Source organism: Lepus europaeus, chromosome 13 (assembly GCF_033115175.1).
Source record: "Lepus europaeus isolate LE1 chromosome 13, mLepTim1.pri, whole genome shotgun sequence".
NCBI classification, from domain to species: domain Eukaryota; kingdom Metazoa; phylum Chordata; class Mammalia; order Lagomorpha; family Leporidae; genus Lepus; species Lepus europaeus.
In genome coordinates, this window is record NC_084839.1 from 25,550,162 (window position 1) to 25,622,250 (window position 72,089).

The window sequence follows — 72,089 nt, forward strand, 5'->3', positions numbered from 1 at the left end:
TTATTTGAAAGAGTTAGAGAGAGGTCTTCCATCCACTGGTTCACTCCCCAAATGGACACAATGGCCAAAACTTGGCCAGGCCAAAGCTAGGAGCCAGGAACTTCTTCAAGGTCTCTCGTGGGTGGCGGGGGCCCAGGGGTCTGGGCCATCTAATGCTGCTTTTCCAGGCACATAAGCAGAGAGCTGGATCAGAAGTGGAGCAGCCGGGACTTGAACTGGCACCCATGTGGGATGCTTAACGCATTAAGCCACAACACTGGCCCTCCCTGCTTCCCATTGTGTAACAACTGTTCGTATAGTATACATTCATTGTTTGGTAAGTATCTCATAGTCAAGGCTAGAAATCAGTGATCACAGGAGTCCCTGATGCTTTGCAAGAGACAGACAGGCAAAGCAGGGAAGAATCCTCAGGAAAACACGGGGTTGAAGCTTGGCTTGGGCGGCACTTGGGGACCGGACCAGATGTCGGTTTCTCCCTCTACCTTTCAAATTACAAACACTAGCAATATATTGGCAGCAACAAAGTTACACATCAGGTAGAAGGAATGTGAAGAGGAAGGGATATCAAGACAAGAATTTAAAACCTGTAGAGAACCCTTTTTATTCACTGAGGAAGCACCTACTACATCCCAGGCTCCTGGCGAGCGCTCGGATGAAACCACAAAGATGCCGGCTCAGAGTAACCGTTACAACGGATCCCCTCACAAAAGCCACGGCCTTCACGCCTTTAGTTTAGTACGGAGAGTCCTGCCTCTTTGCGACTTCACGGACAGGACAACCACTGCGGCAAAGGCCGGTTCCCCGCCTCGGTCACTGCGCCTGTCCGCGTGCGCGTGCGGGGCGCCGGCCGCTACTGTGGGATCAGGCTGAGGATAGGCCTGCGGCCTCATTAGAGGAAAAACCAAAGGCTCCACGCAGGACTGGCGGTGTGAAGCGTCCAAGGGGAAGAGGTCAACTGAGGCAGCTCGTGTGGGCTTTGCAGCGAGAAATCTCGGCGGGTAACCGTAGGAGGCCTCTTGCCAACCGCGGCCGCGTGCGGGTGCGCGCGGCCCGGAAGTCCCGCCCCCAGAGGCCGGCTCTGCGCGTTGATTGGTCTCGCGGCCGGGCGCGAGGATTCGAATAGGAGGTGTTGTGGGCGCGGCCCCAGAGAGCAACCGTCTGAGGCCCGGAGCGCTGTGGTAGAGGCTGACGGCCGCGGGGCTTTTCACGCAGTCCCGGGTGCTTGGAGGTACCTTCACCCGCAGCCGGGGTCGGGCCTCGCGTGCCAATCTCCGGTTGCACCTGGCCCCTCCGGCTGCCACCCCCGCGGCCCATTCGTGTGAGCGGGTGGCGGCGTCCCTGCCCCTTGCCGACGCCACAGCCCCGCCCCGCCCGCTTCCCCTCGCGAATCCCCTCAGGCGCCTTCGCGGTAACGAGCGCGCACACTCGGGCGCCCGGGGGCGAAGGCGCGGGCTGTGGGGCGACGCCGAAGGGGTCGGGGACCGGGCCGTGAGCGCCCCGGGGGCCCTGACTGCCGGGGAGGGGCGGTGGTCCGGGGGCGTCCGCGCCGGCGTCTCGGGGCCGGGCCCTGGGCCTGCTTCTCACAGCGCGAGTCCCCTCTTTTTGGAAAAGATCTTTAAAACTTAAAAATTATGGGGATTCGATAATAGCCCAAGCAAAGCTTCTAGCAGTTTTGCCAGAATACTTTGCTGTGTTGTTTTTCAGGAGTTAGTTTATCAAACATATTTACATTACAAATGATAGAATTAAATTTATATAAAGAGATTTATAGCTGGGTTTCTTTTCCTGACAAGGTTACAATAAGTAATATTGAAATATTTATTATGTGTCAAGTATTTTACACATAATTTCATTTAATATTTAAAACAATTCTTTAGTGGTTAAAGATTATGGAACTTTGTTATGAAACAGTCCTGGAATTCAAATCTTAGCTTTATCATTTACTAATTATGTGGCTATAAGCAAATTTCTTCTCTAAGCCTCAATTTGTTATCTATAAAGTAAGAATAAAATAACTCATTCATCTTGAAGTAAATGAGATAATGCATGTAAAATGTGGCACATAGTGTTATTACATTGGCTCATAGTAAGTGTTCAGTATGTGATGGCAATTTTAAAGAAGGCTGAGTTGCCAGTGAATATTGCTGTTAGGATTTTATATTATTATTATTATTATTATTATTATTTAAGGATTTATATATTTTGAAAGAGAGGAGAGCACAAGAGAGAGAGAGAGAGCACTTCCATTTGGTGGTTCATTTCCTAGATGGCCACAACAGCCAGAGCTGGGGGATGCCAAAGCCTGGAGGTTCATCCAGGTCGCTAACATGGGTGGCAGGGACCCAAACATGGTGGGCCATTTTCTACTGCCTTTCCTAGGCCATTAGCAGAGAGCTGGAACAGAATTGGAGCGGCTAGAACACACACTAGTGCCCATGTAGGATGCTTTACCTTTTACTCCACAATGCTGGCTTTGCTGTTAGGTTTTTAGTATAGGCAAATGAATCTCCAGATTACTTTTGCTTCAGTTTTGTGATTCTGTGAAGCATTATTGTTTACTTTACCTTAGAGAGAAATTATTTCAAATGTGCAGAGAATTAATATGGTGTAATTACTAAAAATAAATAAATAAACTACTCCTAGGTATCCTGTTCAAGTGTGAGTTTTGGCTTGATTGAAAAAAAAAATACTTTTTTTTGAAAGGCAGAGATACAGAAAGAGAGGGAGAAACAAAGAGATTTTCCATTTACTGGTTCAATCCCCAAATGGCCACAAAAGCTGGCTGGGGCTGGGCTAGGCTGAAGCCAGGAGCCTGGAATTCTGGGTTTCTCACATGGGTGGCAGGGGCCCAAGTACTTGGGCCATCTTCCGGTGCTTTCCCAGGCGCATTAGCAGTGATCAGAAGTGGAGCAGCAGGGACTCAACAGTCACTCTTATGGGATGCTGGCACCACAGGTGGTGTCTTAACCCATTGCACCATGACAACCCGAGCTTGGTTGTTTTGAATGTTGATGATTCCAAGTAAAAATCCAGTAAAGGATTTTACCATTATCAGTTCAGTTTCTCCTACTTCCCTTCCTTTCCCTGTCTCTTACCCTGTCTGAAATGACCCATATTTTAATTTTTCTTTCATTCCTTTCCTTCTGCCTGCCATCAGAACTTTTGTTCAGTTAGTTTAAACAAAGAACAAAATTAAAAGCTACTTCAAGGTGGAATTTGACCAAAACTGTAGCATTGATCACTTCTCTCCTTGAGCTTATTCTCTACAGCCTTCCTGCCAATGTTTGCTGATTAACTTAAGTGAATCTCTGGAGATTTTCAGACATTTTACATTCTTTTAATTTGTTTCAAATCTCTTATGATATACCCTAAAATGAACATTAGGGTTTAGTGGAATAAGGAAACCTACTGTGAGCATAATATATTGTCCATTTGGTAGGAAAATTTCATTTCATCTCATGACATACCCATTTTTTAAAATATTAAAACACTAATTAAAGTTGCTTACCATTCAGTAAAATTTAGTCCTACAAGATGTGCCACAGTTGTTCTGTGTTCTGGTACATTGCACCCTTGGGCCTAGCCCAACGACCCAATTTGAGAAGCCTAATTTTTTCCATCTAGATATAAGTCTGTTCTTATTTGGAAAAAAAGATGTAGATTAAGCCTCCAGCTGTTCCCCAGGTAGGATGGGTAGGAAAGAGCAGAAAGTTCTCACACAAACTGAAGGCTCAACTGATCACTTACTTATCTATCCATAGGGTTTATAGCACCCCTGCTCCAACTCCATAATTTCCTTCTCTTTGGACCTTAGGATCCAGAAAGAAAGATGGGAGGAGAAGTATTTGTAGAATTGATAAAGTATCATTTCTTCTTCCTAATCTAGTCCTGCACTGTATAATACAGTAGCTACTAGCCACATGTGGCTATTAAATACTTGAAATGTGAGTAATGCAACTGAAGATTTAATTTTTATTTAGTTTAAGAACTGGTGCAGTATAAACAATTTCCCCCTTTACACAACTTCATTTTCTTGATAGGACTACATTTCACTTTGTTGAAAAATTAGCCACAGAGGGGCCGGCACTATGGGTAGTGGGTAAAGCCACCACCTGCAGCACCTGCATCCCTAACAGGATGAGTACCAACTGCTCCACATCTTTATTGATTGATTGATTTGAAAGAGTTACAGAGAGAGAGAGAGAGAGAGAGAGAGAGAGAGGGAAAGAGAGGTCTTCCATTCGCTGGTGCATTCCCCAGTTGGCAGCAACGACCAGAGTTGCGCCAATCTGAAGCCAGCAGCTAGGAGCTTCTGGGTCTCCCAACAGGTGCAGGGTCCCAAGGACTTGGGCCATCTTGTACTGCTTTCCCAGGCCATAGCAGAGAGCTGGATTGGAAGTGGAGCAGCCAGGACTTGAACCTGCGCCCATATGGGATGCCAGCACTGTAGGTGGCAGCTTTATCCATTATTGCCACAGCACCAGCCCATGTTCCACTTCTGATCCAGCTCCCGATTAGTGCCCCTGGGGAAGCAGTGGAATATGGCTCAAATCCCTGGGCCCCTGCCACCCACATGGGAAACCTGAAAGAAGCTCTTGGCTCCAGCTCCTGGCTTCAGACTAGCCCAGCTCCAGCTGTTGCAGCCATTTTGGGAGTGAACCAGTGGATGGAAGATTTTTCTGTCTCTCCCTCTCCTCTCTCTCTAATTTTCAATAAATAAATCTTTTTTTAAAAAACTAGCTTTGGAATTGAAATATGCTATAAATATAAAATACCCACCAGGTTTCAAAGACTTAGGTTATAAAATACCTCACTAATTTCTGTGTTGATTGTATTATTAAATTATATTTTGAGTATGTTTTGCATAATTATATTAAAGCTTCCCTTTTTAAAAAAATGTTGCTTTTAAAAAATATACAGCTATTGGGGCCGGCACTGTGGAGTAGTGGGTTAAGCTACTGCCTTGCAGTGCTGGCATCCCATATGGGCACCAGTTCGAAACTCAGCCACTCCACTTCTGATCCAGCCCTCTGCTATGGCCTGAGAAAGCAGTGGAAGGTGGCCCAAGTTCTTGGGTCCCTGCACCCATGTGGGATACCCAGAGAAAGCTCCAGGCTCCTGCTTTGGATTGGCGCAGCTACGGCCATTGTGGCCATTTGGGGAGTAAGCCAGTGGATGGAAGGTCTCTCTCCCCCTCCCCCCCCTTCCCTCTCAGTGTAACTCTGCCTTTCAAATAAATAAATCTTTAAAAATATATATACAGCTATAAGTGTGGCTCACATTATACTGAATAGTGATACTCCAGTCTCACTACACCCAATTTTATTTTACAGTCCTTCCTTCAATGGGGAAGGGTCTGAGGGTCAGGAAGAAGAATGTGTACCTACCTCCCTGAATACGAGGGGAGGCATGGCTGCTTGGGCCACTGAGTTATGGATGCATAGGTTTTCATTAGGTTCTTAGAGCAGTTTCCTGCTTTGCCTATTTGTGTCTCTCATTTCCCTAGAAGTACTTTGACCATATAAATGGTATTAGCTGTACTAATCATGCTTATGAATTAGTACCAACAAGGTAATTATTATGTATATTGTTAAGTATTGATGGTTTAACTTCGATTCAGATTTTTATCAGACTATAACACTGTATATTCACATACATTTATAAAGAGCCACTCAAATAGCATGGCCATATACTCATTCACAACTTTAAAAAGTAGGGATACCAACTTAAGAAAATCCTTCCTGTACCATACACTTCTTTGTTTTCAACTTTTTAATGAACACCAAAATATGCTTGTTAAATAAATTTTGTAATATGTCAAAGAATTTACTAATATGAAGATTTGTGGAATTTTTTGGGGGGAAGAGGTTGCTTTTTAATATAGCACTTGACGTTGATAATAATTTAGTTCTGGAAATAGTTTTCCTTGTTTTATAAAAATTGGAAGTGGCATATAACAACTATGTTATATGCCATGTGATATAAATTATCAGGAAGAAAGAATACCACAAATACATGATAAACACAATATAATTTCTAAAATTAACTTTCACATTTGTTTGGGGTTCCATAATAGCCAAGGCAAAATAATATATACTATCTTATTTGAGAAGAGGAAATATAAAGGAAGTATAGCTAGTAATGAATTAAAAAAGCAATTTCTAACACTGTCACAAATAACATTTTTTTTTTTATTTATTTGACAGAGTTAGACAGTGAGGGAGAGAAACACAGAAAGGTCTTCCTTCCGTTGGTTCACCCCACAAATGGCTGCTAAGGCCGGAGCTACGCTGATCCGAAGCCAGGAGCCAGGTACTTCTTCCTGGTCTTCCACGCGGGTGCAGGCGCCCAAGCACTTGGGCCATCCTCCACTGCCTTCCTGGGCCACAGCAGAGAGCTGGACCGGAAGAGGAGCAACCAGGACTAGAACTGGTGCCCATATGGGATGCCGGCGCCGCAGGTGGAGGATTAACCAAGTGAGCCACGGCGCCGGCCCACAAATAACATTTTAATAGCAAGTTTAGTTACGTTTTATATGACTACCTCTGGTAGTATCATCCATTTAGTTGTTTTTATATAGAAATGAATGCGATAACTAATTGTATGTTTTGTTTTTACAGATTCTTGGGAAACCAATATGAGGCACAATCAGATGTGTTGTGAGACCCCACCTACTGTCACTATTCATGTAAAAGCAGGGCCAAGTAGATCACATCAACCCAAAAAACCCATTAATCTGAAGCGTCGTATTTTTAAAGATAGTTGGCAAGCATCTGAAAAAAATGCACATAATAACAACAAATCTAAACGCCCCAAAGGTCCTTGCCTAGTTATACGGCGTCAGGAAATGACTGCTTTCTTTAAATTATTTGGTAGGTTTATAGTGCAATTATATTTGAAGTTAGAATGCAAACATTATTTTATCATTTCCCAAATGATCAGAGAGATTGTTGTTTTCTGGGTCAAATTTCCTATCTACAACCAAATTTTTGTTTTACCTAAGTTTTTTAATGTTGGTGTTTTTGGTTTTTGCTTGCTTGCTTATGAATTAAAAATTCAGACTCATCTAGCTTTTAGATGAATTAAATACAAGTGTCAAATGTAAATCTAGGCAATTCAGGTTCATAGCCTGAGTTTCATTTGCCCTAAAGACAAGACTTAGGTGAGCTACTAACCCAGTTTAACTGGCCTTGAGGGGTATCCCAGGGCTTTGACTGCTAAAACCAAGCATACTGGGAAAGTTGCTCACTAGAGAAATTTTAGAGTCACATTTTGGGAATGTTAAAAATTTAACTGTGCCTTATCAGCATGTTCATATAATGAAATTGAGCTTGTTCAGATCATGAGGCAACAGTACTTTGCTGACAACGTTTCAAAACAATTAGACAAAAAGGAACTTCTGCATGGCACTTCTACTAGCCAAGAAAGAGAAGGTATCTACTGGGTGCAAGGGCAGAAAAGAAGGTAGTTAGATAAGTATCTGTGGGAATTAATCAAGTCAAGTAGATTACAGGGTCTAGTAGATCCAGGGAACAGACTTCCTTGTTTACAGGAAGGCCGGGTACATTAAAGCTGATTAATATGTAAGGAAAAATAAAATGAAAAGATGAGGTTTTTTTTTTTAAGATTTATTTATTTGAAAGATAAATTTGCAGATAGAAGGAGAAACAGAAAGAGATCTTCATCCACTGGTTCACTCCCCAAATGGCTACAACAGCCAGAGCTTGGGCAGGCAGGAGCCAGGAGCTTCTTCTGAGTCTCCCATGTGGATAGCAGGGGCCCAGGGACTTGGGCCATTTACTGTTGCTTTCCCATGCACATTAGCAGGAAACTGGATTGGAAGTAGAGCAACTGGAGCTTGAACCAGCACCCATATGGGATGCCAGCATTGAAGTGACAGCTTAATCCAGTATGCCACAGTACCAGCCCCTCTATAGTGTTTTTGTTTATTTGTATTTTTTCTAATACTCAGCTTTTTTCTAAAATTAAATGTTAATTCTAAATGAGTTTTTATGTAGATATTTTCATATATATTTGAATAATTTAGGTAAATAAGACAAAAAAGAAGAATTCAAAGCTAAAAAAATACCTTAAAATCTAAGGAGAAAGTAATAGAAAAACATATTTAGAATACATTTTAAAACATATTTAGGAATCAGAATATTAAGTCATTGTTTCTTAAAAACTGATTATTATCAGATTTCATTTCCCCCTGTTAAGATTGATTTTGGAAAGGAAAGAAGAGGCAGAGTTACCCAAGACTTATTTCACAAGTGCTATTAGATATTCAGTAACCCAGACACTGCCACCATTCCATTTCCTTCCTGAGCTGTATTTCAGTCAAATCAGATGGGAAGCTGAACAATTAGGCAGTAGGTTTTGTACAGTCTTTGCAGTGGTAAATATATCAAAGGACTGAAAACTACACCTTAAACAATGCTAAAATGGTCCAACCATTTTTGTTTGCTTTCTAAGCCTCATTTATAATCTTATGTAGCAGTTCTTCAAGAGGAAATGTTCTATTTTTAAAAGGCAAGTCATAGCTATCTTTTGTTGTAGATGACGATTTAATTCAAGATTTCTTGTGGATGGACTGCTGCTGTAAAATTGCAGACAAGGTAAATTTGATAATGATATAAATGTTAGCCAGCATTTTTATGTTATATGATCATTAGAGAATTTTGTAAGAATTTTCTGCTTTATTAAGGTTTGGAAAGGGGCTAGCCTATATTGTACTTTGAAGGCAGAATCCTTACATATTCAACTTTGGAATTAGCATACAGCATAGATTCATTGAATATTGCTGATTAGATTTAAATGACTCTAAGTCCATCTGAAAATAAGAATATGGACTTAATCCAATTTTTAATGGCTTTTTTAAAATGATTTATTTTATTTATTTGAAAGATATTCTATCCATTGGTTTACTCCCCAAATGGCAGCAGCAGTCAGGGCTAGGGTAGGCTGAAACTAGAAGCCAAGAACTTCTATCTGGTTCTCCCATATGCGTGGCAAGGCCATCTTCCACTGACTTCTCAGGCACATTATTAGCAGTGAGCTGGATCAGAAGCAGAGCAGCCAGGAAAAGAATCAGCACTCTGATGTGGAATGGCAGCTTAACCAGCTGCATCAAATCTCCAGCCTCAACTTACTCCTTTGATCAGAATCACTACCTTTTATCAGGCTGTGTAGAAAAAATATTCCGAGATTCACTGTACTTGGAAAATCTTATTTTGTAGTAATTCAGATAAATCCAAATAATCTTGTAGGATAAAATTAGTTTAATATTTATTTTGGAACTAATGTTTCAGGAAAGAATATCTAACTTACATACTAGGAACAGTGTTGTTTCTATGCTTTTTATGAATAGTAATGATTTCTGCTTTGGCAATGCCGTTTAGACCTAGCAATCCTATAGAAAATTCAGCATAGGGCCGGCGCCGTGGCTCAACAGGCTAATCCTCCGCCTTGCGGCGCCGGCACACCGGGTTCTAGTCCCGGTCGGGGCACCGATCCTGTCCCGGTTGCCCCTCTTCCAGGCCAGCTCTCTGCTGTGGCCAGGGAGTGCAGTGGAGGATAGCCCAAGTGTTTGGGCTCTGCACCCCATGGGAGACCAGGATAAGCACCTGGCTCCTGCCATCGGAACAGCGCGGTGCGCCGGCCGCAGCGCGCTACCGCGTCGGCCATTGGAGGGTGATCCAACGGCAAACAGGAAGACCTTTCTCTCTGTCTCTCTCTCTCACTGTCCACTCTGCCTGTCAAAAAAAAAAAAAAAAAAAAAGAAAAAAGAAAATTCAGCATAGGTTCACATCACACTTAAAATAACATGTGAGCCAACAAAAAAGATGAATTGGTTAATTTCAAGATTAGATACCCGGGCCAGTGCTGTGACATAGTGGGTAAAGCCACCACCTGCAGTGCCAGCATCCCATATAGGTGCCAGTTCGAGTCCCAGCTGCTCCACTTCCTATCCAGCTCTTTGCTATGGCCTGGGAAAGCAGTACAAGGTGGCCCAAGTCCTTGGACCCCTGCACCTGTTGGGAGACCTGGAAGAAGCTCTTGGCTCCTGGCTTAGCATTGGCGCAGCTCTGGCTGTTGCGGCCAATTGGGGAGTGAACCAGCAGATGGAAGACCTCTCTCTCTGCCTCTCCTTCTCTCTGTGTGTAACTCTGATTTTCAAATAAATAAATTTTAAAAATGCTGATAGGAAAATAAATAAAATCACCAAATATTTTTAAAAAACATTAAATACCCACTAAGTTAATATTGATAAGGACATTTTTTGTACTTTTTTTTTTTTGGACAGGCAGAGTTAGAGAGAGAGAGAAAGGTCTTCCTTTTTCTGCTGGTTCACCCCCCAAATGGCTGCTACAGCCGGTGATACAGCGATCCGAAGCCAGGAGCCAGGTGCTTCCTCCTGGTTTCCCATGCTGGTGCAGGGCCCAAGCATTGGGCCATCCTCCACTGCCCTCCTGGGCCACAGCAGAGAGCTGGACTGGAAGAGGAGAAACTGGGACAGAATCCGGCACCCCAACCAGGACTAGAACCTGGGGTGCCAGCGCCGCAGGTGGAAGATTAGCCTAGTGAGCCATGGTGCCAGCCGATGAGGACATTTTTAAAAAGATTTATTTATTTGAAAGGCAGAGTGATGAAAGAGAAAAAAAATCCTATGGCTGGTTTACTCCTCAAATGCTGGCAACAGCCAGGGCTGGGTCAGGCCAAAACCAGGATCCAGGAACTCTACCTGGCTCTCTCACATGGGTGGCATGAACCCAAGTACTTGGATCATCATCTGCTGCATTCCAGGTGCAACAGTAGGAAACTGGATTGGAAGTAGAGGTGGGACTTAATTCCAGCACTCCAGTATGGGATGTGGGCATCCCAGGCATCAACTTAACCCACTTTACCACAACTCCTACCCCTGATGTGAACATTTTTTTTAAAAAAAGATTTGTCTATTTATTTGAAAGGCAGAGTTACAAAGAGGTCATCCATCTGTTAATTCACTCACCTAATGGCCAGGACTGAGCCAGACCAAAGCCAAGAACCTGGAACTCCATTCAGATTTCCCATGTGGGTGGCAGGGGCCCAAGCATTTTTACCATCATCTGCCTTCCCAGGCACATTAGCAGGGATCTGAATCCAAAGTGGAACAGCCAGGAGTCCAACCAGCACCCGTATGGGATTGCTTTTGTTGAAAGCAATGACTTAACCTGCACCATGCCACAACAGCAGCCCCTCTGTTAAAATTCTTTCTTGGGCCAGTGCTGCGGCTCACTAGGCTAATCCTCCGCCTGTGGTGCTGGCACCCTGGGTTCTAGTCCCAGTCGGGGTGCCGGATTCTGTCCTGGTTGCTCCTCTTCCAGTCCAACTCTCTGCTGTGGCCCAGGAGTGCATGTGGAGGATGACCCAAGTGCTTGGGCCCTGCACCCACATGGGAGACCAGGAGGAAGCATCTGGCTCCTGCCTTCGGATCGGCGCAGCGTGCCGGCTGCAACGCACCAGCTGTAGCGGCCACTTGGGGGATGAACTAAAAGAAAAAGGAAGACCTTTCTCTCTGTCTCTCTCTCTCTCACTAACTCTGCCTGTCAAAAAAAAAAAAAAAAAAATTCTTCCTTGAAGTTTAAGATGACAAAGAATGTTAAATTTCAAACATGTACAACATAGAATAGAACAAAGGCCCACTTTTCCAGTCTCAAATGCCTACAATAAACTCATGACTATTCTTATTTCTTTAACCCTCTTCCCCATCAAAGACTGGTTTATTTTGAAGCAAATCTCAGTCATCCTAACATTTTATCAATAACTATTTAATGATGTATCTGTAAAATACAAGAGCTGTTTATTTTTTTAAGGTTGAGTTTTTTTGTTTTGTTTTGTTTTTTGTTTTTGTTTTTTTTTAAAGGCAGAGTTACAGAGAGGCAGAGAGTGAATGAGAGGTCTTCCATCTGTTGATTCACTCCCCAAATGGCCATAACAGCCAGAGCTGAGCCAATCAGGAGCCAGGAGCTTCTGGGTCTCCCACGCGGGTGCACAGGCCCAAGGACTTGGGCCATCTTCCACTGCTTTCCCAGGCCACAGCAGAGTGCTAGATCAGAAGTGGAGCAGCCAGGACTTGAACCAGCACCTATATGGGATGCCAGAACTGCAGGCAATGGCTTTACCAGTTATGCCACAGTGCTGACCCCAAGGGCTATTTTTGACATAATCACAATTTTACTAACACTTTTAACAATTAACAAAATATTTGTGTAAAATATCCAGTTTCTGTGGAGTTGTGAAGTTTTTAAGATTTCCAGTTTTAAGTGGATTAAAATTATTGTACAGCAGGGGGCAGTGTTAGAAAAGAAACTAACCAGAAGTTTGTTAGCATTTCAACAGTTCTTTATACTGGATGTTACCCTGGAAACTTGGGATCACTTGTGATTCCAAGTTTGTGATCAATCCTTTGATAATAGGATAAATGTGTTAAAATACTATGCTTATTTACTAGAACCTGTTATATGCTCTAATTTTATCTAGGCATGTATCTATCTTTTTTTCTTTAGGATTTATTTTATTTGGCCGGCGCCGTGGCTCACTTGGCTAATCCTCCGCCTCTGGCGCTGGCACCCCGGGTTCTAGTGCCAATTGGGGTGCCAGATTCTGTCCCAGTTTCTCCTCTTCCAGTCCAGCTCTCTGCTGTGGCCCAGGAGGGCAGTGGAGGATGGCCCAAGTGCTTGGGCCTTGCACCCACATGGGAGACCAGGAGGAAGCACCTGGCTCTAGGCTTCAGATGGGCGCAGCATGCCGGCCATAGCGGCCATTTTGGGGGGTGAACCAACGGAAGAAAGACCTTTCTCTTTCTCTCTCTCTGTCTCTGTCTCTCTCTCTCTCTCTAACTCTGCCTGTCAAAAAAAAATTTTTTTTATTTTATTTGAAAGGCAGAGTTACAAAGAGATTGTCCATCTACTAGTTCACTCCCTAAGTGGACACAACAGCCAAGACTTAGCCAGGCCAATGCCAGGAGTCTGGAACTCCACCCAGAAATAGAACCATGTTATTTTTGTATCTAAAGATAGTTTATTTAGAAGTCATTTAATTGCATTTAGTTTGAGGCTAGGAGCCCAGAACTCCCTCTGTGTTGCCCACATTGGTGTCAGGGGCCCAAACACATGGGCCATCTGCTGCTTTCCCACATGCATTAGCAGGGAGCTGGATCAGAAGTAGAGCAGCCAGGACTCAAACTGGTGTGGGATACCGGCGTTGGAAGCAGCAGTTTAACCTGCTGCACTACAACATGGGTCCCTAAAAATCATTCATAAAGGTTGTTTTAAAAAGTAGAGTATGGTTTCTATAAGAAACTCACAGGGTTCAGAAACAAATTAGATTTACATTCATACAAATAGAAATGTCAAGCAAGTATGGCAAAATATTAACTGGTGAACCTCAGTGAAGGATGTATGCTTTTTCAATGTCTATAGGTTTGAAATTTAAGTTTAAAAAACTGGTATTTTAAAATATTAGCTACAATAATAATTTCTGAAATTAATCATAAATGGTCAAGAACTATTTCTCAGTGCTCAAATGTATTGGTTAGAGAAAGCAAAAAAATATTAAAATAGGTAATTCTTAGTAAGGATACATATTGTTATAGCTTATTCATGAGAAATTTTGAAAGCTATTTTAAAGCAGTTTATGAAAGCAAAGTGTTAATTTTTAACTTTTTTCTTTATAGTATCTTTTGGCTATGACCTTTGTTTATTTCAAGAGGGCTAAATTTGCTATAAATGAACATACCAGGATAAATTTCTTTATTGCTTTGTAAGTATCTAATCACCAAGTGATTTTTGTATTAGTTATTTATAATACATATGCTGTATCACTAAAACATAGGCTGTTTAAAACTTTATGTATATTTTTGAATAGGTCTTCCTGTATAAAAGCTATTCATTTCTTACCTTAATAGGATATTTTTATTTTCTTTTCACTGAACTTATTGCACTACCTACCTAATATTTATTGTTCCTTTTACATTTTTCAGAGTGCTTCCATATAAATTATCTCAAATTCTCTCCTTTTTGACTTAGATATTTTTAATGCTAAAATATTCTCTGAAATTTCCAGTTGGTAAAGGAAATATATTGTCATTATTGCCCTTTTACATCGACTAGCTTGTGGAAAATATTCTACGTATACTGTTTGTGGAACTATGTCTATAACTTAGGAGTTATTTATATTTGATACCTTTAGCATCCATTGACTGTTTTACTGACCACTTGGAATGCCTGTATACATGACAAAGGAAATTGTTTTCTAGTTTTTTCATAGACCTCAGATAGTTCAGATGAGCTTTGTAATCTGTTAAATGGTTTCAATGACATGATTTTCCATTATATAGCTCAGTTCAGCTGGAATCAATGTAATTAAATGCATTTCCTTTTCCACCCTATACCTGGATATAATGCTATAGGTGGCAGTATATGAATCTGATTTAATTCATTATTTTAAAGGTTTATTTATTTACTTGAAAGAGTTACAGAGAGGCAGAAGCAGAGAAAGAGAGAGAGAAGTCTTCAATCCACTGGTTCACTCCCCAAATGGCCACAACAGCTGGAACTGGGCTGATCTGAAGCCAGGAGCCTGGAACTTCTTCCAGGTCTCCCATGTGAGTGCAGGGGCCCAAGGACTTGAGTCCTCATCTACTGCTTTCCCAGCCATAGTAGAGAGCTGGATTGGAAGTGGAGCGGCCAGCACTCAAACCAGTACCCATGGGGATGCTGGCACTGCAAGCGGCGGCTTTACCCGCTACCCCACAGCTTTGGATCCTGAATTTAACTTGGAACTACCTATACAAATATTTAAAAATTGAATACCATAATAGATGTTAGCCCTTAAGAATAAACATTTATTCATTTTTCTATTTAATTCAGACTCAAAAAGTTATTAAAGAAATAGGAGTAGAAGTAACTGATCTTCACATGTATTAAAGAGATACATTTTCCAATACATAGGGAAAATGAAAATTTAAAATTTGGTGATAATTACTAATTGGAAGAATATAATAGTATTAACTAATACTATTATTAGCTAATATTATGTGGAAGACACCACAATTTTTTTATGTGTTAACTTGTTTAATTTTCCCTATGAAATACATTTTTTTATTATCTCCACTTTATAAATAAGGAAACTGAAACTTAGGATGATTAAGTGCTTTCCATGATTACAAAAGCTAGTAAGCAGTGGAGCTGGGGTGGAAATTCAGATGCTCTTTACCAATGCAAAATTCAGCCATTGATCCATAAATTAAATTAAGCTATTATTCACTTCATTGTAGTTTGTTGACTTTCAAATAGGTTTTAAATTTAAATAAATAAAAAAATTTAAATAGAGAACAACTTCCATGTATATGATAAATATATTTTGTCTAATTGAGCTGAGCCTGAAAAATAGACTCATGGTGTAGCTCCGGTACAGCATTTTAGTCTATTGTAGTGCATTGTAGATTTCTCTCTCTCTCTCTTTTTTTTTTTTTTTTTTTTGAGAGAACTAGCTAGCTAGCTCACTCCCTTATGCTCATATGCTGGTTCACTCCTCAAATGCCTAACCAAGGCTGGGCCAGGCCAAAGCCAGGAACTCAATCTAGGTCTCCAGTGTGGATGTCAGGAACCCAGTTACCTGACTCATCTCCACTGCCTTTCAGAGTCTGTTTTAGCAAGCAGAAAGGTGGAATCAGGAGCCAGAGGTGAGTGTCTAGTATTGGATATGTGCCTCATAACAGCAGTCTTTCCAACCAGGCTAAACATCCACCCAAACTGAGTCATTTTAACTCTAATCCCCTGCTACCTAATAGTCTCTTGTTTTGTAGTTCTATAGTTCTGCCTGTCACTCTCCTACAAATTAGACATTTTTTATACATTTCAAAATTTGCTTACATTTGCCCACATATTTATATCTTTGCTTACTATTTCTTCTTGCACTTCAAGAATCCACTTGGGATTATTTACTTTCATTTCTGACTGTTTTTAAAACTTACTGGGACCACTTGGAATGCCTGTATCCCCTATCACAATGCCTGGGTTCAACTCCCACCTCCATACCCAATTCTAGCTTCCTCCTAATGTAGACTCTGGGAGGCAGTAGGCGATGGCTCATGTAGTCAGGTTTCTGCCTCCCATGGAAGAGACTTAGATTGTATTCCCAGCTCCTGGCTTCAGTGTGGTGTGCATGCTCTCCCTCTCCACTCCCATTTCCTCTCCAATAAATAAAAATATTTTAAAAATTTTAAACATAATAAACCTCTTTCTTTGGTATTTGGCACTGGTTTCCTTTATATAACCTGCTTGGGATTTGATGAGCTTCCTGAATGTGAAGATTGATGAGTTGTTCAAAAGCTGAAGCAACTCTTAGAAAATTCTGATCACTGTATCTTCAAATATTCCTCTTCCCCATCTCCTCCTTTTGAAACCAGTTAAACATGTTATAACTCAATCATTGTTCTGTTTTACTTTAACATTTCCTACCTTTGTTTCTCTGGGCTATATTTTTAATAGATTGAGTTTAATGTAGTTATGTATGTATGTATGTATTTGAAAGGCAGAGACAGATCTTCCATTAGCTGGTTTACTGGCCAAATGCCTGCAAAAGCTGGAGCTGGGCTAGACAAAAGTGAGCAACCAGGAACTCCATTTGTCTCCTACACGAATGGCAGGAACCCAAGTACTTGGGCCATCATCTGCTGCTTCCTCGACACATTAGCAGGATGAAAAGTGCCGAGTAGTCAGGACTCAAACAAGTCTCTTAAGATTTATCTTGGCCAGCGCCGTGGCTTAACAGGCTAATCCTCCACCTTGCGGCGCCGGCACACCGGGTTCTAGTCCCGGTTGGGGCGCCAGATTCTATCCCGGTTGCCTCTCTTCCAGGCCAGCTCTCTGCTATGGCCCGGGAAGGCAGTCAAAAAAAAAAAAAAAAAAAGATTTATCTTTTGGTTCACTAATCTTCAGCTATGTCTAGTATGCTAATTAATTTAATTATATATTCATTTATAGGTGTTCTATTTTCTTATTTTTCAATTGTACTTATGCCTATATGTTATCAAGGTACTTTTAAGTGTTTTTTTTTTTACCATATTAAACATTCTGATATATTAATTGCAATATCTTAAGACTTTAGGATCTGTTTCTGTTCATAGTGCTTTGTTCCTTTATGTGTTTTGTAATGTTTTTATTGTAAATTTTCCATTTTTCCTGGAAAGGCATCTATGGGGCTTAAATTCTCTCTCTCCTCCTCTCTCTCTTGCTCTCCCCTCTCTTTCTTTTTATTTATTTGAAAGTCAAGGTTAGAGAGAGAGAGAGAGAGAGAGAGAGAGAGAGAGATGGAAAGAGAGAGATCTTCCATCCACTGATTCATTCCCGAGATGGCCACAGTAGGCAGGGCTGGGCCAGGCTGAAGCCAGGAGCTTCATCTGGGTCTCCCACATGGGTGGCAGGGATCCAAATACTTGGGCCCTCTTCCTCTGCTTTTCCCAGACCATTAGCAGGGAGCTGAATCAGAAGTGGAGTGGCCAGGACTCGGACTGGCGCCCATATGGGATGCTGGCATCCAAACAGCAGCATTACAGCTATGCCACAGTACCAGCCCTGGCTTGCATTATTTCTCATGGGAAATCTGCTCCATCATTATCTTTGTTCCTGTGTTACCTTTTTTTTCCCTGAGTACTTTTAAGATTTTTCTCTTTATTATTAGTTTTGAGCAATTTGACTGTGATGTATCTTGGTGTAATTTTCCTCATCTTTGTTGTACTTTGGATTTCATTGAGCTTTTTGTGGGTGTATAATTTTCATCAAGTTTTGAAAAATTTTCAACCATTGTTTCTTCAAATATTTTTCTATCTGCCTGCTGCCTTTTAGAGACTCCAGTTTTGTCCTTACTGGGTTTTTTGAAGTTATTCCATAGCTAAATGATGCTGTTTGTGATTTTTGTGTCTTTTTTTCCTCTGTATGTTTTCATTTTGGATAGTTTTTATTGCTGTCTATAATTTACAATATACACTATTCAATCTATCATTAATTCTAGTCTGTATTTTTCATTGTACATTGTGTTTGTCTCTACAGGTGTATCGTCAATGTGTGTACTTTTTTTTTTTTTTAAAGATTTATTTATTTTTTACAGGCAGAGTGGATAGTGAGAGAGAGAGACAGAGAGGAAGGTCTTCCTTTTGCTGTTGGTTCACCCTCCAATGGCCGCTGCGGCCGGCGCATCTCGCTGATCCGAAGCCAGGGGCCAGGTGCTTCTCCTGGTCTCCCTTGTGGGTGCAGGGCCCAAGCACTTGGGCCATCCTCCACTGCCTTCCCGGGCCATAGCAGAGAGCTGGCCTGGAAGAGGGGCAACCGGGCTAGAATCCGGCGCCCCAACCGGGACTAGAACCCGGTGTGCCGGCGCCGCAAGGCGGAGGATTAGCCTGTTAAGCCACGGCGCCGGCCCAATGTGTGTACTTTTTGAGCTTATGGGATAGTTATAACTTTTTTAAAAAAAAAAAGATTTTATTTATTTATTTGACAGGTAGAGTTACAGACAGTGAGAGAGAGAGAGACAGAGAGGAAGGACTTCCTTCTGTTGGTTCACTCCCCAAATGGCTGCAATGGCCATAAGCTCATGCGGGTGCAAGGGCCCAAGCACTTGGACCATCCTCCCCTGCCTTCCCAGGCCACAGCAGAGAGCTGGACTGGAAGAGGAGCAACCGGGACTAGAATCGGCACCCATATGGGATGCCGGCCCCGCAGGCAGAGGATTAACCTAGTGCGCCATGGCGCCGGTCCAGTTATAACTGTTTTGATGTCTTTGCTATGTCTACCATGTATGTCACTTTTGAATTGGTTTAGCTTGAGTGATTATACTTATTATTATCAGTTGTATCTTCTTGCTTCCTTGCATGCCTAGTTCTCCTCAAATATTCAACAGAATTCCATTTTCCAGAAGTGTAGAAGGAAACTACTCAAGTGTGTGGGAAGATGATAAGAAAAGACTAGGAAGAACAGGGCCTACATTCATAAAGGACTAGAAGTAAGCCTCTTCCCACCAGCCAGACTGTGAAAACTTGTAATTCATGGGGTATTAAGAAGAGTACTCAGAAAGGTCTTGCCTTAGTAGTGAGGAATAATTAGTTCCAGACTGAATGTTGCTCCAGATCACCTAACAAATCGTGAAAGTGATACCTGAAAGATCAGACTGTTTCCAGGTAACTTCGTTCTAGAACAAAATTCAGTATTTGTAAAATTTATATATTTTTAATATGCATTCCTTTAATTATGAGTATGGTTGAACATCTTTAATGTGTTCTTTTTTTGGTTACCTACTTTTGCCTGTCCTTTACCCATTTCTTTTTTGAGTTGTTGGTCTTCTTTATTAGGTACCTGGCTAACACAGTTGAAGAAGATGAAGAGGAGTCCAAGTATGAAATTTTTCCCTGGGCTTTAGGGAAAAACTGGAGAAAATTGTTCCCTAATTTCTTAAAGTTAAGGGACCAGCTCTGGGATAGAATTGACTATAGGGCTATTGTAAGCAGGCGATGCTGTGAGGAGGTAAGGATTCTTAAGTACTTATATATATGTAATCTTTGCATTCTGTTTATCTAACTTTTCTTTTTAACATGTGTAAGTTTTGGATCTTGGTTTTTGTTTTGTTTTGTTTTGTTTTTTGGTATACGTAAGGGTAGACCATTAACCTGATCATTACTGTGAATACAGTGTGTACATTACCATGTTGCTGTTTGAATTCTGTAATACAATAATTAAAAATTATCATTGGTGCTTTTCACAGCAGCCTACTTCTATAGCAAGTATTTTGATTTTAATGTGTTTCTCCTATCTGAACAATTACTAATATATTGGAACAGGTCGTATGATTATGCAAAATATCTTATTAAAGGATGGCAATAATATTGGAGTTCAATAATAATTTTCACTGAAGTATGTGAAATTTCAAGTTCCCAAGATTAAAGTATCAGCAGCATGGAATGTAATTTAAATGTTTAAAAACCATACCTCTTTTCACATGAAATACATTAAGTAAATGTACTTAATTCCAAATTTTATCAAGAAAAAAACAGCAGAACATTAACAACTTTGATATGTTATTTTATCAAGTGTTCTGGTTTTATATAAAGAAAGCTAATGTTTCAGATTAAAGAAAAATTCTAGATTGAAAAATTAAATGGAAAGCATTAATCACTGTAAGCCCTAGTACTAATTCAGAAATGTTGGTAATTGTGAGTTAAATAATGCTCTAATTAAATGAAATCCTATCTAGTTAAGTAACTATGGTTCAGAAGAACCAGTGAATGGATTACTGTCAAACCTGAGGGAAGACTTCAGTGGTATGTTACAGAATGCTGCCCATAACTAACCTTATTTATTGTGTTTACTAACAACATGAAGAGAGCAAATATGCATATTTGTTAATTAGAAGGATTATTGTTGAGGACAATACAAGAATTAAGCAATAACTTTCTGACTATGCAATGGGCCAGTGTTGTGATGTAGCAGCTCAAGCCATGCCTGTGACACCATATCCCTTACTGGAGTTCAGGTTTGAGTCCTTACTGCTCCACTTCCTATCCAACTTGCTGTTAACACACCTAGGAAAACAGCAGAAGGTGACCCTAGTACTTGGGCCCCTGCCACCCATGTGGGAGATCTGGAAGAAGTTCCAGGCTCAGGCGTGGCCCAGCCCCACCAGTTGTAGCCATTTGGGGAGTGAACCAGCAGATGGAAGATCTCAATCTCTCTCTCTCTCTCTCTCTCTCTCTCTCTCTGTCACTCTGCCTTTCAAATAAATAAAATAAATCTTAAACAAAATTCAAAACACCATAAAAAAAAAAGACAGCGACTACAATTGACTGTTTACAAGATTAAATTCAACAGAAAAAGATGAAAAGTTGGTTGTATAAGCCCCACCCAAATTAATGGGCTCTCACTGAAATAATTAAACGGGATTCATTACAATTACAGGGCATTGAAAGAGTCCTGTAATGTATATATTTTTGGTCACCATTTCCTCAGGAAAGGAGTGAATAATTTGTATCCCTGCTATTGTCCTTGAATATGATGGTGAGCCATATTCGAACACTCTAATCTTTTTTAAAACAACTGTTTCAAGGGGCAGGTGCTGTGGTATAGTAGGTTAAGCATCAGCCTGCTGCACTGGCATCCCATATGGGAACCAGTTTCCAGTCCCAGCTGCTGCTCTTCCAATCTGGCTCCCTACTGTTGGCCTGGGAAAGAACTAGAAGATGGCCCAAGTGCTTGAGCCCCTGCACCTGTGTGGGAGACCCAGCAGAAACTCCTGTTTTCAGATCAGCCAGCTGTTGTGGCCATTTGGGGGGTGAACCAGTGGATGGAATACCTCTCTCTCTGTCTCTCCCTCTTTATATAACTCTGCTCCTCGAGTAAATAAATAAATCTTATAGATAAATAAATGTTTCAAGCATCGTGGGACAGTCAGCTAAGATATGGATTGTATACCAAAAGCAAGAGAGCAGAGGAATGGCAATGACTTATCTAATGGCAGACAGCCTATCCACTCTCAAGATACTATGACTAACATTTTAATACAACAATATTAATGTATGCTATTGGACCTGGAATTACCTCGGCTGCTGGCTAGATTATGAAAGAGCCAGAGAGAATGATGTAGTTTAATAGCATATGTGCAAAAGACTGAAAAGTTTAGAAGCTGTAAATTCAGTTGTATGATGGGACTTACACAAAAGTTTAGACTGAAGAAAAGAGGAGGTGATAATCACATTACACCTAAAGCATGGCATTGACTTTGGAATGTCACACTTGAAGAACACAAGCAAACAACTGAATATCCAGAGGCCAGCAACACGAATAGAGGAAGGTTGCAAAAGAAAAATGTCATCTGGAATAATGCAAAGGATTAGGGTACAATGAAAAGTTTCAGGAAGCTTGCTAGATGTTTTCAAAGATTTCTAAAATCACAGAATATTTCATTTATCTTTTATGACTATAAAGCAGAGAACTAAGATCTGTGAATAGAAAAACAAAAAGGTGGCCGGCGCCGTGGCTCAACAGGCTAATCCTCCGCCTTGCGGTGCCGGCACACCAGGTTCTAGTCCCTGTCAGGGCGCTGGATTCTATCCCAGTTGCCTCTCTTCCAGGCCAGCTCTCTGCTATGGCCTGGGAGGGTAGTGGAGGATGGCCCAAGTCCTTGGGCACTGCACCCACATGGGAGACCAGGAGAAGCACCTGGCTCCTGCCTTCGGATCAGCGAGATGCGCCGGCTGCAGCGGCCATTGGTGGGTGAACCAACGGCAAAAAGGAAGACCTTTCTCTCTGTCTCTCTCTCTCACTATCCACTCTGCCTGTCCAAAAAAAAAAAAAAAAAAAGGCGAACCAAAGTATCTCAACATGAAGAATATTACTCTAACAACTATCCGAAATAGATAGACTCTTCTAGAGGCAGTGATTCCTGTCAGTAGTGAATTTTAAAAAACAGCTATGGGGCTGGCATTGTGGCGCAGAGGGTTAAAGCTGCCAGCTGCAACAATTGTATCCCATATCAGAACACTAGTTTGAGTTGTGGCTACTCCACTTCTGATCTGCTATTGTGCCTGGGATGTCTCAGAAGATGCCCCAAATATTTGGGCCCCTGCCATCCATATGGAAGATCAGGATGGAGTTTCTGACTTCTGGTTTCAGCCTACTAGCTGTTGTGGCCCTAGCCCTAGCTGTTGTAGCCATTTGGGGAATGAACCAGCAGATGGAAAAATCTCTCTGCCTCCCTTTCTTTTCAAATAAGTAAATAAATCTTTAAAAAAAATAGCTGTTTATGCCATATAGGAGATTTTGGTAAACAAATTAGACTGCCACTAAAATTTATTCCAAGTCTAAATTTTGAGTTCAAAGTTATATAAGTTTTTACTGCCTCTTGCAGGATAACCTAGGCATTCCTTAACATTTATAGAATGTAATCATTCATTAAATACATATTAATTAATGAGTACTTAATATCTACCAAACTGTTATTTCTCTTAACTTAAAAAAAGCTTGAAGCAAATGCAGCATTATTAACATCTTTTAATTCCAGTTGTTAGGGACACATATGTTTGTTATATTCCTTTTTTTATATAACTTTTAAGCTTTTCAATACTCCTTAAAAGATAATGGAACTTTTATCTCATGATTTAAGTGAATTTAATCCTTTTATTCTCTATCACTATACCTTTTTTTGTTTCCTTGTACAAAACTGAAATTTATTTATTTGCCTCCTATTTACAGTTTATAAGCTAAATTTAATGAAGTCAAACATCTAGTGTCCTTGCAATATCTCCCATCTCTGTCCTAACTCTCTGGATAACAATAATGCATTCTGTCACTGAGAAAACAGGAGCAATCAGAAAAGAATGTTAACATGCTCCCATCACATCTACCATCCTAGCTGCACATGGACCTATATATTCTGCTGTCACTTGGTTACTGTGAAAGAGCTACCTTTGCTCCTATCCTAGTTCATTTTCTCTGCTTGTGCACTAAATCTCATCTTTTCTTGCCCTCAAGGATATCACTCCAGTAATTGTCCCCATTTATAGCATTTCATGTCTTCTACTTTATGGGATCATGCCATCAGAATACAAAATTGATCTAAGATCTCCATCATTTAAAAAAATTCATCTCCCAGCTACCACTACATTTCCCTGTCCTTTCTTATAACTAAACCCCTTAAAGAGTTGTCTATACTATTTCCACTTCCTTTTTCCCCAGTTGTCCTTGTACCAATTATGTATATATTTTCTCTTATCTCCTAGAAACTTGTCACATCTCTATGTCATCCAAAGATTAGTCCTTAGTCCCCACTTTACACAAATAGCTGCAGCAGTTGACACAATCCTCATTTTTTCCTTAAACACTCTTCACTCAGTTTCAAGGACACCATGTTTTTTTGTTTGCTGCTCATTTCTACCTCACCATCCTCATTAAGAGTGCCCCAGGGCTTCGTCTTAGATCTTCTTCTCTCCTTACTATATGTTCTTGTTCACTCAAGGCTTTAATATAGCTAACAGATATCTACCAATTCTAGATCTGCATATCAAATTGTTCATATTTCACTGTCTAGTTGCTACCTCAGACTTAACATGCCTAAATTGAATTCCTAATTCTCCCAAACTCCAAAACTGCTCCTTCTGTAATCTCCTACCTGTTAATAAAAAGCAACTCTATTTTTTTTAGTTACTCAAGCAAAAAAAAAAAAAAAAAAAAAAAAAGAAAGAAAAACCTGTTAACCTTTGACTTTTTTTATACACCTGTACCTTGAAAAATAGTCAGAATCCTACCATTTCTCATCACCTCAATCACTAACACCTGAATTTGCCAACTGTTATCACAGTTGTAGTTGTCACCATAACCTTCCAAATAATCTATTTTATAATCTTCCTCCCCCTCTATTCTTTTTTAACTCCCCTCTATTCTTTATACAACAACTGAGTAAATCTTTTTTTAAATAAGTCAAACATGAGTCCTCTATTCAAAAGATCACCTGACGTAGAATAAGGCAAAGTCTTTATCATAGTTCTACATGGTTCACCAACTTTCCTCCCTTATGGCTTTGACCTCATCTCCCATCATTGCTCAGTCCATTCCAGCTACACTGTTCCACCAAGCACATTCCTACCTTGGTCTTTTCACTTGGCATTCCCAAAACCTGAAACAGTCTTCCCCCAGGTGTTAGTATTCTTTACTCTTCACTACATTCAGGATTTTGTTTAAATATTGCCTCAAAGACCTTTCCTTACCATCATATGTAAAATATCAACCTCAGTGGAATAGAAGTGTTCAGAAGTAAATTCTCAAAATTATGATTAATACAATTTTGATAAGTGTGCCAAGAAAATTGAGTAAGGGATAGCCTTTTCAACAAACAATACTGAGACAACTTGATATCTAAATGCAAAGAATAAAGCTAGATTCCTAGTACATTGTATGTACAAATTAAAATGGATAAAAGATCTAAATAGAAGACTTAAAACTAAAATTCTTAGAAGAAAACATAGGAGTAAATGTTTATAATACTGAATGATTTTTTTAAGTAGGATAACAAAAAATGCAACAAAAGAAAATATAAAGTGAACATCACAAAATTGAAAACTTGTCCTTCATGGATACCAAGTGAAGAGAAAACCCACAAACTAGGAGAAAATTCTTTGCAAAATGAACTAGAGAATGGACTTGTATCTAGAACACAAAGCTCTTACAAATCAAAAATTTTAATGGGCAGAAGACTCTTTCCCTCTCTCTGTAAATATGCCTTTCAAATTAATTTTTAAAGGGCCAGTGTTGTGACATAGAGGGTAAAAGCACCACGTATGATGCCAGCATCCCATATGGGTGCCAGTTTGAGACCTGGCTGCTTGCTTCTGGTCTAGCTCCTTGCTAATGTACCTGGGAAGGCAGAAGATGGCCCAAGTCCTTGGGCCCCTACACTCATATAGGAGACCTGGAAGAAGCTACAGACTCCTGGCTTTGGCCTGGCATAGCCCCAGCTGTTCCAGCCATCTGGGGAGTGAACCAATGGATGGACAATCAATCTCTCACTCTGTCTCTCTAACTCTGCCTTTTGAATTAAAAAAAAAAGTGAGCAGAGGATCTGAATAGATATTTCTTCAAAGAAGTTATGCAAATGGCTACAAAGCTCATAAAAAGATCTTCAGTACCATCCATCAGGAAAATTCAAATCAAAACCATAATGAGAAATTATTTCACACTTACTGTGATGACTAGGACTAAAAAAAATATTTGTAAGGATGTGGAGATACTAGAACCCGCATATACTTCTGGCAGAAGTATGAAATGCTGTAGTTGCTTTGGATAATAGTTTGACAGTTCCTTAAAAGACTTAAAAATAGAATTACCATATGACCCAGCAATTCCATTATACCAAAAATAAATGAAAATTATGTCCACATAAAACACAGATGTTCATAATAGTATTACTCATAATAACCAAGAGTGTAAGCAGCCCAAATGTCTGTCAACCAATGAATGGCTAAACAAAATATACTATATTCATACAATGGAATATTACTTTGCAATTAAAAGGAATGAAATAGTGATAAAAGCTACCATGTTGGGGCTGGTTTGGTATAAGTTGCCACCTGCCAGCATTCCATGTGGGAACTGGTTAGAGTCCCAGCTGCTCCACTTCCTATCCAGCTCCCCGCTAATGGCCTGGGAAAAGCGGCAGAAGACGACCCAGATACCTGGACCCCTGTACCCACATGGGAGAGCCTGAAAATGAAGGTTTCAGCCTGGCCCAGCTCCAGCTGTTGCAGCCATCTGGGGGACTGAACTAGCAGATAGAGGATCTCTGTCTCCCTCTCTAATTCTGACTTTAATAATAATAAAAAAGCTGCCATGTGGACAAACCTTGAAAACATTAAGTGAAGTCAGTTACAAAGGATCACATGTTGTATGATTTCTATTCATATGGAATGTCCAGAATTGGTAAATCCAAAGAGACAAAAAGCAAATTAGTGGTTGTCGGGGCCAGCGCTATGGTGCTATGGTGGGTTAAAGCTGCAGCCTGCAGTGCTAGCATCCCATATGGGTGCCAGTTTGTGTCCCGGCTGCTCCACTTCTGATCCAGCTCTCTGCTATGGCCTGGGGAAAGCAGTAGAAGATGACCCAAGTCCTTGGGCCCCTGTACCTGCATGGGAGACCCTAAAGAAGCTCCTGGCTCCTGGCTTCAGATCAGCTCAGCTCTGGCTGTTGTGGTTATTTGGGGAGTGAACCAGCAGATGGAAGACCTCTCTCTCTGGCTCTATATCTCTCTGTAACTCTTTCAAATAAATAAAATAAATCTTAAAAAAATTAGTGGTTGGGCCAGCGCTGTGGCTCAATAGGCTAATCCTCCACCTAGTGGTGCCGGCACACCGGGTTCTAGTCCCGGTTGGGGCACCGGATTCTGTCCTGGTTGCTCCTCTTCCAGGCCAGCTCTCTGCTGTGGCCCGGGAGTGCAGTGGAGAATGGCCCAAGTCCTTGGGCCCTGCACCCCATGGGAGACCAGGAGAAGCACCTGGCTCCTGGCTTCAGATCAGCGCGGTGTGCCAGCCACAGTGGCCATTGGTGGGTGAACCAACGGCAAAGGAAGACCTTTCTCTCTGTCTCTCTCATTGTCCACTCTGCCTATCCAAAAAAAAAAAATTAGTGGTTTGTCAGATGCTGAGTGGGGCAGGAGGAGAAATGAGGAATGACTGCTTTCTTTATGGGATAATGAAATTGTGATAACGATTATATAATTCAGTATGCTGAAAGTCTTGGAAGTGTACATTTTATATGGGTGAATTGTATGGTTTTGAATTCTATCTCAATAAAGCTGTTAAAAGTAGTATATCTTGCTATTACTCTTAATTTCTCAGTTCTAATTTTCATCATAGCACTCAACCACCATATAATATACTTTTATTTATTTGTGTTGCAAATGTCTCTTTCTCCCATTAAAATATAAATTCCAAGAGGGCAAGGTCATTGTTCTTATTGCATCTCAAGTACATAGAACAGTGCCTGACACGTAGTAGGCACTCAATAAATATTTGAAACTTAAGCCTTTCCACCACTTTTTGTACCTACTTATCCATGAAGTAGAACAACTGTAATTCTTCATTGCACTCACTTTGCACTGCCCGTTTCCCCAGTGGCATATAGATGAGATGTCTTTCGCTGTTCCAACTAGGTATGCTTGAATCATATTGATGCATAGAAAAGACAGCCGCCTAGACTTTGTCCTGTTCAATTAAGTGTTCATTCATCAGTTAGTTTTTGAGTAACACATCAAATTCAGTGCTATGGGGGTTATTTATTAAGAATTATATCATCCCTGCCCTAACATTTGCTGAAGTACCAAGGCATGTGTTAGAAATTTAGTTAAGCATTCCATGCACTTACTCTTGAAAACTTGGTACTGACATATTGCCAAACAAAACATATCTTTAGTCCTATTGTCTAAAACTCAGGATAGTAGCTACAAACTAGCTTGTAGTAACACTTGACAATTGCATAGTGCTTTATAAATTATAAAATTATAAATGTTCATATAAATTATTAGTCTCACAAAAATACCTGTAGGAGTGTTGTAATTATCATTTTGCAGTTGACAAAATTGCAGGAGCAAGGAGGTTTCGACTTACTCAAGGTCATGCAAATAAGTGGCAGGCCAGAATTTGACTTCACATCTAATGACTTCCCAGGGTTCTGTTTTCTCTTTGACATCTAGCCTCCAATAACTACTCATATTTGGGTAGTTTATAAAATGTATCTATCTTATTTTAGGAATTAAATAGCATACATATTCTTTCCATTTCACAAATGAAAAACTGTGTCCTAGACTGTGACTTGTCTACCAGCATAAAGTTTCTAAGTGACAGAGCTAGTTACACTTAAACTCTTTTCATTATCTACCACTGTCCAAAAAACAGAGGCTTCTCTTTCAGATAATGAGCTGTATAATTTGTTTCTCTCCTTTGTTCAATGTTGATTATAAAGAAGTTAAGAGCCAGGTAATTATCCTGAGCCACATTAACTTTAGTACAATTTTATTACCAGTGTGCTTACACCCTTAATCCCAGTTTTCCCTTTGGGTCTCAGTTTAATGGATTTTTCTCCTTTATCTCAGCTACCTTGAATCTGTTTTTTGAAAAGAAATAGTTTATGGTTAACTTGAAAACTATGTATTAAAAGAAGTAAAGGCTATTTTACTACTTACCTTGATCTTAACTTTCTTCTTATGATAAGGTTACCTTTTGGAATTCAGCTTCTTTGAGTTGAAATTTATTTTTGTTGGTCATGACTTAATTTCTAGTCAGATTCACAGGATACAGAGTGTGACTATTCAGTGAGAGTATTGGATTCCAACTCCAACCCCTTTATGTATCGGAGGAGAAAAAATTGAGAAAGCTTTTCTCTATCCAGGTTTTGTGCTCTTAGATGCTACGTTACCTTTTTTTTTTTTTTTTTTTTTTGACAGAGTGGACAGTGAGAGAGAGAGAGACAGAGAGAAAGGTCTTCCTTTGCCTTTGGTTCACCCTCCAATGGCCACCGTGGCTGGCGCACTGCGCTGTTCCGATGGCAGGAGCCAGGTGCTTCTCCTGGTCTCACATGAGGTGCAGGGCCCAGGCACTTGGGCCATCCTCCACTGCACTCCCGGGCCACAGCAGAGAGCTGGCCTGGAAGAGGGGCAACCGGGACAGACTCCAGCGCCCTGACCGGGACTAGAACCCGGTGTGCCGGCGCCACAAGGCGGAGGATTAGCCTGTTGAGCCACAGCGCCGGCTGCATTATCTTCATAGCTGAGTTTTGTGTTAGCTATTACTTGATTCCAGATTAGAATTTCAAAAGCAGTGATGCAAAATAATCAGTGTTTTTGGACAGAATAATCAAATAACCATATGCAGAAGAAAGCCATTAGCAGAAACATCCTGGAAACTGCTCAGGAGTTTCTGTAGCTGAAGAGACAAGCATGAGATTCAGACTGATAGCAGTGCTAATGAGAGTGAAATAGAAGTATTAAAAAGTTACCATTACTGGCCGGCGCCGCAGCTCACTAGGCTAATCCTCCGCCTTGCGGCGCCGGCACACCGGGTTCTAGTCCCGGTCGGGGCACCGATCCTGTCCCGGTTGCCCCTCTTCCAGGCCAGCTCTCTGCTGTGGCCAGGGAGTGCAGTGGAGGATGGCCCAAGTCCTTGGGCCCTGCACCCCATGGGAGACCAGGATAAGCACCTGGCTCCTGCCATCGGAACAGCACAGTGCGCCGGCCGCAGCGCGCTACCGCGGCGGCCATTGGAGGGTGAACCAACGGCAAAAGGAAGACCTTTCTCTCTCTCTCTCTCTCTCACTGTCCACTCTGCCTGTCAAAAATTTAAAAAAAAAAAGTTACCATTACTTAGTGACCAGTTAGATTTAGGACCTACTGGAGAGGGAGCTATCTAATAGGTAGACGGGCACTATATAATGATTAAGGGATCAATTCAACAGGAAGATATAACTATTATAAATGTATATGCGCCCAATTACAGGGCACCGGGTTATTTAAAAGATATGTTAAGGAACTTAAAGGGAGACTTAGACTCCAATACAATAGTATTGGGGGACTTCAGTACTCCACTTTCAGCAATAGACAGATTGGCACATGCTCAATTGACTTACCCCTAATGGTAGAGTTAGAAATGTGCCAGGGGATTCCAATTCAATCCCATCAAGGTGGCATGTACCAATGCCATCTCACTAGTCAAAGTGATCAGTTTCAGTTCATAATTGATCATAATGATAGGATTAAGTGTCATAGGGATCACATAACAAGACTAGTGTCTGCTAATACTAACTGATAGAATTAAAAAGGAGAGAATGATCCAACATGGGAAGTGGTTTACACAACAGACTCAGAATGGCAGATGTCCTAAACAGCACTCTGGCCTCAGAGTCAGCCCTTAAGGCATTCAGATCTGGCTAAAAAGCCCATGATAGTATTTTAGGCATGGAAAGCCAAGTCACTGTGGCAAAAAAAAAAAAAAAAAAATGACCCAAATGAAAGATCTCCGTGAGTGAGATCCCAACGGAAAGTACGGGCCATCAAAGAAGGAGGTACCTTTTTCTGAAGGGAGGAGAGAACTTCCTTGACTATGGCCTTGTCTAAATAAGATCAGAGTTGGCGAACTCAAGAGGCTTCCATAGCCTTGGCAGCTCATGACAAGAGCCTTGGGTGATTACTGACGTCATAATTAGAGTGTCAATTGTTAAATCAACAGCGGGAGTCATTGTGCACTTATTCCCCATGTAGGATCTCTGTCCTTAATGTGTTGTACTATGTGAATTGACTGTGAAACTAGTACTCATACAGTACTTTATACTTTGTGTTTCTGTGTGGGTGCAAACTGTTGAAATCTTTACTTAGTAAGTACTAAGTAGATCTTCTGTATATAAAGATAATTGAAAATGAATCTTGATGAAGAATGGGATGGGAGGGAGTGGGAGGGAGGTTGGGGGGGGGTGTCGCTATAATCCAAAAGTTGTACTTTGAAAATTTATTAAATAAAAGTTAAAAAGTAAAAAAAAAAGTATAAACAATAAGACAAGAAAATCTTTAAGCTGGAATTTTTAGAAATATAGGGCTTGAGCTGGAGCTCTAGGGAAAAGCAATACTAAGACACATGGAGAAGACATCACAGACATGAGAAACAGATAAAAGTACAGAAGTATTGAAGAAAAATACAAGGAATAAATTCTAATATTCTACTCCTTCACCTTAGGAAGACTTTAATCAGTTTAACTTGTTAAGGAAATGTTTATAGTTAGAGTAAACATCTTTATTTGGTTCTACTCTTTATATATGTAAGTTTATTATGTGTCGTTGGTTGGGAACTTCTGAAGGATTTAAGAAGTAGATTATAAAACAAATTCAATCTTAAAATATACTTTAAAAATAATATTCTTTGTGCTGTTATGTTGGAAGAGGCCACAGTAATCCTATAATCTGAGGGAACTAGTCCAAATCTGTTTTTTTTTTTTAATTTTTATGTCTTCCAGTAAAAATCCTTCTTTCCCTCCAAATAATACTTGATACAGTTCCCAAAACTGAGCTCTATCTACTATGTTTTCCCTTTGCCCTTCCTGGAGCTGCTAATACACCTGTCCAAAACCTCAAGGCTTTCAGAGCAGTTTGAAATTTGTCAGTCTAGAAAATTAATAAGGTTTATGTTTAGATCTCAAATGCTACAGTTCTCATTTACTTTGGGTAGTTTATACTGCAACTAGAGATTTTTGCTTAAAAGTTTTAGATTTCGTGAAGTCAACACAAAGTATACTTCTCCTAGTTTGACTTCTTAAGTTGCCAGATGCTTACTGTGTGATAAGGATTTTACACAGGGGTATCTCATGTAATTTTCAGAACAATCCTGTGAGGTAGATAGTATCCCCATGTTAGAGATGAAGAAATTGAGCTTCAGAAAGGTTACTTGCCTTGACGGGCATTTGGCGTGACAATTGACACTTACCTGCTAGCTGTATAAGACTGGAAAGATTACTTTATCTGTGCTGCTTGAGATGCCCATGTCACACACCAGAGTGCCTGGGTTCAGGTCCCAGTTACATTTCTGATTCCAGCTTTCTGCTTATGTGCACCCTGGGAGGCGGCAGGACATGGTTCAAGTACTTGGGTTCCTACCTATGTGGGAGATGTAGATTGTGTTCCTGGCTCTTGGCTTCAGTCTGACCTATCACTGGCTGTTGTGGGACTTTGGAAATTGAATCAGTGGATGGAAGATCTCTGACTGACTCTCTGACTTTCAGATAAAACAAAAATAAATAAAGACAGGTAACCTTCCCAGTATCACAGAGCTAGTCAGTGGCAGAGCCAGGATAAGAAACTAAGTGTATCAACTCTAAAGCTCAAGTCTTAGTAAACCTTACAGAACAATGCCTGACAGGTGGTGAAGACTTCAGTTCTTCATAAACAGTACCTCATCTAGTCCTTACAGTTCTGTAAATTACACTCCTATTATCCCAATATTACAGATGAGAAACCGAGGAACACAGGTTAAGAACTTACCTGTGTTCTTATTCACCATACACTTTGCCACAACTGCAAACATTTTAAGATTAATAGTCAAGAACAACAGTTTTTAAACATATTCCAAAGTTAAGAATTGTGTCTTGTTTTTGGCTAATTGTACTATCTCTAACAAATTTAGAATATTCAGAATTAATAAGTAATCTGACAACCTGGAAGGTTGCTTCAATCCTCTTTTACTGTTTGAAATAATTACTTTGCCAGTTATTACCTTAATGATACAAGCAATCAATCACTTTATACTAAGATTGCCTTATCGAGGGGTGATTTGTTGTTGTCTTAAATTGGTTAATTTGGGGATGGACATTTGACCTAGAGATTAAGACACTGGTTAGGATGCTGAAGTCCCATATTGAAGTGCCTGGTTTGGATTCCAGGCTCTGGCTCTTGACCACAGTTTCCTACAAATGCAGGCCCAAGGAGGCAGCAATGATGGCTCACATGGGAGAGCTGGATGTGTTCTTGGCTCCCAGCTTTATCCACATCCAGTCTTGGCCATTATAGGCATTTGAGGAGTGAAGCAGCAGATGGGAGCTCACTCTGTCTCTCTGATTAATAAATAAATAAATTAGAATTTTATCTCACTTTTAGGGACAGCTTTTCTTGAGTTATAATTTTATACTTTGCTAAGTTTTAAAATATAAAATTCTAAAAATAAGATTTCCACTGTAGGTTATGGCCATTGCACCAACCCATTATATCTGGCAACGAGAACGTTCTGTGCATCACAGTGGAGCTGTCAGAAACTACAACAGAGATGAAGTTCAACTGCCCCGGGGACCTAGTGCCACGCCAGTAGATTGTTCACTGTGTGGTAAAAAAGGAAGATACGTTAGACTAGGATTGTCTTCAACATCATCTTCATCCAGTGATACAGTCGAGATGGAGAAACATTCTCAGGAATCACGTAACTCATTATCAATGAATATAACAGCTGATCCTTCTCAAGCATATAACTATTCTCAAGGTATGATTTAGTTACATGCCAGAATTAGATCTATACATGTTATTTATTGAGCTCTAGTCAGTTCTCACAGAGAGCATATTTACATACTACAACAGTAAGTTACATTAGTATTGAATGTTTTCCCCCTTTCGGTGACCACATTTTGTCTTGTGTCCCTATCTTTATTAGCCTAACTAAAGGATTTTTTTTAATGCAAAAGTGAAACCTAATGCACCATGAGATTCAAGTTTTAGAGCCTAAACCATTTTTTGGACTGTTTATTTTATTCAAAAAGGATTTCAAGACAAAAATAAATTTACTTGTAATCTCATCATCCAATTATATGTTTCGTTCTATGTATTTTTCTAACAAAATTGGAACCATACTAATCTAGGCCTGCTTTTTTCGTTTATCATAAAACTCTTTCCCATTTTTCGTTATTGAGACTTTGAAACCTGATTTTTAATCTTGACATGGTGAAAGTATCAGTTTATTTACATATTTCATTTTCATTGGGATTTAAGTGACTCAACAATGGTATCTTTTATTAGTTAGAAAATAATCATTAGCCGGCGCCGCGGCTCAATAGGCTAATCCTCCGCCTTGTGGCACCGGCACACCGGGTTCTAGTCCCGGTCGGGGCACCGATCCTGTCCCGGTTGCCCCTCTTCCAGGCCAGCTCTCTGCTGTGGCCAGGGAGTGCAGTGGAGGATGGCTCAAGTGCTTGGGCCCTGCACCCCATGGGAGACCAGGAGAAGCACCTGGCTCCTGCTATCGGATCGGCGCGGTGCGCCGGCCGCAGCGCGCCAGCCGCGGCGGCCATTGGAGGGTGAACCAACGGCAAAAGGAAGACCTTTCTCTCTCTCTCTCTCTCTCTCTCTCTCTCTCTCACTGTCCACTCTGCCTGTCAAAAATAAAAAAAGAAAATAATCATATGGGGGAGCTGGTGCTGTGGTTTAGTAGGTTAAGCTACCTGTAGCGCCAGCATCCCATTTGAGCACTGATTCATGTCCCAGCTGCTCCTCTTCCAATCCAGCTCTTTGCTGTGGTCTTGGAAAGCAGTGAAAGATTGCCTGAGTGCTTGAGCTCCTTCTCCCATGTGGGAGACCCAGAAGAGGCTCCTGGCTCCTGGCTACAGCTCTGGCCATTGTGGCCATTTGGGGAGTGAACCAGCACATGGAAGGCCTCTTCCTCTGTCTCTCCCTTTCTCTCTCTGACTGCCTCTCAAATAAAAAGTAAATCATACTTACTGGAAATATAACCATAACATCATTCTCATTCAAGTAATTTTTAAAAAAATATTAATGACAATTGTACATATTTATGGGCTACAATGTAATATTTCAATACATGTATACAATGTGTACTTAGGATAATAAACATTTCGTCTTTGACTTTATGATTGGAGGCTTGGAGCTGCTGCTTCTATTTGTTCATATAACATATACTGGGTTATTGTGAACTGTATTCTCCCCACTATACTGTAGAATACTAGGAACTTATTCCATTGATCTAACTCTGATTTGGTCCCTATTAACCAAACTCCCTCTTGTCCCTCCTCCTACCCCAGTAATTACCTCTAGTAATCACCATTCTGTGTTCAGATTGAATTTGTTTTTAGTTCACACAAATGAGGGAGAACATGTAGTATTTGTCTTTCTGTGTCTGGCTTATTTTGCTTAACATGATATCCTCCAGTTTCATCCATTTTGCTGCAAATGAAAGGATTTCATTCTTTTTTTGCAGCTGAATAATATTCTGTGTAGATTACTTTTTTTATGCATTCCTCAGATGATGAACATCTTGGTTGATTCCATATCTTCACTATTGCAAATAGTGCTGCTATAAACATGGAAGTCCAGGTATCTCCTTGACAGATTGATTTTCTTTCCTTTTGGATACACACCCAGTAGTGATAGTTCTACATCTAATTTTTAAAAAGCATCTCCATACTGTTTTCCATAGTAGCTGTACTAATTTAAATTCTCACAAACAGTGTATAACACTTACCCTTTCTCCACATCCTTGCCAGTATTTGTTACTTTCTGTCTTTTTTGATAATAGCCATTTGAAGGGAGGTGAGGTATTGTTATGGTTTTGATTTGCATTTCCCTGATGGCCAGTAATAGCACTTTTTCATATATTTGTTGACCATTTGTGTTTCTTTGAAGAACTATTCAGGTCCTTTGTCCATTTCTTTCTTTAGATTTATTTATTTGAAAGGCAGAGTTAGAAGGAGAGACAGAGAGATATCCTCCATCTGCTGGTTCACTCCCCAAACAGCTCCAAGAGTCAGGGTTGGGCCAGGTCAGAGCCAGGAGCCAGGAGCTTCTTCCTGGTCTCCCATGTGAGTGCACTTGGATCATCTTCTGTTGATTTCTCAGGTGCATTAGCAGAGAACTGGATCAGAAGAGGAACAGCCAAGACTCAAACTGGTGCCCATATGGGATGCTAGCACTGCAGACAAGGGCTAAACCGTCTGCATCACAGCGCCAGCCCCTAAAGTCCTTTGTACATTTCTTAGCTAGATTGGGTTTTGTTGTTTTTTGAGTTCCTGATATTGTCTATATATTAATCCTTTGCCAGATAAGTAGCTTGCAAATATTTTATCTGATTCTGTCAGATGCCTCTTCACTTTTGATTGTTTCCTTTGCTGTCCAGAAACTTCCGAGTTTGATGTAATCCCATTTGTCTAATTTTGCTTTTGTTGTTTGTGCTTTTAGAATCTCTCCAAGGCCAGCGCCGCGGCTCAACAGGCTAATCCTCTGCCTTGCGGCGCTGGCACACCAGGTTCTAGTCCCAGTCGGGCGCCGGATTCTGTCCCAGTTGCCCCTCTTCCAGTCCAGCTCTCTGCTGTGGCCCCGGAGTGCAGTGGAGGATGGCCTAAGTGCTTGGGCCCGCACCCCATGGGAGACCAGGAGAAGCACCTGGCTCCTGCCTTCGGATCAGCGCGGTGTGCAGGCCGCAGCAGCCATTGGAGGGTGAACCAATGGCAAAGGAAGACCTTTCTCTCTCTCTCACTGTCCACTCTGCCTGTCAAAAAAAAAAAAAAAGAATCTCTCCAAAAAAAATCACTGCCTACACCAAATGTCTTGAAGTATTTTCCCCATGTTTTTTTCTAGCAACTTCATAGTTTTATGTCTTAGGTCTTTGATCCATTTTGACTTGATTTTTATAATGAGAGGTGGTGATTTAATTTCATTCTTTCAGATAAGATAGATAGATAGATATAGATATTGATATCCAGTTTTGCCAGCATCATTTATTGAAAAGATAATTCTTTCTCCCATCTATGTTCTTTGTGCCTTTATCAAAAATCAGTTCACTTATACGTACATGGATTAAGTTCTGGGTTCTCTATTCTGTCCCACTGATCATTGTGTCAGTTTTTATGCCAGTACCATGCTATTTTAATTACAGTACTTTTGTAGTCTGCTTTGAAATCAAGTAGCATGATGCCTGGAGCTTTATTTTTTCACTCAGGTTCACTTTGGCTATTCTCGGTCTTTCTCACGGTTATATATAAATTTTAGAATTGTCTTTTTCTATTTCTGTGAAGAACATCATTGGTATTTTGATAAGGATTGCATTGAATCTGTAGATTACTTTAGGTGGTATGGCATGTTAATATTAATTCTCCCAACCCATGAATGACGAATCTTTCCCATTTTTTTGTGTGTGTCCATGATAATTTTTTTAAAGATTAATTTATTTGAAAGGCAGAGTTAAAGAGAGAGGGAAAGAGAGAGAAAGAAATCTTTCATCCACTGGTTCACTCCCCAAATTGCCAAATGGGCCCATCTGAAGTCAGGATCCAGGAGCTTCTTCTAGGTCTCCCTTGGGGGTGCAAGGTCTCAAGTACTTGGGCCATCTTCCACTGCTTTCCTATGCACATTAGCAGGGAGCTGGATCAGAAGTGAAGCAGCCAGGATTCTAACCGGCACCCATATGGGATCCCATATGGTGGCTTTACCCACTATTGCTTCAGCGCTTGCCCCTTTGATGATTTCTTTCATCAGTGTTTTATAATTTTCACTGTAAAGATATTTCACTTCTTTAGTTAAATTCATTCCCAAATAGGTTGTGAATGCAATTTCTTGGTTTCCTTTTCAGCAAGATCATTATTGGTGTATAAAAATGCTATTGCTTTTGTATGTTGGTTTTGTGTCCTACAACTTTACTAAATTGGTTTATCAGTTCTAACAGCTTTTTGGTGCAGTGTTTAGGTTTTTCTTTGTTTTCTTTTTTTTTTTTTTTTTCTTTTTTTTTTTTTTTTTTTTTGACAGGCAGAGTTAGACAGAGAGAGAGAGACAGAGAGAAAGGCCTTCCTTCCATTGGTTCATCCCCCAAATGGCCACTACAGCCGGCACGCTGTGCCGAGCCGAAGTCAGGAGCCAGGTGCTTCCTCATGGTCTCCCATGCAGGTGCAGGGGCCACAGCAGAGAGCTGGACTGGAAGGGGAGCAATCGGGACTAGAACCCGGCGCCCATATGGGATGCCAACGGCTGCAGGCAGAGGATTAGCCAAGTGAGCCACAGCGCCGGCCCCATATGATTTCAGTTTTTAAAGATTTACTGGGGGGGCCAGTGCCGTGGCTCACTTGGCTAATCCTCCGCCTGTGGTGCCAGCGTCCCATAGGGGCGCCGGGTTCTGGTCCCGGTTGCTCCTCTTCCAGTCCAGCTCTCTGCTGTGGCCCAGGAGAGCAATGGAGGATGGCCCAAGTGCTTGGGCCCCTGCACCCGCATGGGAGACCAGGAGGAAGCACCTGGCTCCTGGCTTCGGATCAGCACAGCGAGCTGGCCGTAGCGGCCATTTGGGGAGTGAACCAACGGAAGGAAAACGTTTCTCTCTGTCTCTCTCTCTCACTGTCTATAACTCTATCTGTCAAAAAAAAAAAAAAATTTACTGGTGACACCGTGCTGTGGCATAGCGGATAAAGCTACAGCCTACAGTGCCAACAGACCATATGGGCACCAATTCGTGTCCCAGCTGCTCCACTTCCGATCCATCTCTCTGCTACGGCCTGGAAAGGCAGTAGAAGATGGGCCAAATGTTTGGACCCCTGCACCAGCAATGGGGGCAGGGAAGAAGCTCCTGGCTCTTGGCTTCGGATCAGCACAGCTCTGGCTATTGCAGCCAATTGAGAAGTGAACCAGTGGATGGAAGTCTTTCCCTCTCTCTCTCTCTGTCTCTCTGTCTCTCTCCCTCTCTCCCTCTCCTCCTCTCCTCCTCTCCTCCTCTTCTCCTCTATGTGTGTGATTTTGACTTTCAAATAAATAAATCTTTTAAAAAAATGATTTACTAAGGCTTGATTTGTGATCTAATATATCGTCTATCCTGGAAAATATTCCATGTGCTGATGAGAATGTGTAGTCTGTACCTGTTGGATGCAATGTTCTATAAATGTCAGTTAGGTTCATAATATGGTCAACTCTGATGCATCTTTGTCAATTTACTTCTAATATAGGACTCCCTTAAGAATTTCTTGTAGGGCTTGTCTAGTGGTGATGAATTCTGTTTTTGCTTGTCTGGAAATAGTTTTATTTCTCTTTCACTTCTAAAGGATAGCTTTGCTGGAAATAGTATCCTGATTGGATGTTCTTTTCTTTCAAGACTTTGAATATATCATCACATTCTCTTCTGGCCTGTATGGTTTCTGCTAAGAAGTCTGCTTTTAGTCTAATGGGTTTTCCTTTAAATGTAACTTTATGTCTTTCTCTGTTCAATACCCTCTCCTTATCTTTACTTTTGACAATTTGACTATAATATGCCTTGGAGAGGATCTTTCTAGGTTGAGTCTGATTAGGGTCCTTTGAGTTTTCCTGTGTATAAATAGATGCCCTTATCTATTTCAAAATTTGGGAAGTGTTCAACTATTATTTCATCAGATTGGTTCTCAATGCCTTTTTCCTTCAGGTATCCCTACAATATGAATATTTATTCACTTAATGGTATCCTGTATATCTCTTGGGGATTCTTTATTCTTTTTAATTCTTTTGTTTTTGTCCGATTTTGTTATTTCAAAAGTTTTACCTGTGGCTGGTGCCGTGGCTCACTAGGCTAATCCTCCGCCTTACAGCGCCGGCACACCAGGTTCTAGTCCCAGTCGGGGCACCGGATTCTGTCCCGGTTGCCCCTCTTCCAGGCCAGCTCTCTGCTGTGGCCCGGGAGTGCGGTGGAGGATGGCCCAAGTCCTTGGGCCCTGCACCCGCATGGGAGACCAGGAGAAGCACCTGGCTCTTGCCTTCGGATCAGCGCAGTGCGCTGGCTGCAGCAGCCATTGGAGGGTGAACCAACAGCAAAGGAAGACCCGCATGGGAGACCAGGAGGAAGCACCTGGCTCCTGGCTTCAGATCAGAGCAGCGCGCTGGCTGTAGCGGCCATTTGTGGGGTGAACCAACGGAAGGAAGACCTTTCTCTCTCTCTCTCTCTCACTGTCTAACTCTGCCTGTCCAAAAAAAAAAAAAGTTTTACTTTCAAGATCAGAAATTCTTTCTTCTGCTTGGTCCATTCTAGTGTTGACGCTATGAATTGTATTTTTTATTTCATTGACTGAAGTTTTCAGTTTTGACATTTCTGATTTTTTTTAATAATTCCTATCTCAATATCTCATTCATACCATGCAATGTTTTCATCATTTCTTTGATTTGTCTAGTCTGCATCTCATTGAGTTTCTTTAGGACTATTATTTTGAATTTTTTTTCATAAAGTTCACTGATTTCCTTCAAATTAGGTTCTGTTGCTGGAGAACTATTGTGTTCTTATGGAAATGTCATGCTTCCTTGCTTCTTCATGTTTCCTTTGATGTCTGTACATCTGGTAAAATAAGTGCTGCTTCTTTATGGAGCTTTCATTGGAAAAGAATCTTTGTTTATATGGATATGAGTGTCAGTTGGTTAGTTGCTTCGGCGTTGGTTCTAGGTGAGCTCATAAGTGTAACCTCTGAGTGATTTCTTCAGCTGCCATCAGTGCCATAATTGTTTAGTCTGCAGCAGCTCATGGAGGTAGTAGTATGACTATGAAGTGGATATGAACTTTCCAAAAGTGTATGTCTTCAAGCCCAAAAGAGGTGGCAAGTTTTTTTTTTTTTTTTTACATAATATTTCTTCAACGTTTCTATTTTAGATTTGGAACAGTACTAGAATAGTCTACTATAGTGATCCTTTCTATTTCTTATAAAACTTCTGTTTCAGATTTTACCCATCTGAAGATAGGACAGATTTCTTATGATTCCCTTCTAATTCATTATGAGAAATTAACAGACACATATTACTTTAGAATTTCACCTATTTATTTTCCCCACATCCCTTATGAGAGTAACAGTGGCTACTAAAGCTATACTAAAGAAACTGGACTCTAGGACTCTTGAAAGTAAGGATTGCGGCTCAATCATGGTTCCATTCCCTGCCATAGTAATTTCTCAACAAATCTGGTAGTATGTTCTCTTCCCTTTCAAAACCTCAAAGCGTAATTTTTATTTTTCTAGTCATATTTGAAGGTAAATAGGGTCCACGATATGCTATATTTAGGAATTACCTTTAGCTTACTTCCCTGTCTCCCAGCTCCTTTTACCTTTATATTCTTTGGTCTGTATAATAGGTAAGATTTTCATGATGTTTTAAAATGTTCCAGGCAATGTATTTTATATTCATAATATCATTTAATTCAACTGTAAGGTAAATACCACTATCTCCACTTGGCAGATAAGAAACAGACTTAAGAGAAGTTAAATAATTTGCCATAGGTGGTGGAGTGACATTTGAACCAAGGTCTCTGACCCTAGCTAGACCAGGGCTTGAATTCCTGTCATACTCTACTGTCCCTTGATAAAATCCTATATTTTACAATGAAAATGAGCTAAGGAAGTAGTGAAAGCAGTAGGAACCACATGCTTGGTGAAAGGTTGAATGGACTGAGTTGGGACAGAATTCCTATGACAATATGAGCAGAAGCGGGAGAAAGTTCCATTTCTTCAGAGAAGACCCCTCTAGATACTAACAGCAGTATACTCTATATTCTAAGTCTTGACGTCTCAACAACACACCCAGGCTCCACTTGTCAGTGTGTTTTGAAAGAAAGAAATCATGTTCATGAGGTATTATGGAGGAAAAGTGGGATACTGATTTAAAGGCATTATAGAAAGAACTACTTTCCTTGTGTCTAGATGAAAGCCCTGCTGTACAGGTCCTAACTCAGAAGGAACCAGTATTTATGCGCTACTGTTCTGAGTATTAAGGTTAATTGTAAAACTCTGTTTCACAATGTCACAGGGTAGGCAATACAATGAAAAATTACTGATTGCAAACACATTTGACTAGAAAATTTAGATTCATTTTCTTCAACAACTGAGAGTGAACTATCTTGGGGGTGTGGCAGGGGGTGCAGGGGGATTGCAGGGTAATAGGAACATATAATATTACCAGTAGCAGGGGCCATCTTTCACGACTTTAGCAGCTGCTGATTCGCAATAGTGTCCTCTGCTAGCAAAAGTTCTCTCCTCTGGCCCATTTAAGATTAGAATCACCTGATAGTTTGTTGTGGCAGAAAACTCAGTGTAGCACTCTCCAATAAAGGCACAAAGAGCTGACACTCTGCCTTTAGGTTTCAGTGTAATACAGTCATCAATGCTTCCACCTTGCTTTCAAACAAAAGCAAGCAACTTCTCAATTTTCAGATAAAACCATGATTTCTGCCTCTAATTTTTTTTTCTGAAAAATAACATGTTCAAAAAGCAAGTTTTACACAAACATATATATGACATTTATTAAGAAAAATGTTTTTCAGTTTGATAGAGTGGGTAAAAACACTATCAAAACATTCCATTTTAGAGGGAGGGATAGATCAGGCATTCTTTACAAATTTACATACATCACAATCACCAATCATGTGCTAGGGCTTTTATAAAAGTAATCTCATTTAACATCCACCCTTCCCACTTCAAGAAATCTTGAACTGATATATTTGTTTTACTTTTGTTTTTGCTTATTTTTATTTATTTTATTTTTTAAGATTTATTTATTTATTTGAAAATAGGCAGAGAGAGAGAGAGAGGTCTTCCACCTGCTGGCTCACTCTCCAGTTGACCACAACGGCCAGAGCTGCGCCGATCGGAAGCCAGGAGCCAAGAGCTTCCTCCGGGTCTCCCATGTTGGTACAGGGGCCCAAGGACTTGGGCCATCTTCTATTGCTTTCCCAGGCCATAGTAAAGAGCTGGATCGGAAGTGGAGCAGCCAGGACTCAAACCAGCGCTCATATGGGATGCTGGCACTGCAGGCTGCGGCTTTATCTGCTATGCCACAGTGCTGGCCCCTTTTGCTTGTTTTTAAAGATTTGTCTATTTATTTATTTGAAAGGCAGATATATAGAGAGAAGGGAGGAGAGAGAGAGCTTCCATCCATTGGTTCACAAATGGCCACAATGCCTGGACTGGGCCAGGCAGGAGCCAGGAGCCAGGAAACTCTTCTGGATCTCTCACATGGTTAGCAATGGCCCAAGCACTTGGGCCATCTTCCACTGCTACCAGGGAGCTGGAGAGAAAGTGCAGCAGCCAAGATTGAAGCCGGTGCCCATATGGGATGCTGCCATTGCATGTGGAAGCTTAGCCTACACCAGAGCACTGGCTCCTGTTTTACCTTTGAAAAAAAAACAAAAAAAAAACAAAAAAAACTCAGAAAAGTTAGTTACTAGGTAACATAAACAGATTCAGGGCCGGCGCCGTGGCTCAACAGGCTAATCCTCCGCTTTGCGGCGCCAGCACACCGGGTTCTAGTCCCGGTTGGGGCACCGGATTTGGTCCTGGTTGCTCCTCTTCCAGTCCAGCTCTCTGCTGTGGCCCGGGAGTGCAGTGGAGGATGGCCCAAGTGCTTGGGCCCTGCACCCCATGGGAAACCAGGAGAAGTACCTGGCTCCTGGCTTCGGATCAGCGAGATGCAGCGGCCATTGGAGGGTGAACCAATGGCAAAAAGGAAGACCTGTCTCTCTCTCTCTCACTATCCACTCTGCCTGTAAAAAAAAAAAAAAAAAAAAAAAAAAAACAGATTCAGTTCTATCTGAATACATGCTATATTTTATACTAACTACTGTTATTTCTCTTTAACTTTTGCTATCTAAGCCTTATGAAATCTAGGCTGGTCCAAATAAAACATGAGTATGTACAATATATATTATCTGAAGACCCTGAGATTTTAGAGTTATGCCAAAGGGAAAAAAAACCCACCAAGCCTATATGTATTTTTTTCATTGCCACTGTTCTAGTCATCCAGGATTCAAATCCTTAACACCCAATAAAGAATAAGCAGAATCACAGCATATGAATTGATAAAGTAATAAGGACTAAGCTAACTAGATGATTAACAGTGAGGAGCACAAGAGATATCAGAATTAACTTCTGTGTGGTAAAGCCTTTTAAGAAGAAGTAAAGTATATGACCTGGATATTGAATGAGTTCTGTTTGTTTAGAAAAATAAGGGAAAGGGGGCCAGCACTGTGGCATAGCAAGTAAAGCCCCTGCCTGCAGTGCCAGCATCCCGTATGGGCACTGGTTTGAGTCCATGCTGCTTCACTTTTTTTTTTTTTTTTTTGACAGGCAGAGTGGACAGTGAGAGAGAGAGACAGAGAGAAAGGTCTTCCTTTGCCGTTGGTTCACCCTCCAATGGCCGCCGCGGCCAGCACGCTGTGGTCAGCGTACTGCACTGATCTGAAGGCAGGAGCCAGGTGCTTCTCCTGGTCTCCCATGGGGTGCAGGGCCCAAGCACTTGGGCCATCCTCCACTGCCTTCCCGGGCCACAGCAGAGAGCTGGCCTGGAAGAGGGGCAACCGGGACAGAATCCAGCACCCCGACCGGGACTAGAACCCGGTGTGCTGGCACCGCAGGCAGAGGATTAGCCTAGTGAGCCGCGGCACCGGCCGCTGCTTCACTTCTAATCTGGCTCTCTGCTAATGTACCTGGGAAGCAGTGGAGGATGGCCCAAGTGCTTGGGCCTCTGCACCCATGTTGGAGACCCAGAAGAAGCTCCTGCCTCCTGGCTTCAGCCTGGCAAAGCCTCATCTGTTGTGGCCATTGGATAGCGAACCAGCAGATGGAAGTGCTCTCTCTCCCTCTCCCTCTCTCCCCCTCTCTCTCTCTCCCTCTCTCCCTCTCTCCCTCTCTCTCTTCCTCTCTCCCTCTCTCTCTCTCTTTGTAACTCTGCCTTTCAAATAATAAATAAATCTTCAAGAAAAAAGGGAAAGGGCTTCTGAATAACAGAAGTTCAAAAATACATAGATTCCCTCCTCCCTCCCTCCACATCCAATAATTCATGACTGTATCTGGTCATTTTTTTTTTTAATTTTTAAAATTTATTTGAGGGGCTGGCCCTGTGGCATAGCAGGTAAAGCCACTTCCTGCAGTGCCGGCATCCCATATGGGCGCTGGTTCAAGTCCCGGCTGCTCCACTTCCAGTCCAGCTCTGCTGTGGCCTGGGAAAGCAACAGAAGATGGCCCAAGCCCTTGGGCCCCTGCACCCACGTGGGAGACCGGAGGAAGCTCCTGGCTCCTGGCTCCTGGCTCCTGGCTCCTGGCTCTTGGCTTCAGATGGGTGCAGCTCTGGCCATTGCAGCCAATTAGGGAGTGAACCAGTGGGTGGAAGATCTCTCTCTGTCTCTGCCTCTGCCTCTCCTTCTCTATGTAACTCTGACTTTCAAATAAATAAATAAAAATCTTTTTTTTAAACATTTTTTTGACAGGCAGAGTGGACAGTGAGAGAGAGAGACAGACAGAAAGGTCTTTCTTTTTCTGTTGGTTCACCCTGCAATGGCCGCTGCGGCCAGCGCATCACTCTGATCTAAAGCCCGGAGTCAGGTGCTTCTCCTTGTCTCCCATGCGGGTACACGGCCCAAGGACTTGGGCCATCCTCCACTGCACTCCTGGGCCACAGCAGAGAGCTGGCCTGGAAGAGGAGCAACCGGGACAGAATCTGGGGCCCCGACCAGGACTAGAACCCAGTGTGCTGGTGCCACAGGCAGAGGATTAGCCTACTGAGCCGCGGCACCAGCCAATAAATAAAAATCTTAAAAAAGTTTTTTTTATTTGAAAGAGTTAGAGGGCGAGACAGAGAGTGTGACATCTTTCATCTGTTGGTTCACTCCCTAACTAGTCACAATGGCTGGAGCTGTGCCAAGCCAAAGCCAGGAGCCCAGAGCCTCTTCCAGGTCTCCCACATGCATACAGGGGCCCAAGCACTTGGGCCATACTAAGCCTGCTTTCCCAGGTGCATTATCAGGGAGCTGGATCAGAGGTGGATCAGCAAGATCTCTAACTGGCACCCATATAGGATGTCGGCATAGCAGGTGGCAGCTTAACCCAACACCAGCCCCTGTATCTGGTCCTTTCACAGTATGTTTTACATCCCCTTTTCTACCCCATTATGTATTACTATGAAATTTCTAACATAACGGTTTTTCCTCCCTTTAAATACTCATAGACACCACTAAGATTAACTTTGTTAAAACATCTCCTTTTATGTGACTATGGTATCTTTGGAAGTTGCCACTGTCTCTGAAATTAAAAGTTCAAAATCAAAGCTGTCCACAATCCAAGAGCTGTATACCTAAATCTCCCCCTAGAACATCTAGTCACCAAATGAAACAGTACTTGGCCCTGGGTAAGCCATCAGCAAACATTGACCACTTACTGCAGAGGTGAGGAACGTCTAGCCTTGCCAGGGCAACTAGAAGCAGGGCCTGAGATTCACTAACTCTTTAGCAGGCTAATTTTTAAGCTGATAATTTTGTATGGCCTGTGAATGAATGATGTTCTAAATATCCAAATGGCCCTTTGCAGAAAAAAAGTTCCCCACCCCTGATAATATTGGATGGAAAAGGTGGGACAGGGCCTCTGGATGGCACTGGGATGAAAGTCCTGGGTCAGTCCCACATTTCTAGCAGTTTATAGTATGACAAAAGAGAGCCACATGTGGACATAGAAAGCTAACATGAGAAGGTTTCTGTGCCATCAGTGAAACTGTCAACGTAATTAGTGTTCAGAAGAAAGGACTTAAGCTGTGCCTTGATTATATGAATAAATAGTGATTTGTTGTCTTTGATTCAACTTAAAATTAGAATGGACATGGCTAGACAGCTCTTAATTTAACATCTATTGGGCACAATGTGCTGAACAGAACTAAGTATTCTGCATGAAAAAGATCTTTTTTTTTCCTCTTAAGACAGCAGCCCCCCCCCCTTTTTTTAAAGACTTTATTTATTTATTTGAGAAGTAGAGTTACAGACAGTGAGAAGAAGAGACAGAGAGAAAGGTCTTCCTTCCATTGGTTCACTCCCCAAATGGCCACAATGGCCAGAGCTGCACTGATCCGAAGCCAGGAGCCAAGAGCTTCTTCCTGCTCTCCTACGCGGGTGCAGGGGCCCAAGGACTTGGGCCATCCTCCACTGCTTTCCCAGGCCACAGCAGAGAGCTGGATTGGAAGTGGAATAGCTGGGATGCCAGCGCCGTAGGCGGAGGATTAACCTACTACACCTCGGCACAGGCCCCTCCAACAGCCCCTTTTCAAAGCAAACAATTAGGGTCTGACATGTAATGAACATTCAAAATGAAAGTTATCTTACAGGCCGGCGCCGCGTCTCAATAGGCTAATCCTCCGTCTTGTGGCGCCGGCACACGGAGTTCTAGTCCCGGTCGGGGCGCCGGATTCTGTCCCGGTTACCCCTCTTCCAGGCCAGCTCTCTGCTGTGGCCCGGGAGTGCAGTGGAAGATGGCCTAAGTGCTTGGGCCCTGCACCCGCATGGGAGACCAGGATAAGCACCTGGCTCCTGCCTTCGGATCAGCGCGGTGTGCCGGCCGCGGTGTGCCGGCCGCAGCGCGCCGGCCGCGACGGCCATTGGAGGATGAACCAACGGCAAAAGGAAGACCTTTCTCTCTGTCTCTCTCTCACTGTCCACTCTGCCTGTCAAAAAGAAAAAAAGCCGCGGCTCACTAGGAGTGCACCTGGCTCCTGCCATCGGAACAGCGCGGTGCGCCGGCTGCAGAGCGCCTACCGCGGCGGCCATTGGAGGGTGAACCAACGGCAAAAGGAAGACCTTTCTCTCTGTCTCTCTCTCACTGTCCACTATGCCTGTCAAAAAAAAAAAAGAAAAAAGAAAGTTATCATACAGAAATATAACACTAGAAGAATATGCTCCTCCTGATCCAATCAGTTCCTCATACATGGCCAGAGTGATTTTTTCAAAACACAAAGCTAAGCACATTATCCCTTTACTTAATCACAACATTCAAAGGAATCACATTTTTCTGAGGACAAACTCCTTCCCAGGCCCTGAAGATCCTGCATGGCCTTGACGCCTATCTCTCTTTAGTCTCTTACTAAACCGCAGCACCACTGGCCTTTTTTCCCATTTTCCCTGCTGCAGGTAATTCCTATTTATCATTCAGGTCTCAGCTCAGTCACTTACTAAAGCAAAGCCCTGGTAGGGCTAATCATAGCACCATGCATCTCTTTGGAGAACCTACAACAGTTTTAGGTATATATCTGTGTGATTATTTTTCAAGTTTTCATTTATGCTCTGATGAGCTCTACCATAGATTGTAAATTCTATAAAAGCAGAAACTTTAGGTTTAAATTCCCCACATTCTTCTGTAAGATATTATAAAAAATATTTACATACACATACATATAATTTTAAATAATCCTAGCATTTGGCACAGCAGTTAAGATGCTGCTTGGCGCTGTGGATAGCTGGTAAGGTTTGAGTCCCCGCTGCTCCACTTTTGATTCAGCTCTCTGCTATGGCTTGGGATAGCAGTGGAAGGTGGCCCAAGTGCTTGGACCCCTGTACCTGCATGGGAGACCTGGGAAAAACTCCTGGCTTTGGATTGTCCCAACTCTGGCTGTTGTGGCCATCTGGAGAGTGAACCAGTGAATGGATGACTTCTCTTTCTCTGCCTCTTTCTCTATAACTTTGCCTTTCAAATAAATAAATAAATATTTAAAAAAAAAAAAAAAACCTGCTGCTTGGAGGGACTGCATCCCATATTGGAGTCCCTGAGTTTGAACTCCGCTTCCAGCCTAGCTTCCAGATAATGCATACCCTGAAAGGCAGCAAGGGATGGCTCAAATGTTTAGGTCCCTGCCACCTGTGTGAGACCCTAATTGAGTTTCTGTCTCCTGGCTTCAGTCTGGCCCACCTCCAGCTGTCGTGTGCATTTGGAGAGTTAACCAGAGGATGGAAGAGCTCTCTCTTGCTCGCTAGCTTGCTCTATCTCAGCCTTTCAAATAAATAGTCTTAGCCTAAGGGATAAATCTAGGATAAGCAGCATTTATCCTTCCAGGCATTATGACATTAAGACCTATAAAACATATACATTGGGAGCTGGTGCTGTGGTGTAGTGGGTTAAACTACCACCTGCAGTGCCAGTATCCCATATAGGCACCAGTTTGAGTTCCAGCTGCTCCACTTCTGATCCAGCTCCCTGCTAATGCATGTAGAAAAGCAGTAGAACATGGCCCAAGTCCTTGGTTCCTGCCACCCACGTGGGAGACCCCAAAGAAGCTCCTGGCTCCTTGCTTTGGCCTGGCCCTTGTGGCCATATGGGGAGTGAACCAGCAGATGGAAGATTCTCTCTCTGCTTTCAAGTAAATAAAATAAATCTTTATATATATATATATATATATATATATATACACACATATATATACATATATATACACACATATATATATAATATGTTGATTTAAACAACCTAAACACTCCAAGACTGTTTATCTGTAAAATATAGATGACATTAAAGATGCACATATTAAATTAATATATAAAATTATTTTTTAAAAAATGTTTTATTTATTTCTTTGAGAGGTAGAGTTACATACAGAGAGAGGGAGAGACAGAGAAAGATCTTCCATCTGCTGGTTCACTCCCCAAATGCCAGAGCTAGGATGATCCAAAACCAGGAACCAGGAGCTTCTTCTGGGTCTCCCACATGGGTTCAGGTGCCCAAGAACTTGGGCCTTCCCCGGTTGCCCCTCTTCCAGGCCAGCTCTCTGCTGTGGCCAGGGAGTGCAGTGGAGGATGGCCCAAGTGCTTGGGCCCTGCACCCCATGGGAGACCAGGAGAAGCACCTGGCTCCTGCTATTGGATCAGCGCGGTGCGCTGGCTGCAGAGCGCCGGCCGTGGCAGCCATTGGAGGGTGAACCAACGGCAAAGGAAGACCTTTCTCTCTGTCTCTCTCACTGTCCACTCTGCCTGTCAAAAAAAAAAAAAAAAAAAAAAAAAAAAAAAAAAACTTGGGCCTTCCTCTACTACATTTCTAGGCCATCAGCAGAGAGCTGGATCAGAAGAGCAGCAACCAGGACACAAACAAACACCTATATGGTATGCCGTCACATCAGGCACAGACAGCCTATTATTCCACAGCACTGGTCCCTATAAAATTCTTAAAACAATGTATGTTACATAGTAAATGCTAAGTAACTGGTATTTTGAATAAGTCCTATTCTTAATTAACTCTTGCTTCTAAGGTATATCTTTCCAAATTTTTATTTAGTACAACAACTCTTATGTTCTTTCAAGTTAAGGAGATTCTCAAAGGGTATTATGGCAAAAAGGTTAAGCCACTGCTTGGGAGTATCGGAGTACCTAGAAAGGATGCCCACCTCCATTTCCTGTTCAGCTTTTCTGCACCCTGGGAGGCAGCAGACAGTGCTCAAGTGGGTCCCTGCCACCCACGTGAAAGACCCGGATGGGGTCTCTGCCTCCTGGCTTTGTCCTGGCCTAGTCCCAGCTGTTACTGGCATTTGGGGAGTAAACCAGAGGATAAAAGAGCTCTCTAATTTTGCCTTTCAAATATGTAAAAAAAAACTTAAAAAAAAAAAGATTTTGAGGGGGATAGAAGAGCTTCAAGATTTGTTACATTTTTGGTTACAATTTTTAAGGTCATTATACATTCTTACCAGTTTCTCCCTATGAGTTACTATAACCCAAATTTATTATTTTTGAAGATACCTACAAGCCATTAAAATATGTATTTAAAATTTATGGATATGTAAAAGTTATCTTAAGATGCATATTTTATTTCCATAGCCAATGACCATCCATCAAACAAAGGAAATGAAACCAATTTCATGAAAGAAGACAAATCCATGCAATGGTTTACAGGAAGTGAAGAATGAGGTAGCTCAACTAAGGCAACTTGGAATCACTAACTACAACATGTCAAACTAAATACAAGACAAGTGTCAAAAAGGGACATTTAGAGCAGTTTTGCAGTATTACACATCTTTCTTTAGCTTTTGTTATTTTTCAAAATTATATGTAAAAGTTATACAAATCACAGTAATAGCTAAAAATATTAATCTATGAAAGTAGTGATTTGCAAATAAAGTTCTATTTCACTACGTTTCCATCTTCAAATCAGTTGCTGTCTTCTGGGGTACTCAGATAAGCTGTGGTTTGAACATCCTTAACTTGACAAAAAAAGCTATTTTTTTTTTCTCTTTTATTTATTTGAGAAGCAGTTACAGACAGAGAGAGGCCTTCAGTCTTCCATCCACTGGTTCACTCCCCAAATGGCCACAATGGCTGGAGGTGGGCCCATCTGAAGCCAGGAGCCAGGAGCTTCTTCTGGGTCTCCCACGTGGGTGCAGGGGCCCAAGACTTGGGCCATCTTCTATTGCCTTTGCCAGGCCATACCAGGGAGCTAGATCAGAATCAGAGCAGCTGGGACTCAAACCAGCACCCATATGGGATGCCAGCACTGCAGGTGGAGGCTAAACCTACAATGCCTGCCTAAAGAAAAGCTAATTTAATGAAAGAAAAAATAAATTTGTTACATTGATTAGAAAATACCATTTGATATGGCTTAAAAACATTACTCACCTATGTGACCAGTTTACCAGTGAAGAGGTCTAGCCATATAGAGAAATGAAACATATGGAAAATCAGAATATGATTCTTCTATTTAGAACAAAATATGTGCTAAAAATTACATAAAATACCTCACAAAGCTTAAAATATAGATAATATTTATATAAATATTAAATATAAATTACTGTCCCTTTACCATAACTAGCATTTGTTTTGGTACTATTCTGCCAGTTAGGTATTGAAACGATTTGTGAATGATTACTTGATAACTTATACATGGTTTTAGAAACAAATGAATAAGGTTATATCATGAATCAGTGGATGCTGGAAAACTTGTTGAAGGCCTAAATAATATGTACATTCAGCAAGACCTAAGCTAGTTCTTTGCAGAATTCCAGCAACATCTTGGAAGTTACATTTGAGAATACATGCATATCTGGCCATATTAAATTCATTCCCTGCAGTAATAATCATTGGTCTAAATTTAAAAGACAAAGAGAGTGGGAGATTAGCTTAGTGGTTAACATACCTACATGCCCAGCTCTAGCTCCTGACTCTAGCTTCTTGCTAATGCAGACCCTGGGAGACCTGGATTGGGTTCCTAGATCCCAGCTTCAGTCCTGGCCCAGCCCCACCTGTTTCAGACATTTAGGGAGTGAACCAGTAGATGGGAGCTTCTGATTCTCTCTCTCTTTCTCTGTCTCTCAAATAAATAAATAAATACCCAAATCAAGGTTCTCGTGTTAAATAAAATACAAATAGTCTAACAAGCTAAATTCTTCAAAGATACCAGAGTTTTCCCTAAAGGTAAGAGAAGTCATTTTTCTGTCCCTTAGATATTTTAATGGAATAAGGATTGGTGTTGGGGCACAGCAGGTTGAGTCACTGCCTACAACACTGGCATCCCCTATCAGAGCACTGGTTTGAGTCCCAGCTCCATTTCCAATCCAGCTCCCTGCTAATGCATCTGGGAAAGTAGCAGATGATGGCTCAAGTACTTGGGCCCCTGCCACCCATATGGGAGACTCCAGTTGGAGTCCTGGGCTCCTGGCTTCAACCTGGACTAGCCCCAGCCGCTGCAGCCATTGAGGATGGAAATCTCTTTCTGTCTCTCCCTCTAGGTCACTCTGCCTTTCAAATAAGTAAATCTTTAAAAACAACTTGGGCTGGCACCCATATGATTGCCAGTTCCAGTCTCAGCTGCTCCACTCCAATCCAGCTCCTGGCTCCTGACTCCTGACTTTGGCCTAGGTTGGCCCCAGCTGTTACAGCCATTTGAGTGAACCAGCAGATGGAAGACATCTCTCTCTGACTCTCCCTTTCTGTGTAACTCTGCCTTTCAAATAAATATGTATAAATATATTTAGAAATTTATATAAATTATATATAACTACCACGTGAAGATGATTTTAATATTCAGGCTTTGGAAAGTTTAATGGCTCCAGGCATATGGTCTTAAAGTCTTATTTCCCACTTTCACTGTTTCCTGTTTGAGGAAGAAAAATTCCTATAAACATTAATTGGCAAGAATTCAAATTTGCAGGGCTGGCACTGTGGTGCAGCAGGTTAAAGCCCTGGCCTGAAGCGCTGGCATCCTATATGAGTGCCAGTTTGAGACCTGGTTGCTCCACCTCTGATCCAGCTCTCTGCTGTGGCCTGGGAAAGCAGTGGAAGACAGCCCAAGTCCTTGGGCCCCTGCACCCGCGTGGGAGACCATGAGGAAGCTCCTAGCTCCTGGCTTCGGATTAGTGCAGCTTTGGCCATTGTGGCCAATTGGGGAGTGAACCATTGGATGCAAGACCTCTCTCTCTCTGTATAACTCTGAGTCTCAAATAAATAAATAAATCTTTAAAAAAAAAAGAATTCAAATTTGATTGCTGCAGAGTTGCATCCTTTTTTATAATTAAGATAATTATATATTTATAGTATGTATTTAATATATTATATATAAATACATAATGTAATAAGTATTAAAATATATTAACATATAATATATTTAATATATACTATAAATATGTATTTAAATTTTATTTACTTAAAAGTATAAGACAGAGAGACAGAGAAAGAAATCTTCCTTCTGCTGGATTACTCCCCAAATGGCTGTAATAGCCAGAACTGGGCTAGGCCAAATCCAGGAGCCAAGAACTCCATCCAGGTCTCCCACATGAGTGGCAGGGTCACAAGTACTTGGGCCATCCTCTGATGCCTTCCCAAACACATTAGCAGGAAGCTTAAATCAGAAGTGAACAGCTGAGACTTAACTGTCACCCTGAGTTTCTGTATGAGTGTTGCAAGTAGGTGACTCAATCCACTGCACCACATGCCAGCTCCTTAACTCCCTTTTCATTCATTTACCATCACTTTGGTTGGCAGGAATATAGAAAAGCAGGTTGAAAGGAAGGAAGGCGGGCAGGCAGGCGGGAAGGAAGGAAGAAACGTTGAGAGCAGACCCCAAAGGACACTGAAAGTCTTAGAATGAAAGCTTAAGAATGGTTTTTCAGCAAGTGAGTATCAAATATATATTTTAGGGAGAATATTCTGGAGATGTGAAGGATGGATTGGAGAAAGGAAGGCCGGAGGGGGGGGGTGTAAAAATAACAGCTAGGAGGCATTAAGTAATCAAAGAGGGCAATAAGCACTTAGGAAAATAGTAGCCAGAAAAATAGTGAAAACATGAAAAAAATGTGGGGACAGTGTTGTGACACAGCAGGTTAAAGCCACAGTCTGTGATGCCAGCATCCCAAATGAGAGTGTTGGTTTGAGTCCCTGCTACTCCAATTCCAATCTGGCTTCCTGCTAATGCACTGGAAAGGCAGCATAAAATAGCCCAAATATGTGGGCCCCTGCCACCTGTGGGAGACCAGGATGGAGCTCCTGGCTCCTGACTTCAGCCTGGCCCAGACCTGGCAGTTGTGGCCATTTAGGGAGTAAACCAGCAAATGGAAGATCTCTCCTCTCTCTGCAATTCTGCCTTTCAAATAATTAAATCTTTATTGAAAAAATTTATGCGAAATAAATGTTTTGATTTTTGATCAGGCACCCACCTTCAAGCAATACTTTCACCAGCTGAAAATTTCTTTCAAGACTTTCCTGTATAAATAAAATTCTTTGTGATCTAACTTTTACTTGGTAGTTCTGTATCATGATTTATTTATGAATATCAACAATAGTTCTTTGGCCCTAAGAATGTATACCTCTTCCCCAGCAGCTGAGATCCCTCGATCTTCTATATTCTCCTATACTAACTTCCCATCTGGCATTATTATTCATGAGAGATTCAACTGAAAAACCATAGTAAGTAGTATTCTTTTTAGGTCAGGGACAGTTCAGCAGGTTTCCACAAAGCTCCAATAACATTGTTAAAGTCCTTTTGTTTTGTTTTATGCTCAACAAGCAAAATTCTGCTGACCAACTAATCTCCCAGGTATTTTTGACATTCCTACAGATGGTCTAAGTCAATCCATCTCTGCTTATTGAGCTGTAATATGCAAATTAAATAAAGATAAGGAAAAATAACTGTGGTCTTGTGTCCAACAAACTGTGCCACTAAAACTATAGGCTTTAGTTACGTTACAGAGAGGAACCAGTGTAGATAAAAATCATCCCCTCTCGCATGAATTCTGTTTCATCTCCTTTCACATAATCTAACCTTCAGAGGCCAGTTAGGGAAACCAGGAAGACTCCTTCCACAGGCCTTAGTCCACAGTGTCAAGTATGAGATGTTAAGTAGCATCACCAATGATAAGGCAACTTATGGTAGCATTCTAAAACTCTGAAGCCAGTATCACCTCCATGTCCCACATCTCCACCATGTTTGGTTATAGCTAAATATATCATCTTTTTTTTTAAAGCCAGGACTCGAACCAGCACCCATATGGGATGCTTGGCACTGCAGGTGGCGGCCTTACCTGCTATGCCACAGTAATGGCCCCATCCTCCTAAAAAAAAAAAAAGAAAAGAAAAGAAAAGATTTATTTATTTGAGAGGCAGAGTTACAGAGAGAGGGAAAGATAGAAATATATTCCAAGGGGCCGGCGCTGTAGCTCAGCGGGTTAATACCCTTGCCTGAAGTACCGGCATCCCATACGGGCACTGATTCTAGTCCTGGCTGCTCCACTTCCGATCCAGCTCTCTGCTATGGCCTGGGAAAGCAGTAGAAGGTGGCCCAAGTCCTTGGGCCCCTGCACCCATGTGGGAGACCTAGAAGAAGCTCTTGGCTCCTGGCTTCGGATCGGTGCAGTTCTGGCTGTTGTGGCCAATTAGGGAGTGAACCATCAGATGGAAGACTCTCTCTTCTGCCTCTCCTCTCTCTGTGTAACTCTGACTTTCAAATAAATAAATAAATCTTTTTAAAAAAATCTTCCATCCACTGGTTCACTCCCCAAATGCCACAGCAGCCGGAGCTGAGCTGATCTGAAACCAGGAGCTTCTTTCAGGTCTCCGACATGGGTGTAGGGGCCCAAGCACTGCGCCATTTCCCAGGCCATAGCAGAGAGCCAGATTAGAAGAGAAGCGGCCGGGACACAAACTGGCAACCATATAGAATGCTAGTGCTGCAAGCGGAGGCTTAGCCTACTACACCACCCTACTACACCACCGTGCTGGCCCAATCAGCCTCCTTGTCATTATTCCTTTATCTTGACATTGCTGCTTCTCCCTAGTTCAACCCCTCAGTGTTCCCCTTCTCACAAATCCCTCTACTTTGCCTTCTGGAGTTTTGTTCATGATAAACACTTTTATCCTATCAGCTTTACTGAACACACTTCTCTAATCCTAACTTTACAATCTAAAGATGCTTCTAGCAAGATGCCACATGTGACACTGGCATCCCATGAGTGCCGGTTTGAGTCCCAGTTGCTCAACTTTAGTGGCTTAACCGGCTGTGGCATGAAGCTGGCCTCCCTCCCTGTTCTTCACACACACTGTCCTGGACCTTCCCTCTTACACCAATGTCATTTCAATGACTGTGGATGCACTGCAGTCTCTAACAGCTACTGTATTCCATGGGATGGCTATGCTACAGTTAGTCACTGACTGATGACCATTTTGCTTGTTTCTAGCCTTACGTTAATACAACCACAACTGCAATGGAAATACCTGTGAATAAGTTTTTTACCAACAGCCGGTAAATCGCTAGAGGATAAAGTCCTAAAATGGAATTGCTGGCTAAAGGCGCTTGTGAATTTTTTATTTTGAAAAATACTATATTGTCCTCCCAAAAAGTGGTAACAATTTATAATTCCAGAAGCTATGCATTAGAGTGCCTATTTCTCCATACTCTTCCCAACAAAGTGCTATTAAACCTTTTTTTTTTTTTAAGATTTATTTTATTTATTTGAAAGAGTTAAAGAGAGAGGTAGAGACAGAGAGGTCTTCCATCTGCTGGTTCACTCCTCAGATGGCTGCAACAGCCGGAGCTGTGCCGATCCGAAGCCAGGAGCCAGGAGCTTCTTCTGGGTCTCCCACGTGCGTGCAGGGGCCCAAGGACTTGGGCCATCTTCTACTGCTTTCCCAGGCCATAGCAGAGAGCTGGATCGAAGTGGAGCAGCTGGGTCTCAAACTGGCACCCATATGGGACGCTGGCGCTTCAGGCCAGGGCGTTAACCCACTGCACCACAGCGCTGCCCCCACTGACACAGCGCTGTGTCAATCTAAAAAATGAATGGAGTTTATCATTGTAATTTATTTATTCTTTATTTATCTGAGAGACACAGAGATTCCATTTGTTGGCTCACTTCCCAGATGCCTACAACAGCTTGAGGGATAGGAGACTGAAGCTGGGAGCCAGGAACTCAACTCAGGTCTTCCCACGTGTGTCAGGGAGCCAATCATTTTGATGCAGGAAGCTGGAAGCTGGAGTGGAACCCAAGTACTGGGTTGCTTACCTGCTAGGCCAAATGTCCACCCTATCACTGTAGTTTTAATTTGCATTTCTTTTATATGGATGGGACTGAACCTTTCATACATTTAAAAGGTATCTGTATTTTTTTTTTTTTTTTGACAGGCAGGCAGAGTGGACAGTGAGAGAGAGAGACAGAGAGAAAGGTCTTCCTTTTGCCGTTGGTTCACCCTCCAATGGCCGCTGCGGCTGGCGCGCTGCGGCCGGCGCACTGCGCTGATCCGATGGCAGGAGCCAGGGGCTTCTCCTGGTCTCCCATGGGGTGCAGGGCCCAAGCACTTGAGCCATCCTCCACTGCACTCCCTGGCCACAGCAGAGAGCTGGCCTGGAAGAGGGGCAGCTGGGACAGAACTGGCGCCCTGACCGGGACTAGAACCCGGTGTGCCGGCGCCGCAAGGCGGAGGATTAGCCTAGTGAGCCGCGGTGCCGGCCCGGTATCTGTATTTTTATGCCTATCTAAAGAACTTTCAAACTGTTTAACATAGTAATAATGCAACTCCAGAGAGGAATTCCATATGTTAACTTTTTTAAAAAAAAAAAAGATTTTCTATTGATTGATTTGAGAGGTAGAGTTAAAAACAGAGAGAAAGGTCTTTCATCTGCTGGTTCACTTCTCAAATGGCCACAACAGCTGGAGCTGAGCTGATCTGAAGCCAGGAGCAGGAGTTTCTTCCAGGTCTCCCACGTGGTTGTAAGGGCCCAAGCACTTGGGCCATCTTCTACAACTGTTTTCCCAGGCCACAGCAGAGAGCTGGACGGAAAGAGGAGCAGCTGGGACATGAACTGGCACCCATATGGGATGCTGAAGCTGCAGGTGGAAGCTTAGTCTACTATGCCACAGTGCTGGGCCCCACCATATGTTAACTTAAGACAATTAATTTTCCACCTACGTGTAGCTGTGGTCATTTGAAGCCATCTGGAGGCTATCTGAGATCAATTTATATTTTACTAATGAAAAATTTACAATCCAAGATGTCTTTTGGACTGTAACTCCAGGCGGGTCATATTCTCAGGGGACAAATGAATGTTAATAGTAGCACAAGCTAAAAAACTGAAAAGGAAAATTATGGAGGAGAAAATATCTATCCCAAAGATGAATGGCAGTATTTCTTGGCCACTCCAGTTTGTGATTTTTCAATGCTATGACACTCTTCTGATACTACAAATTTAGAAATATGGGTACCATGTAAAAATTCATTGTGGCATGCACTTAGGATCTATGTATTTTTCTTTTTTAAAATATTTAATTGAAATGCAGAGTGACAAAGTGGGGGAAGAGGAGACAGAGATTTTTCCCTCTTCTGATTCACTCTGCAAATGGCCACAACAGCAGGGCCTGGGCCAGGCCAAGGCCAGGAGCCTGGAACTTCATCCTGGTCTTCCACAGGGGTGGCAGGGCCCAAGTATGTGGACCATCTTTTGCTGCTTTCCCAGGCACATCAGCAGAGAGCTGGATCAGAAGTGGAGCAGCTGGGACATGAACTGGGACCCATGTGGGATGCTGGCACTGAGGAAAGAAAGAGAGCAAGAAAAGAAAGACTGCCATAAATGTACAAAACAAAGTAGCTACTTACATTTGGTTTCAAGGAAAATAATCTCTCACAGGGATTTCCCAAATATCTTTATCTCTTTATTATGAACGTTTTGAATGCTTTCTTATCTCAGTCTAGCTCACTTATCCCAATCTCTTACCTGCTTTTGACAAGTATAAGCTCATTGCACCAGAGCCTGGCTCCACTTACAAAACAATGTCACCTGGGCTGACATTCCTCACCAACAGCCTCATACTGAGCCTAGGGCTCAAACACGGTACAGGTGACTCACCGGCCGGCCGATACACATGTACTGAGCACCGACTCTCATCTCACACTATGTTGAATACAGAGAAAAAAGGAGTGGGGAAAAAAGGATTAGGCCCTACAAAGAATTTATATATAGTTTACTTGATGAAGTAAGAGAGCTGTGGGGCCAGTGCTGTGGTACAGCTGGTTAACGCCCTGGCCTGAAGTGCCGGTATCCCATATGGGCTCTGGTTCGAGACCTGGCTGCTTCACTTCTGATCCAGCTCTCTGCTGTGGCCTGGGAAAGCAGTAGAAGATGGTCCAAGTCCTTGGGCCCCTGCACCCATGGGAGACCCAGAAGAAGCTCCTGGCTCCTGGCTTCGGATCGGCACAGCTCCAGCCATTGTAGCCAATTAGGGAGTGAACCAGGGGATGGAAAACCTCTCTCTCTCTCTCTCTCTCTCTCCCTCCTCCCACCCTTCTCTCTCTCTGTGTAACTCTTTCAAATAAGTAAATCTTAAAAAAGTAAATCTTTAAATAAAAAAAAGAAATAAGAGAGCTGCTCTTCTGCCATGTGACACAGCGTTCCTCCCCTCCAAAGAATGCAGCAGTCTAGGCCTATCTTGGAAGAGGCCAAGCCTCTAAACCTGCCAGGACCTTGACCCCTACAACCATGACAAATAGCTTTCTGTCCTTTAAATTAAAGAGAGAGGGAGAGATTTATTTAAGGACCAATTATCAAATAAGACAGTACTACAGAATAATACTAAAATAGCATTAGGCATAGTGGTGGAGATGCCCCTAGGGACACCTGCATCCCACATCACAGTGCTTGAGTCCCAGTCTTGATTCCAGCTTCCTGCTGCTGTGCACCCCCAGGAGCAGCATGTGATGATTCAGGCGGTTGGATCCCTGGTCCCATGTGGGTGACCTGGATTGAGTTTCCCTATCTCTAAGCCTGGCCCAGCTCTGGCTGTTGTGGACAACTGGGGAATAAAGCTACTGGATGGGAGACCTCTGTTTTTCTCTCTGCTTCAAAAAGAAAAGGATGAGGAAAACTGAAATTATAGACAGTAAATACAGTAACAGTTCAGAGAAAGGAGAAAGCAATGGATTCCCCTAGCTTAAAGATAAACATTGGAGAATTTAAGGAAAGAAGCACAGACAGGACTGCTTTAAACAAAGCAGAGGTAGACTAAAGACAGTTTCCCCATGTCAAGAGAAATAAGGAAAGACTTAAATGCCTGTCTGAGTCATCTGAACTTTGCCTGGTAAGCAGCTGAGGCATGTCACTGAGGCAATAAAAGAGATATTTCATTAAGATTTATCTGGCAGGGCAATACAGGATGTACTAAAGAAAAACAGAGGCAGAAAGACAGACTAGTTAAGAGGTGTATAGGGGCCAGCATCATGGAGTAGCAGATAAAGCCACTACCTGTGATGCAGGCAACTCATGGGCGCTGGTTTGAGTCCTGGGTACTCCACTTCTGATCCAGCGCCCTCCTAATGGGCCTGGGAAAGCAGCAGAGGATGGCCCATGAGTTTGGGCCTCCACTACTCATGTGGGAGATCTGGAAGAAACTCCTGGCTTCAGCCTGGCCCAGCCCTGGCCATTGTGGCTATTTGGGGAGTGAACCAGCAGATGGAAGATCTCTCTCTGTCTCTCCTTCTCCCTCTCTCTGTAACCCTGCCTTTCAAATAATAATTCTTTTATCATTATTATTTTTATAGAAAACTTTTTTTTTTTTTATTTTTGACAGGCAGAGTAGACAGTGAGAGAGACAGAAAGGTCTTCCTTTGCTGTTGGTTCACCCTCCAATGGCCGCTGCGGTCTGCACACCGCGCTGATCCGAAGGCAGGAGCCAGGTGCTTCTCCTGGTCTCCCTTGCGGGTGCAGGGCCCAAGGACTTGGGCCATCCTCCACTGCCTTCCCGGGCCATAACAGAGAGCTGGCCTGGAAGAGGGACAGAATCCGGCACCCCGACCGGGACTAGAACCCGGTGTGCTGGCACCGCTAGGCGGAGGATTAGCCTGTTGAGCCACGGCACCAGCCTTTTATAGAAAACTTTTATTTAATAAATTTCAAAAGTACAACTTTTGGTTTATAGCGACTTTTTCCCCCCATAACCACCCTCCCACCCACAAACCATCCCATCTCCTACTCCCTCTCCCATCCCATTCTTCATTAAGATTCATTTTTAATTATCTTTATATATAGATCAATTCTTTTTTTTTTTTTTTTGACAGGCAGAGTGGATAGTGAGAGAGAGAGACAGAGAGAAAGGTCTTCCTTTTTGCCGTTGGCTCACCCTCCATGGCCGCTGCGGCCAGCGCATCTCGCTGATCCGAAGGCAGGAGCCAGGTGCTTCTCCTGGTCTCCCATGCGGGTGCAGGGCCCAAGGACTTGGGCCATCCTCCACTGCCTTCCCGGGCCATAGCAGAGAGCTGGCCTGGAAGAGGGGCAACCGGGATAGAATCCGGCGCCCCAACCGGGACTAGAACCTGGTGTGCTGGCGCCGCAAGGCGGAGGATTAGCCTGTTAAGCCACGGCGCCGGCCTATACAGATCAATTCTATACTAAGTAAAAATTTCAACAGTTTGCACCCACACAGACACACACAAAGTATAAAGTACTGTTTGAAGATTAGTTTTACCATTAATTCTCATAGTACAATACATGGGGAGCAAGTGCACAGTGACTCCTGTTGTTAACAATTGACACTCTTATTTATGATGTCAGTAATCACCCTAGTCTCTTGTCATGAGCTGCCAAGGCTATGGAAGCCTCTTGAGTTCACAAACTCCGACATTATTTTTTTTTTAATTTATTTTATTTATTTGAAAGACAGAGTTACAGGGAGAAGGGTCTTCCATCCACTGGTTCACACCCCTAGATGGCTACAACTGCCGGAGCCGTGCCAATCTGAAGCCAGGAGCTTCTTCTGGGTCCCCCATGGGGGTGCAGGGGCCCAAGGACTTGGGCCATCTTGTACTGCTTTCCCAGGCCATAGCAGAGAGCTGGATCGGAAGAAGAGCAGCCAAGGCTAGAACTGGCGCCCATATAGGATGCCGGTGCTTCATACCAGGGCTTTAACCTGCTGTGCCACAGCGCCAGCCCCAAACTCCGACATTATTTAGACAAGGCCATAAGCAAAGTGGAAATTCTCTTCTCCCTTCAGAGAAAGGTACCTCCTTCTTTGATGGCCCCTTCTTTCCACCAGGATCTCACTCACAGAGATCTTTCATGTAGGTTCTTTTTGCCATAGTGCCTTGGCTTTCCATGCCTGAAATACTCTCATGGTCTTTTTAGCCAGATCCAAATGCTTTAAGGGCTGATTTGAGGTCAAAGTGCTGTTTAGGGCATTTGTCATTCTGTGAGTCTGCTGTGTATCCTGCTTCCTATGTTGAATCGTTCTCTCCTTTTTAATTCTGTCAATTATTATTAGCAGACTCAAATAATAATTCTATAAAAAAAAGTTGTATAAATCTCTGCAACAAATGATGATCTTCTTTTTCCTCTAAGACTTTATTTATTCAAAGATTTTTTTTTTTTATTTGAAAGTCAGAGTTACACAGAGAGGAGAGGAAGAAAGAGAGAGAGAGGTCTTCCATCTGGTGGTTCACTCCCCAATTGGCTGCAACAGGCAGAGCTGTGCCAATCGGAAGCCAGGAGCTTCTTCTGGGTCTTCCTATGTGGGTGCAGGGCCCAAGGACTTGGGCCATCTTCTACTGCTTTCCCAGGCCATAGCAGATAACTGGATCGGAAGTGGAGCAGCAGGGACTTGAAACAGTGCCCATATGGGATGCTGGCACTGCAGGCGGTGGCTTTACCTGCTATGCCACAGCGCTGGCCCTGACTTAATTATTTTTAAAGCCAGAGTTAGAGATAGAGATCTTCCATCTACTGGTTCACTCCCCAAATGGCAGCAACAGCTAGGGCTGGGCCCAATCCGAAGCCAGAAGCTTATTCTGGGTCTTCCCAGTGGGCACAGGGCTCCAAGCACTTGGGCCACCCCATCTGCTGCCTTCCCGGTCCATTAGCAGGGATCGGGATCCAAAATGAAACAGCCAAGACTCAAACCAGTGCCCGTATGGGATGCTGGCACCACAGGTGGTGGCTTAACCCGCTATGCCACTACCCTGACACTAGAAATGTTTTTCTTAACAAGAGGGGGTGGCATTTTGACATGGTAGGCTAAGCCTCCGCCTGTGGTGCCTGAATCCCATTTGGGCACCAGTTCATGTCCCAGTTGCTCCTCTTCTGATCCAGCTCTCTGCTATGGCCTGGGAAAGCAGTGGAAGATGGCCCAAGTGCTTGGGTCACTGTGCGTGGGAGACGCAGAAGCAGCGCCTGGCTCCTGGCTTCAGATTGGCCCAGCTCTGGCTATTATAGCCATCTAGGGAGTGAACCAGCTGATGGAAGACCTTTTTCTCTGTCTCTCCCTCTATCTGCAACTTTGCCTCTCAAATAAATAAATAAACCTTAAAAAGAGAGAGAGAGAAAGAACAGGAATGTAAGGATAATAGTAATAAGTGCTGTTTATTGAAGCTTTAGCACGTTCTAGACTTCTGTAACTGTGAAAACTGCTTTTATATATACCTTGTTTAAACAAAAAGAGAGAGAGAGAAAAATACCATTATCTCCATTGTAAAGATGAGAAACCAGAGGTTAAGTCATTTGTCTAAGATCATGGTGCCATGAATTACATGGGAAAGTCAGGAGAAGAGATGTTGAACTCCACAGATGACCGCTGACCGTTATGCAATTTTAAATGTCAGCATTGTAAAGTAACATTCCCCCAATACCAAACCTTTCAGACTTGGCATTACACAGCATATCTGGTAAGTTTTTGCTGTTTTTCTCTCTGAGAAAAGCTACTCGTGAAAATTCTAAACAGAAGATGGTTTCTAGGATCTATCTGTCCAGTCATAACGAAATCATGAATGAAACAGTTTTGAGGAGCAAGTGATAAGCCTAGCAGTTAAGACACCCAAGGGGCAGAGTTTTGGCACAGCTCTTGGGACAAGCATAGAGCAGATCCAAGTGCCAGTTTGAGTCCTGGTTACTCTACTTCTCATCCAGCTTCCTGCTAATACACCTGGGAAGGCAGCAGATGACAGCCCAAGTTCTTGAGTCCCTGCCACCCATGTGGGCAATCCAGATGGAATTTCGGGCTCCTGGCTTTGGCCAGGCCCAGACCTAGCTGTTGTGGCAATCTGAGGAGAGAACTAGCAGATATAAGTTCTCTTTCAAATAAATAAATAAATAAATAAATAAATAAATAAATAAATAAATAAATAAAACAAACTTAAAATAAATAAGACACCCATGGCCCAAATTGGAATGCCTTGGTTTCATACCTCACTCTGCTCCTGACTCTAGCTTTTTGCTAATGCATACCTGAGAGGCAGTGCTGACGACTCAAGTGGTTGGGTTCCTGCCCCCGACATGGGAGACCTGGATTGAGTTCCTGGTTCCTGGATTCAACCTGGCCCAGTCCTGGGTGCTACAGGCATTTGGGGAAGAAAACCAGCAGATGGGAGCTCTTTCTCTCAGTCTCTCTCTCTCTTCCCTCTTCCTCTCCCTCTTAGCAATTTCAACCCAAAATGTGCGTGAAACTTTGGCATTTATTTATTTCCCTGCCTCTTCCCAAAAGCATTTGAGAATGCTAAGATACTCCTCCAAAGTTATGAAATAATCCTTCCACTATTGAGTTTTCTAATTTTAAAAACTGAGGCTTTCAAACGCTTTTAGACTTTTATATCTTTTTCCTAATTCAATAATATAAATATAATCCTCTAAGGTTTCAATAATTGAGCTGTACTTTAGCTGTAAGTGGCAACAATTTCTACCACTCAGCTATCCTCAAATACATGCAAGTCAGCAAAGGTTACAAAATAAGAATTGTTGCCATTTTGTACTTCTACTCCAAAGCCAAGGTCCTCACACTGACAACATACACTGGCATCACCCAAGACTCTGTTAGGAAGTTGACTTTAAAATATTCCTACAGACTATTTTTAATATTAAGATGAAATTTACATGATTCAGGAGAGCTGCTTTTAAAAAGTCAATTGAGGCTTATCCTTAAAAAGCAGTTTGAAGTTGTAAAGGTGGAAATCAAATTTCCTGCAGGCACTACTTGGGGAACAAAAGAAGCTGACACCTGTTGAATATAGTTTTTCTACATTCTCCTTAGAGTAGAAAACTGTTACTTTTATCTGTGACAAATGGAAAAGCAAAGCCTGTACTAAAGATCTCTCTAGTCTCCCTTGAATTTGTCTCATGAAAAGACAAAAGACATAGGGAAGAAGCATGAAATTACCAAAGTCTTTTATTACTTATTTGGTTTGAATGGACAAGAGAGGAAAGAAAAGTGAGGCAGTTAAAAAAAAAAAGACAGTGAAAGCTCTGTTAAGAGGCTGGCGTTGTGGCATAGTGGGTAAAGCCACTGCCTGCAACATGGCATCCCATATGGGCATCAGAGTCCTGGCTGTTCCACTTCCCATCCAGCTCCCTGCTGACAGCCTGGAAAGGGCAGCAGAAGATGGCCCAAGTGCTTGGGCCCCTGCCACCCATGTGGGAGACCTGGAAGAAGCTCCTGGCTCCTGGCTTCTGCCTGGCCCAGCTCTGGCTGTTGTGGCCATCTAGGGAGTGAACCAGCAAATGAAAGATCTCTCTTTCTCTGTAACTGACTTTCAAATAAATAAATAAATAAATGTTTAAAAAAGAAAGGACCCTGAGGGAAAGTTTTCTTAGTCTTTGGGTAGACCCTTTTTTTTTTTTTTTAAAGATTTTATTTATTTATTTATTTATTTGAGAGGTAGTTACAGACAGAGGGAGAGACAGAAAGGTCTTCTATCCCACTGGTTCACTGTGCAGTCGGCCACAATGGCTGCAGGTGCGCCAGTGGAAAGCCAGGAGCCAGGAGCTTCTCTGGGTCTCAGGAGCAGGAACCCAAACACTTAGGCCATCTTCCACTGCTTTCCCAGGCCATTAGCAGAGAGTTGGATTGGAAGTGGAGCAGCTGGGACGTGAACTGGTGCCATACGAGATGCTGGCGCTGCAGGTGGAGGCTTAGCCTACTATGCCACAGTGCTGGCCCCTGGCTAGACCTTTTAAAAGAGAGATTAGATTAGGTGCTGACTTAGAACCTTCCAGTGGCAGTGGAATAAAATCTGCCAACCACCTCTCTCACCAGGTCCCTCGCGGACTCAGGCCACTTTAGGAGCTCTGCAATGCTCCTCCCTCTGAAGGAACACTCTACTGGGTCTTTGCAAGCTTGGCTCTTCCCTGTGTCGGCTTCCTAACAAATGACCTCCTGGGAGATCTTAACCACCTGACATAAAGTACTCTCCTTCCCAGCCGCCCATCCCAAGGTCACTGGGAATCTACTGTCTTCATGGCCCTTAGCACCACCTGCAATGACCTCAGTCTTTCATTTGCTTGTTTGCTGTCACCCCCTTCTAGAACGTAAGGTCTGAGTGGAGGACACAGTGGTGGTCCAACACTGGACCTCCCTAAAACAGTGCCTTGACCAGAGAAGGCAGTCAGGTGTTTGCTGAATAAAGCCTCATCTGGGGAAAGGAGCAGCAGCTGTCGTTACAAAGGAACATTCTACTCGAGGGCTGTAACTGATTGAGGATTGAAGTTAAACCATAAACCACCAGCAATGGATGACTGGTGTAAGATTCAAACTGGGAACTAGGCAGTTAACTTATAATGAATACTTATTTCAGGTTTAGTGTTCAATGTTGGCAATTTTAATACAAAACTGCTTTTTTTTTTTATAAATAGAGATTATATCTGTTGTGGATAAAATACACCTGTACTAGAACATCTTATTAAATATGATTAAAAGACTACCATAAACAAAATTCGTCCCCCCAAAACTCAACATTCTCTTGAATACTGAACTTGCAAACTTAAGACTAACAGGAAGAGGCCGGAGCTGTGGCTTAGCAGGTTATGCTGCTGTCTACAGGACCAGCAACCCATAGGGGCACTGGTTTGGGTCCCTGCTGCTCCACTTCCGGTCCAGCTCTCTGCTAGTGGCCTGGGAAAGCAGTGGAAGATGGCTCAAGTACTTGGGCCCCTGCACCTACTTGGAAGACCCAAAAGGAACTCCTGGTTCCTGGCTTCAGCCTGGCCCAGGCCTGGCCGTTGCAACCATTTGGGGAGTGAACCAGTGGATGGAAGACCTTTCTCTCTGCCTCTGCGTCTGCCTCCCCTGTGTGACTCCGCCTTTCAAGTAAAGAATAAATCTTAAAAAAAAAAAAAAAAAAAATAGGTCCACACCACTCTTAACAGTAATGGATACAGTCTTCATTTAACCCATAAGGGACTGGCAGTTCCAAAATTAAAATAAAAATCTGGCTATTCCCTCCCCAAATAAACAAGATGCCAATTTTGCGAGAACTTCATCCTAAGAAATGTAAAAGTGAAATCCATTCATATATATATATATATACACACACACACACATAACGGCAAACAAGGATGAAAAATTCAAACGTCCTTGAGACAGGCTTTGAGTGCACTGAACTGTGCTATGTGGTCCTGCACCTGTCACTGGCCTTCCCGGGACCAACACGCACCTGATGCCCATCGCACACCCTCGGCGACGGCAGGCCCCTGCGTAACTCATCACCTTCCAACGCCCGCCTCCTCGGGTGAACGCAGGCGGGCCTCGGCCGCGTCTGGCCGGGAACGCCCCCAGATCTTGCGGACCCGGACTGCCCCCTCGGTCTACCCAAACAACTTTTTAGACTCAGCTACATGCAGCTGCCCTGCCCGAAAGGGTCCCTCTCTGGGAGTCGGGCGGCAAAGCGGAGTCGCGAAGCTCTTCGACCCCGGTCGCGGACAGGGCGAGGGCCGGCATCGAAGGAGCAGACTGGCCCTGGCTCCGCGCTCCAGTCCTCCTCGTCGGCGGCCTGAGCCTTTCCAGCGACGGAAGACATCGGGTGCCAACGCCCGGGACGGGGAAGACTGCGCCTGCGGCTCTCCGGACCACCTCGCGCGTCTCTGGAAGACCCAGAACACAGGGGCCGAGCTTCCCCCTAGGGCTCTCATCCAAGGCCGCGCAGGAACGACCTGGTCCCGAGTCCCGGCGCGCTCGGGTGGCGTCACAGCCCTAGCCGGACCTCGCCGTGGGGGGGCCCGGGCGCCGACAGGCAGTCCTGCGCACGCGCCGGCGCAGGCGAGTGACGCGCAGGCTCCGCCCCGCCCCTCGCTGCCGGGCGCGCCGACGCCTCGCTCGGGCTGACCGCGTGACCGCGCCTGCGAGCGGAGCCTGGGGCGCGGGAGGGCAGGGCGGCTGCTTGTGAGTAGCTGGGTGCGGAGCAGGTCTTCCTCGCGGCTGTCACCTCCTGGGACTGCGGGCGGAGTAAGGAGTGCAGCTTCGCCCGGGGGAGGGGCGAGCGCTGCGGGGGCTCACCGTCGGCGCTGACGTCACCGGCACCGCGGATGCGTTTAAAGGGCGGTGCGGGGCGCGGGGTGCAGGGCGCCCCTCTGCCTGGCTGTGACCACCTGCCGGCGCCTTCCCCTCGGAGCCGCGGAGTGCGGGAAAGCCGGTTCTAGCGGCAGGCGTCACTGTCAGAATTCACTTAGAAGACTTTTAAAATAACTACAGTACTTGGTTAACCAAGCGTCTTAAGACGGGAAACCATCTTTGGAGGCCAGAGTTACCTAACAGCAACTGTCACGACCTCGTTTGCTGAAGTTCAGCTGGAAAAAGCTTTTTCAGTCTGGCCATACAGGCACGCGAGGAATTACTTAGTTCACAGCTACTCAGCGGTTAAAAACACACACACACACACACACACAAAACCTGGAAACCATCACACTTAGTGAAATAAGCCAGTCCCCAAAGGACAAATACCGTTTGTTCTTCCTGATCTGCGGTAACTAACAGAGCACCTGAAATGTAATGTGTAGGAGTGAAATGAACATTTTGAGATCCCATGGTTGTTTACAGCCCTGTCTCCACTGCTGAGGGACAGTGTTTTGTTGTTGTTATTGTTTTTCCTTCATGCTGTTTGTTGAACTCTTTACTGAGTGTAGGGTTAATCTTAGAGGATTATAAAGTGAACTGAAACTAGATCCTTCTAAAAACTAAGAGTGGGACTAGGAGAGGGAGGAGGAAGAAAGGTGGGAGTGTGTTCCTGACTCTGTTTATAGGAAATACATGAAATGTGTGCACCTTAAATTTTTTTGATTAAAAAAAAGAAGTAAGAGGGCCGGCGCTATGGCACAGCAGGTAAAGCCGCTGCCTGCAGTGTCAGCATCCCATATGGGCACCGGTTCGAGTCCCGGCTGCTCCTCTTCCCATCCAGCTCTATGCTATGGCCTGGGAAAGCAGCAGAAGATGGCCAAGTCCTTGGGCCCCTGCACCCACGTGGGAGACCCAGAGGAAGCTCCTGGCTCCTGGCTTCGGATCTGCGCAGCCACCTGGGGAGTGAAGCAGCGGATGGAAGACTCTCTCTCTCTCTCTCTCTCTCTCTCTCTCTCTCTGCCTCCCCTTCTCTGTGTAACTCCAACTTTCAAATAAATAAATAATTCTTAAAAAAAAAAAAAAAGAAGTATTCATGTTGTATGCCTAAGAAAATGGACCCAGGCAGGTAAAATGACCTGACAAGTGCGTGGTGGAGCTCCCCGTCTTGGTCACCTGGTTGAGCAGCCTGTGCTCTTTGTACACTAACACCCCTTGGAAACCGGAATCAGCTCACAGAGATGTGAATTCAAAAGAACTCGGTTTAGCTTTCGTAAAGGAAATCTTGCTAGAATCTAAGACCTAATTTTTGGCTGGCGCCGTGGCTTAACAGGCTAATCCTCCGCCTTGTGGCGCCAGCACACCGGGTTCTTGTCCCGGTCAGGGTGCGGGATTCTGTCCCGGTTGCCCCTCTTCCAGGCCAGCTCTCTGCTATGGCCCAGGAAGGCAGTGGAGGATGGCCCAAGTCCTTGGGCCCTGCACCCGCATGGGAGACCAGGAGAAGCACCTTGCTCCTGGCTTTGGATCAGCAAGATGCGCTGGCCGCGGCGGCCATTGGAGGGTGAACCAACAGCAAAAAGGAAGACCTTTCTCTCTCTCTCTGTCACTATCCACTCTTTCTGTAAAAAAAAAAAAAAAAAAAAAAAAAAAACTAATTTTTACCTCATCTGTGCTTTCTAGAGTGTCAGCCACCATAATGTCCACCATCAGGATTTCTCTCTGTTAATCCTGAAAAGGAATAAAGAAACTGCTCCCTCCCCACTCTGACACTCTGACTGAATGTCTCACATTGCAGTTTTTGTGGTGCTTTTTCTAAGTTTTTACTTATTTTCATTTAATTTGAAAGCCAGTGTGTGTGTATGTGTGTGTGTGTGTGTGAAAGAGAGGGAATGAATCAGTCTTCCATACCCGTGGATCACTCTCCAAATGCCTACAAGGCAGCAGAAACCTAAAACTCCACATAGTCTCCCGCAGGAGTGGCAGAGACCCAAATACCTGAGCCATAACCCGCAGCCTCCCAAGCTGCACATTAGCAGGAAGTTGGATCCGGAGCGGGGGAGCCAGGACTTGAATCAGGCACTCCCACGTGAGATGCAGGTATCCCAAGCAGTGCCAAAGGCCTGCCCCAATTCCAAGAACTTTATATCCAAGAATGACTTTTTCTCTAAGGAAGGCTAAAATAAGAAAAGGTAGTGAGAAAAGTCCTCTGATCCTGGAAGAGATTGGTTGTAAGAACTTTTCTTAGGAAAACAAACCAACCAACAAGCGATGCAATTGGGACGACTGGTAAGAAACTGCTGGGATGCTCACACTGGGACTCAGAGTACCTGAGTTCCAGTCCAGGCTGGTGTGGGCATTTGGGGAGTGAACGAGTAGATGGAAGATAGTGTACTCACTCACTCACTCACTATTTCTTTCCTCTGCTTTTCAAATAATAAATGTTCTTTTTTTTTAATGTTCTTGCAATATGGATCTGAGTTGGAGCTTCTGAATTCGGAGCCCATGGTGGTAAAGTCCGACTTTATTATCTTTTAACTATTATTAAATGATACTTATTTTAAAAGGAACAGAAAAAAAAATAAAAGTAGATGGACAAAATACAGAAAGCAAATTTAAGTAACATGACTTTTTAATAAACTAGAAACAAAATGGCATCCTCACTATTGTTTGAATAACAGACACAATGTTCCTTTTTGTAATATACACATCTAATGAAATACATTGATACATTTTGAAGAATATAATTATACCGTATTTGTGCATGATCTTTTCAAGCATTGAAACAAAAAAGTCACTGTATGCGTCTTTTTCTCTCAACTCATTTTCTTTTTTAAAAAAACATTTATTTATTTGAAGGAATTAGAGAGAGAGAAAGAGAGAGGAATTTTCCATCTGCTGGTTCACTGCCCAGATGGCCACAGCAGCCAGAGCTGTGCCAATCCGGAGCCAGGAACTTCTTCCGGGCCTCCCATATGGATGCAGGGGCCCAAGCACTTGGGCCATCTACTACTGCTTTCCCAGGCCATAGCAGAGAGCTGGATCAGAATTGGAGCAGCTGGGACTTGAACCAGCACCCATATGGGATGTTGGCACTGCAGGTGGCAGCCTTACCTCCTATGCCACAGCACCTGCCCCTATCTTTTATTTTTTTTTCAAAGATTGATTTGAGAGGCAGAGAGAGAGAGAGGTCTTCATCCGCTGATTTACTCCCCAAATGGCCACAGTGGCTGGGGCTGGGCTGATCTGAAGCCAGGAGCTTCTTGTGAGTACAGGGGCTCAAGCGCTTGGCCATTTTCCACTGATTTTCCAGGCCATTAGCAGGGAGGTGGATCAGAAGTATAGCAGCTGGAACTTGAACCAGCACCCATGTGGGATGCCAGTGCCATAGGCGGAGGCTTAGCTCGCTCACCACTGCACTCACCTCTTCCTTCTGTCTCTCCTATGAAATTGTCAATCTGCACGATGAAACTGTTCTTTGAATTTATAAGTCATCTCCTCATCAC

The 72,089-nt window shown here is 42.9% G+C and overlaps 1 protein-coding gene across 1 annotated transcript; it reads left to right on the forward strand.

The window, feature by feature from the left end:
- The first annotated feature begins 1,144 nt into the window (after window positions 1-1,144).
- SPDYA (speedy/RINGO cell cycle regulator family member A) lies at window positions 1,145-50,818 on the forward strand. The gene is made up of 7 exons (XM_062210170.1): window positions 1,145-1,228; window positions 6,621-6,872; window positions 8,560-8,618; window positions 13,718-13,803; window positions 19,391-19,562; window positions 33,289-33,583; window positions 50,633-50,818. The coding sequence occupies exons 2-7, from the start codon at window positions 6,638-6,640 to the stop codon at window positions 50,719-50,721; spliced, it is 936 nt and encodes a 311-aa protein (XP_062066154.1). The 5' UTR covers window positions 1,145-1,228; window positions 6,621-6,637; the 3' UTR covers window positions 50,722-50,818.
- The last annotated feature ends 21,271 nt before the right edge of the window (window positions 50,819-72,089 follow it).

Coding starts and splice junctions, on each gene's coding strand:
- SPDYA (XM_062210170.1), top strand. CDS start 6,638: ATGAGGCACAATCAGATGTGTTGTGAGACCCCACCTACTGTCACTATT. Junction 6,873..8,559: donor TGCTTTCTTTAAATTATTTG/GTAGGTTTATAG, acceptor CTTTTGTTGTAG/ATGACGATTTAATTCAAGAT. Junction 8,619..13,717: donor GCTGTAAAATTGCAGACAAG/GTAAATTTGATA, acceptor TTTTCTTTATAG/TATCTTTTGGCTATGACCTT.